Source organism: Varanus komodoensis, unplaced genomic scaffold (genome assembly GCF_004798865.1).
Source record: "Varanus komodoensis strain SLA01 unplaced genomic scaffold, ASM479886v1 scaffold10, whole genome shotgun sequence".
In the NCBI taxonomy this organism is placed as follows: Eukaryota; Metazoa; Chordata; class Lepidosauria; order Squamata; family Varanidae; genus Varanus; species Varanus komodoensis.
In genome coordinates this window covers 34,448,315-34,519,439 of record NW_025335269.1, presented here as the reverse complement: position 1 = coordinate 34,519,439, position 71,125 = coordinate 34,448,315, and the positions used below count along the sequence as shown (strand labels likewise).

General features: G+C 41.6%; 3 protein-coding genes and 1 non-coding gene across 7 annotated transcripts; 3 read left to right on the top strand and 1 right to left on the bottom strand.

Moving 5' to 3' along the window:
- Positions 1-7,517: 7,517 nt before the first annotated feature.
- RNASEH1 (ribonuclease H1) lies at positions 7,518-18,792 on the bottom strand. Its single transcript, XM_044418691.1, has 9 exons — positions 18,631-18,792; positions 17,464-17,573; positions 17,098-17,166; positions 16,385-16,573; positions 15,527-15,626; positions 12,645-12,699; positions 12,022-12,106; positions 9,627-9,751; positions 7,518-7,999 (listed from the first exon to the last, which is right to left on the bottom strand). The coding sequence occupies exons 1-9, from the start codon at positions 18,753-18,755 to the stop codon at positions 7,913-7,915; spliced, it is 945 nt and encodes a 314-aa protein (XP_044274626.1). The 5' UTR covers positions 18,756-18,792; the 3' UTR covers positions 7,518-7,912.
- Positions 18,793-22,093: 3,301 nt separating this feature from the next.
- Positions 22,094-29,450, top strand: RPS7 (ribosomal protein S7). Of its 2 annotated transcripts, none has more exons than XM_044418669.1 (7): positions 22,094-22,154; positions 23,362-23,443; positions 23,960-24,031; positions 25,223-25,366; positions 25,640-25,704; positions 27,432-27,582; positions 29,332-29,450. In XM_044418669.1, exons 2-7 carry the CDS (start codon positions 23,369-23,371, stop codon positions 29,407-29,409), a joined length of 585 nt encoding a protein of 194 aa, XP_044274604.1. In that variant the 5' UTR covers positions 22,094-22,154; positions 23,362-23,368; the 3' UTR covers positions 29,410-29,450. The 2 variants fall into 2 exon arrangements, with proteins under 2 accessions (XP_044274604.1, XP_044274612.1); XM_044418677.1 differs by having other exon boundaries at positions 22,137-22,158.
- Positions 24,223-24,443, top strand: LOC123017713. The gene has a single exon (XR_006413653.1). It is a non-coding gene; the product is annotated as a small nucleolar RNA SNORA73 family (small nucleolar RNA).
- A 9,652-nt stretch (positions 29,451-39,102) lies between the features above and the next one.
- On the top strand, positions 39,103-70,032 carry COLEC11 (collectin subfamily member 11). Of its 3 annotated transcripts, none has more exons than XM_044418638.1 (7): positions 39,103-39,349; positions 43,858-44,007; positions 49,529-49,600; positions 59,928-59,999; positions 62,219-62,272; positions 65,219-65,314; positions 65,455-70,032. In XM_044418638.1, exons 2-7 carry the CDS (start codon positions 43,878-43,880, stop codon positions 65,862-65,864), a joined length of 834 nt encoding a protein of 277 aa, XP_044274573.1. In that variant the 5' UTR covers positions 39,103-39,349; positions 43,858-43,877; the 3' UTR covers positions 65,865-70,032. The 3 variants fall into 3 exon arrangements, with proteins under 3 accessions (XP_044274573.1, XP_044274589.1, XP_044274580.1); XM_044418654.1 differs by having other exon boundaries at positions 39,114-39,349; positions 65,473-70,032; XM_044418645.1 differs by lacking the exon at positions 39,103-39,349 and adding an exon at positions 42,615-43,165.
- The last annotated feature ends 1,093 nt before the right edge of the window (positions 70,033-71,125 follow it).

Sequence of the window (71,125 nt, the reverse complement as noted above, 5' to 3'; positions counted from 1 at the left end):
TTAGTCCCTCTAGGCAAAACTGAAGGAATTTCTTCTAAGCTAAGCAGGCCAGAAGGCTGTCTGAAAAAGACAGATAGGCAGAGAGGAAAAGAGCTCTAAAGGTGCAAGTAATGGAAGACTTTCTCAAATTGTTCGACTCCGGCTAGAAGACCAGTCAGGGAAGCAACAACAGTCAGCATTAGGCCATTTGAATTTCCAGGTCTCAAGGTGCAGAAAGTTAAATAGTGCACCAGTAATCTTTTTCAGGTGAAGTTTCCTCCACACCCCAAAACCATTGTTGGAGTTTCAGCTTTTTCAAAGCAAAGAGAGAGTCTTGTGGAATCTTCAAGATGAGCACATTGATTATGGCATAAGCCTTCATGGGCTACAGCCAACCTCACCAGGTGCTTGAAGTGTTAGAATAACTCTTGGCTGGTGGACAGGATGAGATCCTGGCATTGGCAGGAACCCTTTCTCCCCGACAGCAGGGTGGGCGGACAAGTGTCAGAGGGTGCCCATGGTCTTCTTTGCATGTTCCAGAGTTTTACTTCATGAAAGATTTTTAGAGTTGTACGTATGTATGTGTGTATGCATAAATTACATTAAAGCCCTCCATACACTATTAAATCCTGACCGCCTTCATTCCTTGATTAAATCTAGCATGTGACCATTATATTCTCAGCTAGATACTTTTAAACATGCAGTTGTGGATTCTCAGTTTGCTTCCACCAGCAGAAGCAATTTTCACCAATTCCTCTGTGCCACTGCAGCCTCTTGTTTTCCTCAAAATATCTCCTCTCTGAAGTTGTGAGATTCTTTGGAATAGTAAAAGGCAACAGATGGGGAATCAACAAACATTGCCCCCCTTTCTGCCAGCAGAATCCTCCGCTGGATCTTAAGGTTTCTGTGAATAGGAGTCCTCGTTTGCAGAAGACTCACTTAGGATCTCAAACCATAATGTTTGAGATAAGAGGTACATATGGTCAGGTTCGGCACCATCCAGGCCATGAGTCTACTTCATACATGGAATGTTATGAGGTGGTCCAGCTGCATGTATCTTTAATATGCATCCCTCCTGTGTTTTCCCTCCACTTTTCTTAACAAAGAAAAATTGTTAAGGCAGAATCACTGCAGAGTCTTTTGGTTATTAGCACTAGGAGCCCTCCATCTGGAAGCACCATTCCACAAAGGCATATTCATCTATCTTCCTGGTTTAACTTAAACCAGCTGTGACATGTTTTGAGTAGCACCCCTCATGAATCCTGCCCTACTGTATCTTGGCATCATAGGGTGACTTAAGCAATAAGCAGACATTCATATATACTACCGGGTTTTTACCTTTACATACTTGCTTTTTTCATGTAGCAAAACACCACACTAAGGAGTGATAAATCCGAACTTGTTCTATAGATAATTTGAATCATTCAGAGACATGCAAAGGGAAACATAAAGTAACTTTTCTTTGATTTTAAGCAGGAGTTTGCCTACTTTTCTGTAGTTTTTGTACAGGAAAGCCTACCACACCCATGCACACACACTGGCAGAGATCTACAAATGCGTGACAATAAAGATTAAGGCTACAGACATGGATTGTCAGGGCTGAGTGTTCATTTAAGAACTTTGGGGATCTTGATGTGCTGCTTGTGTTTATCACCCACCCTCTGAGGCATCCTGCATCCAGGTATGCCTGTTTTCCCAGAAGTGAGTCCCATTAAGTTCACGGTGGTAAACATGGATAGGAGAGCATCCTCAGACCTTGTCTAAGAGCGCAGACCATGCTTAGATAGACCAGGTCCAACTTCCAGAATCCCCGTATCAATGTGGTCGTCTTGGAAATGTGCCTAAACATACACAGGATTGCCCTCAGAATCTCCAGATTGTGTCCTTTTGCAGTGTATAGGGCAGTGATGGTGAACCTTTTAGAGACCAAGTGCCTAAACTGCAACCCAAAACCCACTTATTTATTGCAAAGTGCCAACACTGCAATAATTTTTTTAAAAAATGAAGCACCCAATACCAATTCCTATACCAAAACTAGTTAACACTATTAGTTAACATTAAAGAATTGGATATTCTCTGGATCAATGATCTACGGCAGTGATTCTCAGCTGGGGTTCCTCTTGAATTTGCTGATCACTAGCACAAGGGGACTTTTGGCCTGCTCTGAAAAAAGCATCTGAGTGCATTTCCTACCTTGTGGGGGCTTCTGCTAAAATCACAGCCAGTCCAAGCAAATATACGTATATATCCTTGCTCTTGTTTTCATATATTCTTCACAAACAACTAAATATGATGCTGCAGATTCAAATATGCCAGGAGGATGGCACAACATTAAAAGAATCTCAGTCTCTTAATTAGAACATCTCTTTGCTAAATCTTACATATCAAATTTCAATTTTTCATAAGAAAACTCAAAGCTAAAATCTTGTGTTAATAAAAATGAAATGTATTAAAATTCACAGCCAGTCCAAGCAAATAGATATACATCCTTGGAAGCGCACTGACCGGCCATGTGAAAGCTCGGACGAGTTGCCACGAATGAGTTGCGGCTCGTGACATCATCGCCTGGTGCCTCTACTCCTTTCCGAGCATGTGCATGGCTCCTGTGTGCACTGTTATCTGATGCTTGGCTGCTGGGGCGACTTGGCGCACGTGCCAACAGAGAGGGCTCTGTGTGCCCGCTGCAGCACACGTGCCATAGGTTCACCACCACTGGTATAGGATATAGTGCAGCCAGCCTTGGTCTAAGGAGGTTAGGATATTGTTTTAATTTAAAACAAGCTTTTGCTGTCCTTATGGTGGTCGGAAGGCAGGGGAGAGTTACAGTATGGCCTGGTCCACAGATTAAGCAATAAAAACAAGGCTTTTATTGACTTCCTGACTTCCCTAACCTAGCACTTTCCAAATGTGTTGGACTACAGCTCCCATCATTCTGGGTCTGCATGATATGGGGCTTGTAGCCCATGATCCAGAGGACTCCAGGTGGGGAAGGGTGGCAGTGACCTCAAGTTGCAGAGATCATCGTCCCAACCGCATCTATAGGAAGAGACCTTTTGTGTTTTTTTGAGTTAAAGAGCATAAATGTTTTATTTTAGCTTCTAACATGCTACTCATGATGGCTTCCTGGAGCAGGTTGTAACTTGATTTAAAGAATTAAATCTTTAAAAGCCTGTTATGGAGCTGAAACTGATGGAGCTGGTAGGTGTGTTGTTTCTGTCATTGGTCCAATCTGGGTTTGGTTTCTTTTGAACATGGGCATTGGAAGCATTTCTATCCTGAGAAAACCCAAGCTTTCTAAACTGGCAAAGGGGCAGAAGAATGGTGGTTGGACTGAGGCAGAATAAAAGATGGGGGTATTATAGTCTACTCATTTGGTGCCAGAGGCGAGAATTAGATGCCATGCTTTCCACATAAATAAACCAGACAGGCATTTGAATCTTTCTCTCCTGGTGACCGAACAGCCTTCTGTACTGCACTTCAAGGAAGCCGACTAGCTTAGGGGGCCCCAAGTGGGCATTATGTGGTTCCCCCCACTCCCCACCCCCTTGCTGAGGCTAACTAGCGGAGGCAGATACCTCACTTTGCCTAACGAGAGGGCCAGCCCCGATTGCAGCCACACTTGTGGCTGGGACACAAGGAACAACTCCAGGAAGATCTCATGCTGAAAGAAGTAGCAAGAAAATGTGCCTGTTTAGATCTTTTGTGGCTCTCCAAAAGCAAGTGTTAAAATTAAGGGTTGCTAGCGATATCTTATTAAGGAATTGACTTTCTGCAATAGTAGCCCTGTGTAAAATTACCAATTACAGAGGCTAATACTGGATCCATCAACCCCTTCCTATTTCATGAATTTAAACTAATCAAGTGCACCAAGAAAAGCAAACAAACAGACATTGTTTGTAATTGCCCAAATAAAATAATCCCCGCAACTGGATGGTCAGAACTAGTCCAATGATATTCCATTAGCTGTAGCATTTCCCATGGTTCCATTCCCCCCCTTGCAGATACCAAGATAATGACTCCTCCTCCTGGATAAGCAATAACCTCAGCAGAAGGGGAGAAGCTCTAGAAGGGAGAACGGTCATGGAAAAAAACATGTTGTGTATTCTGAGCCATCACCTCCCAAGGAGATCAGCAAATGACTTTTGCCTTGCAAGTTCAAGGAGAGAATGATCAACAGTACCACAGATTCTGATGGATGAAGGGGAATACGAATAGAGGACTGGTCATGAGACATCATTAATAATCTAAAGAGAACCAGGACAATGTGGAAGTCAAATTGCAGGGCATCCAGGCAGAGAATGTCGTGTCAGGCTTGAATGCACTTCTCTCTTTTGTGGTGGTGATTTCCCTAGGAGATGTGCTTACTGTCTAATTAGTTGCATGGAACACAACACATTAGCTAAGCTTGGTTCCTCCCATTTACTCCGTGCTTTTTCATGTAGCTAAATCACTGGTATAGACAAAAACTGGATTGTGTGTCAGTGAAGCATCGGAAAGAAAAAGCTATATAACAGACCCAGAACCCCGAGGAGCTGATCAGGACCAGAGTGAAAAGGCACCTTCCTTTATGTTTTCTCATCCATCTTTTAGAACAAGGCAGAGAAAGAGGGGCTTTAAAAGTGATGCGACAGACTCAATGTATGTTCAATCAAATCTTGACAAAACAGCTTGATAATGAAGCAAAAGTCCTTTTAGTAATGGTGTGATGTTCCAGACTAATTAGATAATGCCTTATTTGAACCGCGATCAACTTGCATAATATTACTATTACAATATTAGTCGTTATTTACCCACCCATAAGATTAGCTGTTTGCTTAGAACTCAGGCTTGCAGAATTCCAAGCATACTAGAATGGAAGAATGTTGTCTTCTTTATAGCGGTAGGTTAGTGCAAGTGCTTAATGTAGCCCTGAGCAGTTAATGAAATTAGAGGTATTCACACTAGCAGTGAGCAAACACCGAACAGAAATTGCAGTTCTCCTATCAAGTTATATTTATTTATTTAGGATATTTATATACCATCCTTTGCAAAAGCCTCAGGACGGCTTACAAAGATAAAATACAAATATCCCCAAACATAAATAAATTATCAACCCACTCATTATAGGTACCTCAGTTCAATCTCAGATGAAACTTCTCCATTCCTTCTGAGAACTCATTACACACACACACACACACACACACACACACAATTATGCAAGGGAACTGCAATATGGCATCACACTATACATCGTGACTTCATGCTTCCATACCTTACATTAGCCTCTTAAATGGGCTGTTTCTGTGAGTCCTACTGCAAACTCTGTGGCTGATATGGAGCTGCTGGAGCTGGAGATTGTGGAGTAAAGAGCTGCCACAGCAAGCATTGTAAGACAGAGGCACCTCTGGCCGCCCAAGTCCAGCAGCTGCCTTGGGCTGCGCTGCTCCTGTCCTGACCTCCTCCTTGGCTTCCCTTTCCACTCTGCCCTTCCAGTGCCACTTGCCAGCATCAAGGCCTGTATTAGACATTCACGTACCAAAACAGGCACAAACACTCATGTCTGATCCTTGTGCTTGTCCATGCAAACTGCAGAGGCATAGCCTAGAGGTAGATGTAACTTACAATCAATCTCGGCTTAAATAATAAAAATACTAAAGTTTGTTAGCCATCCAATCTCTATATGCCTATAGGTAACATTAGCATAGAGTACCAATGGATCCCCTCATTTTCCTAAGATTCCAACAGAATTGGGTGATTATAAAACGGACCAACACAAGACAATAAATGCAGGTCTCTCTGAAATACCTTTCCTCACACACACATTCCCTGATATATTGGACGCATTGTGTCATTTGAGAGCAGTCTGTATTGCTTGAATATTCTCCAGAGATCTTGACCTTTTCGAAAACCATGCTTTGCCTCATTGACTTTGCACAATCCACTGGTTTTGTTACATAGAAATTCTACATTATATACTGGGTAGAATGACGGTAGTGTTAGGGATGTCAGGAATGTAGTTTTGACATCTGGAAATATCAGCTATGTATCCAAAGCTGACATTTTGTCCTTTCCAGTGAAGAACAAGGTCATATCGCACCCAGGAGGCAAAGGGTCCCCACACTTAACAGCATCCTGCACTGAAGGCTGGGCCAGATGGTTATGACAAAGAAATGTAGAATAGAGCTCATCTTATTGTGATATCCACTCCTCCATTCCATATTTATTTCTATTCACATTAGGTATCATTTACAGATAGGTGTCATACTGGAAGTATCTTCCTCCTTGTAAAAGCACCAGACTAGATGCAATACTGTGCTATCTTGTAGTTGCCAAGTTACCTGAAGGTAATATGATTCAGAGTAGCATTTTGGTCTGGGGGCACATATTCCAGTTATTAATACGTTTGACTCTTTGTGGAAAGGTGACAATATACAGTCTGATGCTCAAAGAAAACACCGACCTCGAAGTGATGCTGTGACAGCTCATGCAGCACTGGACTGGACTGAGGGATAACTACATGGAGTATTCCAGGACTTGTTTCTTTTCTCCCCTACTCTCCGCACTTACCTTTTGCAAACCTCTTCATATTGCTACACAGCCAGGATGACCTTGGCAATATACAACAAAACTGTAAACCTGTTGCAAGTCTGTCACCTATTCTGTAGTTGTGCATTCACAGGAAAATTACATTCGGCATCATTCATTGCATAGGTAAGGATTGTCCTGACTCATGGACTACATAGAATGTTTTTATTACTCTTGTCTCCAGAGTGGGGCATTGCCTAGGAGTCATAAAAATGTTTAGCGATGGTGAGTATAGACATATGCTAAATGTCATACTTTCATCCTTACGTGTGCACAATTTTAGGTTTAACTGCTCTGTTACCAACTTACTGGTATAAACACTTGTTTTGGGATCAGTTCTTCATTTAAAAAGATTGGCAACACAGAAGGGCTGGGAAAGATCAGCTTGATGTCTTGTACAGATGAGCAGGGGTAGATCATTCCAGTATAAAGCACATGTTCTTGCTTTGTGTTTAGGAGATAGCATACTAGATTCTTCAAAGAGAGATGTGTTTTTAAGAACAGCAATGCTATTTTGTAACATGTCTACCTAATGTGATTTACAAAGTGGTGACCAGCTGAAAAACTTCCAGGATGGTGCAAGCGGCTTGCTAACATCATTTTGCTTCCAAGTGTGCTGTGTATACGCCTCCTCTACTTCCATAATGATCAAATACATGTACCTGCTTCTGTTTCTATCCGTTGATCAGAATTGTAATACACTTGGTGGAAGAAAGAAGTTTTGCAGCCCTTGAAAGTTAGAATATAGAAGTAATATCTGAACTTTAAAAACTATTTGTAGATGTAACCATGTTACATAAACCATGTGACCATGCAGCACATCTGGCTATTTGGTTAATACACAGACAAGAAGAAGTTTGAGAACCTGAGTGTGCTGCTATCCGGATGGTGTATCGGAGTGGGCAAGCCTGCTGCATCCTAATAATTTGGTTTCTTTGTCGTATCCATCATAGTCAACTTCACAGATACCAGGATTAAAACAAAAAATAAAGTTTATTTTAAAACTCTCCATAGGAAACACAGTGTTGTCCAAGCAATCAGACTGTATTTCCTTTGCTCATATATTTGGACACTTCTCACTTTCCTACCTTTACAAAGTTTATACAACTCAAACACACAACTCAGAAAATTGGGAAACATGTGAGACTTTAGCGACATGCTTCATAAAAATGTGAGATGTCCAATGCTTGAAACCGTCATTGTTTAAATCAGATCTCTTTTAAAATCCCTATTTTTAAAACAGTGTAACGATTAACACCCGAATCTTCTGAATTCTGCAGCAGCTAGATGGCAACTGAATGCAATTTTTTGTACAGGTCTTTATTCTTTATGAGCCCAAAACTCAACAAAAATGTCTAGTAATAAAATGCTATGATAAGGCCTTTCCAGCCCCTTCTCTTGCTAGTCGATCAGCGGCTTCATTTCCAGTAAACCCAGCATGACCCGGAACATGCATCTGTGGATAACAAAAGTCCAAGTCCATTACTACAAGGATGCAGCAATCTGCATTCTATGATCTTCCACAGAAAATAGCAAATCCTTGCCTGCACTACATTTTATCTGGCTTTCAGATCAAGGGCCAGAAAGGGCACCCTTAAGCTACTTTGATTTTTTCTTTATATCATTTCAGAAGCTACAGCACGGACATGCAAAAAAAAAAAAATAAAAAAAAATCTAAAACTGAGTGTTAGTGATAAATTTGACCAATACTTGCAGTTAGAACCCAATATGGACTTTCAATTCCCAAAAACCGAGGGAAGAAGGAAGATGGCAAGTGTCACACTGACATGCTTTTCCTGTAAACAGTCTTCCCTTATATTAGTATTTCCCAACTGAGTATTGTGGGAATTCATCCCTGCCTCGCAGCATTCATGCTGTAGCTAGGCACGTTACGCTCAGCCAATAGTATTGCAACTTACCAGCCAATAGTATTGCAACTTACTCAGCTAATAGCATTGTACTTCACCTGTGTAACCATATAAGGCTTGTGACCACATATAGCAACAAGTACGCTTCCTGTTACCCGCGCCTGCGCATAAGCAATCAATAAGCCTTTGTGAATCCTGCGCTTGCGCACAATCAACTAGGGTGTTCACTGCTTTACTCGATGGCTATTGGATTACGCAAGTACAAATGTATCAATCTGTGAAATAATAAAAAGGGCTGCTTGTGTTGACGCAGTAAGGAATTTTCTGCGAAGATCTTCTTTGTTCTCCCGAACAACCAACCAAGCATGCTTTAAAACTTTATCTCTCGTCTGCAGTGTTTTAATTCTCTCTCTGAACTCTCTCACACCAATTGTCGAGCTGGATCTCGACAGCTGGTGCCCCGTGTGAGGCAGTTTTGCAACTTTGTGAGGCAATTTTGCAACTTTGTCAGGCAAAGGGTTTGCCTTGATTTCAACCTTCAGCTGCAAGCTGGCGGTTCCCAGTGAAGCAACTTTGTAAGGCAAGCGGTTTGCCTTGATTCAACCCCGGCTGCTAGCTGGCGGTTCCCGCGGTCGTCACCTCCCCACGCCCGGCACGGGCTACAGGCGCCACGCATCTTCGGATCCCGGGTGAGTGTGATTGGTCAAGTTAGAACACAATGGGCTCTTCTTTGTCTACTGAGCAACAGGCTTTTAAACGAGACATTCATTTTTTACTTACTAAAGAGGGACATTCTGTCACTGAAAGTGACGTCGAAGCATTAATTAAAGCAATTCATGATATTTGCCCTTGGATGTCAAAGTCAGGCACGATGAAACTTGAGGATTGGTGTAAAATTGGCAGCTGCTTTCAGGATCATCCCAGAATGACTTCCAGGATTTTATCCACGTGGTGTAAAGTCCAGGCTTGTCTTAAAGGACTAACGCCGACTAATATATTATTCAATCAGCAACTGGAAGCTGGGACCACCTCACTTGCTCACTTGCCAAAAATCTTGCTGCCCGCGCCAGCTCCGATTCCTACAGCCCCTCCTCCTCCTCAAAATGAGAGGCACCACTGAGTATTTCCATTAACCATACCTACTGATAGTTTGTGAGAGATGCGTGCTTTAGTGCATAATATTTAATAGTCAACCTTCTGCACCCTGCTACTTACCCACTGGATGTCCATGCCTTCTGAAAGCTTAGCAAGCCTTTCAAAGTCTTCTTTGTTCACCACATCTTTTCCTGTGCTGGTTCTCCAACCATTAGTCTTCCAATTTGGAACCCAATTTGTTATACCTGTTTTTTAAAAAATGTTATTTTAAGGCAAAATTGAAACTGTTGCCATAAAATGTCTACCGAAATGCTCTCTCTTGGCTTCTGCCACAACTACAAATTGCTATTCAGCCCAAGTTGTTCAAACAGAGAAGACGCTAAATAGGTAGCCTAACTTGTGCACTCCAGATGTATTGAGTTCACCTTCTGTCAGGAGCAGCCAAGATGACAAATGGTCAAGGTCAAGGATATTGGGAAATGTTGTCCAAAATATTTGGAGAATACCCAGATGGATGAGGCTGCTCCATGTGGACACTGTAATCCACTGGCAACTAAGACAAATGATGTCTGTTCTAGTCCTCTACAGCCTACCATGTTAAGTACATTTCAGCTTACAAATGGCCTCACTTGCCACAGTAAACACTGAACTTGGTATCCTGAGGTTTACCACTGATGGACAGGGATCCACACCAACCTGGCAAGTGTTCTTGGATCCTGGCTCAATGTGAAAGTTAAGCCTGGTGCAGATGCCTTACTTGTTTCCAATCTTAGCTTTTCAAAAGTTTAAGACACTTTGGAATGTGAATCAGCTTTTTGGATCCCTGGTCATGGTGTTTACAATTTTAAAATCTGGGCAATTTCAGAGTTTCAGTGTCAGCACATGGATTGGTACTGAAAGTAAATGAACTGAAAGAGAAAAGCCAGAGGAAAAATGCTGGCCAGCAGGTCTTGCGACTGAAGAGAAGGGAGAGGGGGAGGGAGAGACCAAAAGGGCCTGGAGCACACGCTCCCCTGGGCACAAGTTCTGCTGGCAACATAATCCCCAGAAAACAGGGTTTCCTAGCTTTACACAGAAATGTAAGAGACCTGCATGCTTGTTTACAACTAGGACTTGAATCAACAAACATGTTTTAAAATTAAGTACCATACACATATTAAAATTCTTAGAGCTTGTTTTACACAGCTTCTCAAGATCCTTGTCTTCCATAAAGGTGACTTATGTTATCTATGTAAAGAATTGCAACTCTATTTCAAAATGACTCTTGGCACATCCTGTGTTTAACAAAAGCAAAGATGATCTCCAACTTCTGTAATACTGTCCATGGTTTCTGACTGTACTGCATTAATTTGCAAGAGTATACATGTATGTTTTGCCCATTCTCCACATTCAGCAAGTTGCACCATTTGAGGTTATGTCTCTATGCTGTGGAGAACTGGACTAAATGTAACATCACACTGGCAGATGTCTGCCAGTAAAACACGATGTTCTCTTTCTTTCTCCTGCAACCCTCACTGCCAATGAAACATCTGCTCCAGAGGATTTCCCAACCCTGCAGAGACTTTAAGGGTGTGTGGAACCAGGAGGAACTGCCTCATTCCCAATCGTATCAGCAGGAGGACAGCATTGGATCCAAGTCACTGGAGGGGAAAAGGCTAAGGAAAGGGAATTGATCTAATTAAGCTGTAAAGGCACAGGGTGGATATCCTTTGGGGATCAGGAGCCTGCATCATCCCCCCTCCCCAAATCCCACTGGGACTCTCACTCACTGTTGAATGTGCCTTGGCAGCAACCAAAGTTCTGGTGGTCTTGCAGGGAACACGCATGCTCTTTCCAAGCAGAATTGTGCTTCCAGGAGCAGAAATCTGCTTGCAAACAAGGCATGTTTCCCATGTGCTTTGTTTCCCTGCAAAGCTGCCCTGAATTTTGCTGGCAGTGCAAAATGGAACACAATGGGGGCACCAGACAGCCAGCATGTTGCTTCTGCAAAGAATGGCTGATTCCGTGTTCACTCCTTCAATTCAGTTTCCTAATATTTTAGTAGAATCTGCAAGAGCATTTAAAAAAGGGGGGGGGGGGTTGCAAGTTTTTCTGAACTTGACATGGATTACTAGGATTATGTTTAAGATTAAAAAGAAAAACAGCATTGACCATCAAAACACTTCAGGCACAACTGAACCCCAGAAGGAAGCCAGACCCACCAACAGACAGAAGATGCTATAAAGGAAGTTTAATCCAGCAAATCAACAGTTCCTCTTACTCACAGCAACTCCTTCCCTCCTCCCACCCAACAGATCAAATGAGGCTCCTACTCTGTAGGTTTACATAGATTCCTTTTCTAAAAACCACCAAAAGAAAAGTTGTAGACACACCTGGTTACAGAAAAGGATTAAGCTGTGTCGGAAGTACCGTAAGAGATCAGAATAGACATTCACACACTGCTCAATCTATTATTTTTTAGGAAGGCAATTTCACATGTCCTTTACCTTATTACCACTTTCCCACTACTGCTTACCATTAATTGTGAACTTGCTGTCAGTATAGATCACTAGTTTCTTGATATTTTGGCTCTTTGCTTGTTCTATTGCTTTGCAAGCTGCCTGAAGAAAAGATTTAGAGAACACACCTCAGGAGATAGGAATTTAAACAAGCAACATTGATTTTAGTTTTAGATGAAAAATTACTATAAATGAGTTGCAGCACAGGATGTTGTTCATCCACACATGTGCGAGTTACCTTCCAGATGAAGTTAAAAAGTACTCAACTATTTAACCATTGTTTTAAGAGTTGCTATTGCAAATCTCTCCAGCTATCTAATTCTTCTCTGTGACAACTCTTATCAATCATGAATGTTCTTGAAATGCATTTGTGCAACAAATTCTTAAATGATTCTTTGGACTCCTCTGAATTAAAGACATTGTAGTAGCTTTCCCTTGAAATATTTACTTTTCCTTTAAAAAAAAAATCTCCAAGAATGCCAATGGGCCACCGGACTTTTCTAGGTTTACTTTACCACTATTCAAGACCTCAAAGAAGAGGAAAAGCAAGAATATATATATATATTCCCACTGCTATTATGACACCTGAATAGCTGAGTCTCACAGATTCTGTATACAGGTGTTTCTTTTTTCCACTTACATGAATTTCAGCCCTTTGATTGGTCTGCCGTCCTGTAAGTCTCTCACTGCTATTTCTGTGGATTAAGAAATAGACAAATCATTGAAAATGCCACTAAGTAAACATGTGACTAACTCCTGAATTCTATCTAGATGGTAACAAACTCATCTCAAGGTACAGAATTACATCAATGCCCACCTGAGATGGTTCTTTTGCTTTGGACACATTTAAGACAGGAAGTACAAACATGGATACAACCTACCAAAATAGACCTGCAAATACTGCATGGATGCTACCCTTGGGATTGTATAAAGTTTCTCTATGTATTGTTTTAATATGTCCTGCCATGATGCACCAGGTAAGACAGGATCTCCATTTTGAAAGAACAAGAAATTACTGTTATTCCTATATTCCTACTTCGACCGAGGCATTTCCAAATTTACTGAGATACCATGTTAAGTCTCTTTCTGAATTGCTATTGAAAAAAGTGGAAAAATTCAGTACTGAAATAATTTTGATTATTGAAAAAAAGAACATATTAAATTATTCCATTCCAATGAGCAGATCAGTGTTGCACTTGATTTCATATAGGTCAACTAAGGCAAGCATCAAACGGCAGAATTACTCTTCTATATGACCTAGATTCTTAAATCTAGCAGAGGGAAGCATTTCTCTGTGCTTACAGATTCCCTTCTTATTCACACCCAGTGCTGCCTCCCCCATGTCTCAGATTAAGGTCCTTAGGAACTAAACAAGGGCGAGCTGGCAGATCTGGACACTCCCCTACTGAATGAGATCCAGTTTGTGGATCTCTTGTCCAATATGAACACGCTAGACAATATGATACCTGTCACCATCCTCAGACGCTAGATCCTGCAGGAAAGAACAGGGCAAGTTTTGCTCCTCTTGCTAGAAATTATCGTCAGCTCTTTTGCCTGTTCAATATTCCAGCTCAGATGCAGACTACCCACACACACAGCCAAGCTAGAAGTTTACAAGCACAATAATTAGGATTCTGCTGAATCATCTGGGTGAGCTGACAAGTTCAAAGGGCTAACTGTGCTTGCCCTGGAAGGCAAAGTGGCGAAACCTAAAGCAAGCAGCACTATCCAGGATGTGAAGGGCTACTTCTTTAGAGATCAAGAGACAACTAAGCACGGAGAACAACATTTTCTTTTTAAACAAATAATAATGGGGAACTTATTGAAGTCTTATGTTCAGTAGCACTTCATTTTTCTTTAGGACAGGAGTAAACATTTGTTACCACCACTACTGTGGATAGCTGGACTCAACTGCCTCCTTGTCTAGAAAACACTAGAATGCTTCTCCCTGATTTGTTCATTTTTCTGATACTGATGAAGGATGGGGGGCCAAAAACATCAGCATACAACTACTGAACTGTAGGTGGATGGGCCAGCCAGCTGTTTGGCAGAGTTAAGATTACTTTCTATTGGACCATTTGGTAGAGGGAAAGCCACCTGAGCAATTACCTTATCCTGTGTTTTCCCTAAATGCTTGAAAGGCTGTAGGTGTGAATGTTCAAGAGCAACTGAAGTGCTTGCTTTTGTGCAGAAAAGGACAGGGCCTCATAATCAGTTTATTTATTGTTTTACTAGCCATTACTCATATGGCTTATCCATTCTCCTGTCAGGATGAGTGCCTGCACAACCCTGCAAGTGCCTGCAGGCAACACCTGAGGAGCCCTGGAGACCAGAAGAGACTTCCCTGCCCTGCTACTCTTTGAGAAAGCATCATGAGCTGCTCCGGTGACTCCCTCATGCTCTGGTTTCCTGCATTGCCATGCCTGAACCCTGGTTCCTGCCCTGCCTGATTCCAGTCCAGCACCAGCCCATGCCTGCTTCCATCCTTGTCTCCAGTCTGACTCTGATTCCCAGGCACCTGCACCCATCCTCCCTGACCCCACCTTGCTCTTGAATGTGACTGTCTTTCTGAAACTTCACCTTTGGACTGTGCTTGCTTGGATCTATCATCTCCTTGGCTTTGACCCGAGACTGTTACACAGATGCACCTCTTGCTTCTGGCCTGCTGAAGGACTCTGCTTTGCACCGGCGCCCTAGTCCCAGCATTCCAATCATAGTTGCCTGCCACCCACACCCTGGACCTTACATCTCCAAACAGGTAATGTCTGTCAAACACAATCAAGGGAAGAGCAGAGTTGGTAGCCAGGCTCTCCCCAGCTCTGACCCACCAATGGATGAGCAAAATGGGAGGCTGTGCTTCTTTCCATGTATCTCAAAGGTATCCAGATCACATCCATCACTTGATTTCTGAAACACCAATTCCAATTCTTAGCTAACAGCTTTAACCAGGGAAGAGATAATCTGCCAATAATCATCATGTTAGCATCTAAGGATCTCCACAATTATTACTGCACCTCTAACAGTTTGGTTTTTGGGTAAAACATCTGCTTCAGTAACCAATATGCATCCCTCACTAAGGAAGCAGTCCTCCTAGGAACTAAGGACTCCTTCCAGAAGGAAAGTAAAGATTATCTTTCCTATGTCTTTCTCTTCCATGCAGAGGAGGTAGATTGAGACAGAAATTCGGCTAATTCAAGCATGCTTGGGTACTTAAGAATAGAGGACACAACCACTGGATAGATTTCATGAACAGCATCCACCATCAGCCCAGCCTGGAAAGAAGTGAAATCTTGCTCAGACTGAACTGCACTGCGCAACCAGATAAGGCTGGGAACCGGCAACTGCTCACATAAATAGGCATCAGAAAGACTGGCTCTAAAGAAGTGGAGGGTGGCTTCCTTCTTCTGAACAGACCCTGCCTCTTGGTTAGAAAGACAGAAGAGATCCAAGCGCATGGAATACTGAGTAGCAATAAACAGAATGAATTATTTTGACAGCATATTGCTGAACCACCTTACTTACAGAGGATGACTGGGTCCCCAGTATACACCCAATCCAGCACATGCTTTACGATGCCCATTACTGGAACAACATCCATCTGTATAAACAACAGCATAATCTCCTAAATAGGAAAAAAATGCTTTTATAAGTAGGGCATCAACTCACCTGAGAAGGAGCCAAATGCACAACTCAGACACACACATCTGCCCTGAAATCATAGATCAGAAAGCTAAACTTGGCACTGAGTATAGATCTAGCTATTCTTTCTGGATTGTGCAACTTCTGCGATTTTGCAGAAACTCTGCAACGGATCTAGACATCCTTTAATTTATGAGACCAATTTTTCAGATGTAATTAAAAAGGATTCTAGGGAAGATAACGAAAGCTAAATTCAAGTTTGGAGTAATCTTTCTTCCCTCAAAACCCCTTTTTTCCCTTTAAGACATTTTATTTCTCAGGTTAATCAAGTTCAAATCCATCTAAGCATGTTCATTCAGTCTTATTCCTTGCTACTCCCTTTCTCTTCTCTTCCTCGTATGAAGCAGACACATTTTGAGTTTTTGTTTGTAAAGGCAAACTCTGTATCCATGTTATTGGCATCGTAGCAGACGCTCTAGCAACCTGAACACCCAGTGCAAGAATGAACTACAGGACTGGGAGCTTGGCCAAGAACTTCTTGGACATCAGTTAGGAAGTCTGTTTGCAGACTCTCAAATTGGGGGTGGGGGTGCACCCATTTCACAGAATTGTTGCAAGGGTAAAAATGAAGAATGTAGAGACTTTTTATACATTTTAAAGAATCAGAAATTAAACTCAGTTTAGTTTACAACTGTGAGTTGACAACGTTTGTTCAGCACCGTAGTTGATAAAGGCACTTACCTACATATGAGAATTTATCTTTGTTTTCTGATGAAGGTATTTCAGTGTATTTTGTGCGCTTTCTGTCATGTTGGCTTTTTGAAGGCTGGCTGTATGGTCGCTTGTATGAGCTGTAATCTGACCAAGTTGTAGCCTTGTTATCATGGTAATGATTACTACTTTGCCTTTCCATAGCTACACCACTGGTTCCTTGAAGGAATAAAAAACAAGTTACACAAAAATAAAAATGGAAATATGTTAATATTCACAAATCTCATGTTTCTATGAATAATGAGACTAAAGTAAATGGAACTTATTCATGTAAAAATGTAACAAGAGATGAAATAATTTGACTCCTTGACACCAAACATTTTTCATTTAATATTTGTGGGGATTTTTGGCATTTGGTGCTCTGGATGGCCTTTGTATGGTATAATAATAAAAATAAAACCACACACCTGAGAAGGACATGAGAACTATTTAACAAGCATACCGTCAATTCCAGTAAAACAATGGAAGTTCATTAGTATTCCCTCTCTCATGTGCACAGAAAATATATGACAACAAAGAGTAACCAGTATCATGTGCTCTTTCTACTGTTGTCCAAACATAATGTTGTGTATCACCCACCAAAACAACTTGTGGACTACATGGATTCCAAAGCGCAGTGGGGTGCAGCCTGGGACATCATGCACCTGACACAACACTACAAAGCAGGACAATATGAGGAGTACCTTCAGGAACAGGTGCTGAGCCATCACATGACAATGCACCAGCACATCTTGGATCCTCTGCCAATGGGCCTAACAGAAAGGGAATTTACTGGATCAGACAATGGAGAGGTTCTCAGCAGGAAAACATTATTCTGTGACAAGTGGCAGTGGCAGACCCAAACCAAAGCACTCACAAATGTAAATTTAAAACAATTGCAGCCTGAACTTAATTTCCTCCCAAATAAATAATTCAGTGGGCTCTATTCCAAAAGAACTTCCTTTAATACAAACCTATTGTATTTATTATATGCTTTATCCGGCATACCCAAACTAATAAGCAGCCTGCTTTTGTATTTCTGTCAGGCACCACTGCTTCCAAGGGCTTACCTGCTCGTTCTCCTGACTCGCCATGTATAAAGTCCCAAGCAGCTTCCTCTGTTGCAAATTTCTTAAAGCTGGCATTCTGATATCGGTCAACTTGTTCTCTACATTCCTCCCTATAAAAATATCAGTTGGAAAACAAAATGTATGCTATGCATAACCTGTTATCAGGTTGGAATAACTTGGTCTCCCCAGCTTCCATGGGACAAGTGAAAGTAGAGGCACGGTTATGAGTTCTAAGACTGCACTCCCTATAAATGCACGCTGTGAGTATCACTGGACTTACTGGAAGTGCTTCTGAGCAGATGTACATTGTATAAAGTGTTAAGGCCACGTTCATAAAGAAATATTATTCAACCTAAGTCCTAACAAAAGCAGCTGAATTAACGTCTATGGAAAGCTTAATTGCATTTCTTAAGGACATTATATCACTTTCCAGCTAAGGAGTTCATGATGGGTTAAAACAGAACTCCCTTCCCAACTTATGCTTCCAACAACCTGCTAAGGTAGTGTGGGGGAGAAACAGTGACTGGCCTGAAGTCACCAATAAGTCAGGGAAGGTTTGAACAGTGAATGCCTGCTTTTTAAATTCAGTAATTAAGAAATTTAGCAATCTTTCTTCTCAATCAATTCCCAGCCAATAACTTTTAAATACCAAGGTTCAAAGAGTTGACATTACTGGCTGTATTTTATGAATAATACAAGGTGCTTTGGTGAATGGTATTAAAAATGGCATAAATTTAGTACCTTTCTAAGATTCATTTACCCAGATCATTTCAACAGTGTCAGATGACCACTGAGGCCCAAAACCCACTCAGAGAGAAAATTCACCCTGCTCAGTCTAACTCACTTCACAGGTTTTAGGGCAGAAACATGGGTACGGGCAGGCAGAGATCTCTAAGTCTGAACTCCGTGGAAGAGATGGGGCTATATCTTAAAGGGCAATCCTGGGCATGTCTAGCCGGGGAAAAAATCCTACAACTACCAGCATGCCCTCGCCATTGATGGCGGGGGCATGCTGGGAATTGTAGGAATCCCCTCCTCTTGTCTAGACACGCATAGGCAATCATCCTAAACGGGATGAATGGTACATACGCCAACGAAGGCTCAAATCCGAAACTAGGAGTGGGAGTAGGCAGGCTGATTGCCCCTACCTCTCGGGTGAATACTTACCAGCTGCGATATACCCCGGTCTTCCTGCCCTTCCGCACCGCATAAAACATGACGCCTTCCCTGACTGCACCGCTGCTGGGGAAAAACAACGGGTGAATGAGCAAGGTCAGGATCCGGCGCAACATAATTGTTGCTAACTCCTATCCACAGTAGTGGTGGTCCCCCTTCCCCGCTCCCCCCCCACCCCGCTCGCATTCGCTTCCGGTCAGTGAAAATATTGCGCACCGTACATAGAAGAAAATGCGCAAGCGCGCAGACACCACCCCTTTGAGGTTCACGGAACTAGAGGCCAAACCGATGTCAAAATACTTCCGGTTCCCAACCGACATGCTTGGAGGCAACTCATGGGAATAGGATCGACGTCAAACGCACCTGGAGAGAGACAGAGTTTTGTTCCTATTGTACTAGGCCACTTTGCCCATGATATGGCAGTGTTTGCACTATAACCGGGCGTGAGAAAGCGTTTAGATTGGCTTCCTTCTCAACTCTATGGCTCGAGAAAATAAAGACCAAGCTATTTTGCGCAAGCGCATTAACTCAGCTTTCTCTTCGCTCCCACTCGCTCCTGCCGCAGATGCTCATGCGCACACCTGTCGCGTCCGTTTCGAAGGCGGGAAAACAAGCACCCTGAGTTAGCTCCTTCTGCAGTTCTTTCTTAGCAGGCAGGGAAGACGAGAAGCCAAGCAGAATGAATCTTTAAATTGCTATCTGCCGCACTCTCATTATCTGCATTTAGTGGGGCTTGTTAATGAGTAGATGCGTGTAGGAGATCGCAGGGCACAAAAAGCCCCGCACCGTTCCTGCACCATTTATTCCTTGCACAAACATGAACCAGGCCAACTCTGAGAGCAAACCACAAGAAGACTTGTTGCGCATTCCTAGTCATGCCTACTGAAAAGTTATTTTGATTTCAATGAGATTTACTAACATGGTAGTGTGTATAAGATTGCAGTCTTAAATTCTGAGCACGCTCACCATACACAGTTGAATTATAGAAATCATCAGTCGAGAGTAAGCACCATTAAGCATATGTCTAATAAAGCCCATTTGAGAAACACACGACATAACAACTCTACTGCCCTTGAAAGACGCAAACCTCTCTACACATGGCAAGGACTACGTCCCGTTGAATTCAACAGGGTTTAGTAGGCACGTACAGGATTGCACTGTAATATTACAGATGGGTGAAAAACGGGAGAAGGTCATGCAGAAAATATCATTGCATGGGAAAATATTTCACCAAAACTTTTCGATGTAAGACCTGTGTGCTTGATTGGGTAAAATGCAGGTAAGGAAACATAACTATAGCAATCTCAGAGTATTTTTTTTTAAGCAGGGGAGGCAGGAGTTTGATTAAGAGACCTCCAACTCTGCGATTCCAGGCATGTCTACTGAGACACAGGCCCTACTAAATTTAGTGAGAGTAATTTCCAGGTAGAAGGCTATACGAGTGGGAATTAAGGCACATCAAACGTGGGCAAGCTTTGAGAAAAGCCAGAAGAATCGATTTCATGGCTTTCCATTGTAACCCGCTTCCCAGTAGAACAGGGAACATGGCCTTGCTCCATTGCAAAAGCAGAATGAAGCTACAATGAAGCTGTGTTCGGTGGGATTCATAAGCTCGAACTGCGACCAAGTTATGCTTGCCCGTTCTTCATTTCATCTCTGATTCAAGACCTTGCCTATCTCTTTCAGTTCATCCCGCCCATGGCTTATCTTCTTCTTCGCCTTAGATTCGAACAAGCGTGTACTTTTACGGCAAAGCACAAGAACACAATTTTCCTGTGCTTCCTTCCTGGGGCGGAGGATTGGGAAAATCCACAGGTAGAAAGAAGGAAGGGGAAACAACAAGAAACAGCTCTAGTGGCTTTGAAAGGGCAAGTAGCAGCCAGAATGAAATGTTCCAAAGTTCACATAAGAGCAATATTTACTTCAGAGCAAGTCAAAGATCTTAAAATGGAAGTGGAAACAGTGGATGCTCAAGTTGTCCAGAACTCTTCATCAGACTAGATGATAAAGCAAAAAGGGAAGGGAGAAAAAAATCTGGCTGATATTGAAGCTTTAAACTTTTATCCTCCCTTCCCCAGTTTTGATTTGTCATGGCAGTCATTTAACATTGTACTGCATAAATTAATGCATGCATCTTCACCACTTTGCAAAAAAATAATCAAACTTTACCCAATTGTCCCTTAAACTTCTTTTGCAGCTGCTTCTTTCCAGTGAAGGAATGACACTTCAAAGTTTATGCAAACTCACTTGGAGTAATGTGAGAGCAAAAACTGCAGTAGAAGCTTTAATACCTGTCTCTCTGACTTAGTCACTGCAGTATTGCTATATTATGTCTAACTGTGCAATAATTTATTTCTGGCCCAGTATGTGTGTAATTATATACAGCTGAAATTAAGAAAAATAATGACTACAGAAGAATTAGAGAACTTTATAGTTTATGAAGAAACTGAAATTGTGAAAGATCTTTGCATACCTTGGCTTGGTCATCAATTTAAAGTGAGACTGCCACCAAGAAATTCAAAGAGACTGAAATATATGGATATCAGATCAATTCATGGGACACACGTTTTTGTACAGGATTCATTTATGCCATACTCGTAAGTATTTTACTAGCCATCTTATTCCATAGTTCTCCAATGCTTTATTCCACATGATATATCTAGGATACAAATATATAAATAAATAAAACATTCTCATTCCTGCTGTAACAGGAACTTTGAGATGTCCAGTGCAGCTATTTTATCTATTTTGATTTACATTGTTGCTTATTAATCAGGATTTTATTAGCTACCAATCAGAACAGTTTACTGTAATATACCTATTTTAGGAACACAGGAAGCTGCCATATACTAAGACACTTGCTCTGCCTAGCACAGTATGATTGACAGTGACTGGCAGTAGTTCTCCAGGGTTTAAGCCCAATTTTTTCTGCTTTATCTGGAGATGCCAATGATAGAACCTGGGACATTCTGCATGCAACACTACCGCTGAGCCTTACTGCATTAAGCACCTGTATGGATAAGTGTCTGTTTTAATTTGTATGTACTGTTTGTATCTTGCATATATATTTTTATATCGAGTTCTACCTATACATCCTTATTTGGTGCTTTAGAACTACCTTCATGAGGGCTGCTGCGACTGTTTAACAATAACCTCACTAGAAAAAAGAAGAAATTATAACCCTTTGTTGAACTATATTTTAATACAGCAGTATGCATGCATATGACTTCCAGATAACGGGCTCGTACTCTTCTCTGTGAAGGGCAAGCGCAGGTCTTTCTTCCGTATCTTCCTCAGTAGACTTTCACATTCGAAAACTGTCAGGGCGTCCTTGCCAGCAGTTCACTCCCGCCAGAGCCTCTTTAAGAAGGGCGGAAGTGCTCTTTATTTCAGGCTTCCTGGTGTGGCTTCGCGATGTGAAGTGGGAGGAGTTGCGTTCCCTTCTCTTCGCGGGACGGGAACCTGAGGTGTTCTCGCGAGAACTCTTCCTCTTCCTTAGGCCGGCGCTGATAGCGGTAGGTATGTTCGGCCTGAGCCTGGTGCGGGGCGCGGGAAGTTTTTCCATGGGGGCTTCGGTGATACTTTGTCGAGCTGGTGCGAGTCTGCCCATCTGGACCGAGTGCCCGGGGATGCGTTGGATTGGCTGTCCCCTAGTGCCCGATGGCTGCCTGGAGCAGGAAAAGAGCCGGAACCTAGTCCTGGGGCTAGTATGAAAAGGCCTTGGGAGACGGAACGATCGAGGGGGAAGGCCGGCAACCGCTCTTACTCTTTTCTGGCTGCGGGGCTCCCATGGCGTGTGTGGTTGATGCACCGTCTGTGGCAAGTGGCGCTTGTTCGGTTTCCTTAGGGTCCTTTTTCCGTCTGTGAAACCCCTCTTTGAGTTAGCAGCAGCATTAACCATTAGGCAGGACAGCCCATTGGAGCGCAGTTTTTAGGAGACGACAGAGAGCCGCTCCTCTCCCTCTCTTCTTCGACTCTTCCCAGTTGCCGTTCCCCGAGGAGCACATGGTCTGCTTCAGCATGTGTCCTGTGGAGGGAGAAGTGAAGGTAGAGGCAGGCTGCTTTGCTCAAGCCTTGAAGTTTAGTTTGAGTGAATGGCCAGCCTGGCTTACTGCAGTAGTCGAGCCCGCCACTGCTGGGCTTGTGTCTAGGAGTAGGCCTACTTAGAGTATGAATGAGATTTAAGTTAAATCATGGTGCTTAAGATTCTAAATACAGTAGTTCTTTCCAAATACTTGGGGGGTTATTAGGAAGTTTACTGCTTAACTTATGTATGAGGTGTTAGAGTTGATTTAAATACTTGTAAAGTGCGTAGTTCTGGTAATGCATAGCAGTGTAATGCTTTGCCTAAGTGTTAAAAGTGATTGCATTTTTTTCTTGGTGATTGTTCAACAACATTGTAAGGTTGAGCACTGTTTTTATATGTATGCATGTTATAAAAACACAGATTGTGTTCAGAGATGGTGTTCTATGTACTGCCAGATATTAAGCTCCTGACTGAGCTGGCTCATGTAATATTTTCTTAAAAACTTACAGTCACTTGTCTATATAGTACATCTGTTAATGACATACTTGCTATTTATTATGCATATTTAAAGCTAAAGTCAGTAGGACTGTCAGGTAATATAACTGATGCAATCTGTACAGTTTTTCTCTGTCATGGTAGGAGCCAGTTATTATTTTTAACAGTAGACTGAAATGTTTGTTTCCTTTGAAATGCAGAAAGGCCATGTTCAGTTCCAGTGCAAAGATTGTGAAGCCCAATGGCGAAAAGCCAGATGAATTTGAGTCTGGCATCTCTCAGGTATGTGCCCCTTTCAAATGGCAATATTGGCTCTATTGCTTATAATGTAAGGATTGCAATCTTTAGATTACAGTCCAGAATAATAGCACAGTATTTTAACTTTGAAGCTGTGTTGATCCTTTTAGAGCCAAGTTGACACTTGTATAATATTAAAATTGTTATAAGCAGGCTGAGTTGTGGTGCAAAGGCAGTGGTTTGGGGGCTGCAGCCATGAATGTTTTGCTATACTGTTGGAACAACATTTATACTGAAATGGGGATACTATGCTGTCAGTGTATTTGAGATGTGGTGCTAGTGATTGCTCCAGATTAGCTAGGCCAGGGAGGGCAACTTGAAACCCTTCACATACTTTGGCTGACACTTTCCATCATGCCTCAGCATATGGCTGATGGGAATTGTATGCCAAAACATTTGCCCAGATCAGACTAATCTGCCATATATGTAATGGTGACTTTTAAAACTTGCCCCTTAAAGCAGTTGAAGTAATACGTTTTTCCTTAATTTCCTTGACTGTAGGCTCTCTTGGAGCTGGAGATGAATTCTGACTTAAAGACTCAGCTGAGAGAATTGAACATCACAGCAGCAAAGGTAATTAAAACCGTGCTTCCCAATGATGCAGGTTGCAGTCAAGTTCACAAGATGCGTAGTGCATGCGTTCTTGCATGTAATATATACTGCATAGCTTTGTACAGGAGTGTTTCTTTTATAGGGGTTTCCCCCTGCAATTCTGTTGATTGCGCACGCAAGTGGAGAGTGGCATATTTTTCCTGAAACATAATCCAACATGGGCATCCAGCAAGGTGGCTCTTGCCTGGCTCTGCCCAAGTGGCATATGGGAGCGCAGCTCTACTAGGGGCTATGACGTAGAGTCCCATTCCACAATGTTGGACAGAAAGTTTTCCCCCTGTCTGAAAAGGCTGTTGGTGGAGGCGTCCTGTATATTCCTACAACTTCTCAGTATTCATGGTTACTGAGAAGACAAACCATGCAGGACACATGTAAACTAAATTACCTGTTGTGCTCAGAATAGTTACACATTTTAAATTACACTATATGGAAAATGGTGGTGTTGGTATGTTTCCACCTTGTCTGACTTACATTTCCAGGTGCACATACATAAATTAAAACATTAAGATGACAGTTGTACACACCATTATGTAGGATTATGTCACAGAGCATGGGACTTCCTTTGAGTAGACATGCATAAGATTGTGCTGCGGATATTTATCATAGTACACAGTTAATATTTTAATTACGTAGCATAATGCAATTAGAAATAGCCTCCTTCCAGAAACTAGGTAATGTTTATTTCTGCTAACCTTTGCTTGAGTCCAGCTGGATTTGATCAAAGTAAGCAAGTAGAACTAACTGAGGAACCAAGTCTGATCCTCCTGACTTGTTGGAAAAAACTCTTAAAATAATAAGAACTTTGAGCTACAAAATGCTGGCAATTTCCTCTCTTCCTTTGTCTTTGTTCCTGCCTTTGGAGGGCCACCAAAGGCACTCAGTTTCTGCACCCAGAGATAGTATCTAAATGCTTTAATTCAGTAGTTTACTGTTATTTAGTGGTTTAGCCTAGATGCAGACAAACCATATGAGAGCACATGCTTTGTGTGCAGAAAATTCAAGATTTCACCTCCAGCTAAGTGATCAGGTAGCAAGCACTAGGAAAAACTTGCCCAGTTGGGATGAGCCAGTTTCACATGTGGAAGTTCTCTCACTGCAAATTTTAGACTGCAATTTGAAACCATGTTCATCCCCAGCTCTGTTTTTGCTTAGGAAATTGAAGTGGGTGGCGGTAGAAAAGCCATCATTATATTTGTACCAGTCCCTCAGCTGAAATCTTTCCAGAAGATTCAGGTGCGGTTAGTTCGTGAGTTGGAGAAGAAATTCAGTGGAAAACATGTGGTGTTCATTGCTCAGGTAGGTAACAGCTTAATATGCATTTCTACAAAGCTGGTCTGAGGAAGCGGGATTCTGTGTTCGTAGAGGCAAAGCAATGTTTTGCCCATGAAAAGCTGCATAAGTACTGCATACACAAGTCTTGCTGAATAAGGTCCTACTTGCAGATACATATGTATTGCACAGCACCACCTGGAATTGATTTGAGGACCACAAGAAGTAAATCCAGTCTTTTGTAAAGTGCCACCTTTTCTAAATATGCTGATAATGTGTAATTCATGCTTCTTTTAACAGAGAAGAATTTTGCCAAAGCCAACAAGAAAAAGCCGCACAAAAAACAAGCAAAAACGTCCCAGGAGGTAATCGAAATTTATATGCAGTGTTTGTTAGAATGAGACAGAAGTGTTCATGTGTGTGTATGTTACAATCCTATGCAAAGCTATCCATTCTACTGGCATGGAGAAGTTCAAGAAAAGATTTTTGTTAATTGTACTAATTTTGAGTGGTTTTTACTTTATTGCCACTTGCCAAGTAGAAATCATGGACCAGACCCCATAACTCAGTGAAGGAGCACATATTTTATGTGCAGGGAGTCCAGTGTCTACAATACTAAGACTGAACCAGCCTTGGTATAAGGTGCCTCCTGTGTTTCTAAAACTGTTCAGAGATGACTTGGTTTAATGAGGCCTTTGAAGTCTAAGTCTGTGTATATGAAAAAAAAACTGGTACATTTGTTCTAAAGAACTCAAGTTTTTTGAACCATCCGTTACTGCCACCCAAAAAGCACTAGAGGCAATACCATGCTTTCAGGTTTTATTTCATTTAATTACTTCTGGCTTCTCACAGTAATGAAGATTTACCAGAGCTCTGCTATAGATAACTAAACCCAACTTAAGCAGAGGCAAAATCTATGCTGTGGATCTTTGCTACCCACTTGTTGGAGGGGATGGCATTATGGCCATGCTCTCAAGCAAGTGCTATCCAAATATTTTGGAGTAGAACTATCAGCCTTTATTGACCAGGCTGCCTATGGTTGACAGAAGTTGTAACATCTGGAGGGTGCCAGGTTGCTTGCTTTTTTTACTCTTAAGACGCACACCATCTTGGCCTAGTTTGGAAAGCACTGCAAAGTCACAATCTCTATCCTCTTTGGCAAAGCAATAAAAGTGATTGACTTATTGGAGGAGAGGTGAAGTGTTCCTATGAAATTTCTATTTGTGACAGTATGAAATTACGTTTGTCTTATTTGTCCTAAGGGCAAGGCAGAACTCTGGGCAATCTTAGCTTATCACTAATGGACTGCAGGTGTGTTCCTGTGTGACTTGGAGAGCATCCAGATTTACTGGAATTGGAAGTGCAGCAAATCAATGGAACTGGGACTCTTGGTTTATTACTCCTGACTTGTTTGGGAGTAGCAAATGAGAAGCATGATTCAGATGACATGCTAGGCTTTGGACTTCTGGTATGCTAAGCCATTCCTAACAGTGGCAATAAGCAATTCAGGAGCAAAAAGGTTCCATCCACCAAAACACTGCTTATTCATAGTAAGCCAGAATTCTATAGATTTCTGGTTTATCTATGAATGCAGACATTGGGAATAAAATCCCAAGTTTAACTTACCTGGGATTATATTTAGCTTTGTAGTGGATAAGAGGACAGTGTTTTTCTTGTCCTTCAGGCAAGGTTTGTTTATTGTGCTATATCTGTTAAGGAGCAAGATTACTTGTAGTTTCTTCCAGTTATAGCTTACTGGCACATTGTGTCTGGCTTTCTTAGTTTTGAGCACTGTAAAATAATAACTAGGTGTTTTATTAATGTATAGCTCTTCTAATGTACAGATCACCTGTGTATATGGGTTTCTGATGGGTTCGTTGCTTTCCCAAATAGAAAAATTTAAATTGTTTTTAAGTGAGAAGAGGAGCAATAGGTAGTACAATATCAATACTGAAAGAGAGGCTTTAACCTAAAGTCAGTTCTGTGAACTAGTCTTTCATTGTTTGTTAGTCTAATATTTTCTTCAATAGAAGTTAGAAAAGGCGGCATTAATAAAAATAAAAAATCCCAATTTCACACTGTTCCTATCTAGCCGTACACTTACTGCAGTGCATGATGCCATTCTTGAAGATCTGGTTTTTCCCAGTGAAATTGTGGGCAAGAGAATTCGCGTAAAACTGGATGGCAGCCGGCTCATAAAGGTCCACTTAGACAAAGCGCAACAGAACAATGTTGAACACAAGGTAAGGATCCTGGTGATGGTGGTTTGCTCAGACAAACTTTGAAGATCAGTACTGTGAAGGCCTCAAAACATCCCTTAGGCAGGCACATTTGACAGGTCATATCTAGATAAACAGTTAGCACTCGCTAGTGCCTTCTGGCTGTTGTGGTTGACCAGTGTTGACGCTGTTGAGGATCAGACCTTTGGGACTCTGGAAGAAATCCATTTTCCTTGCAACAACTATAAAATTGAATCAAGAAGGGGGAGATTTATCTGAAGGTACCATTGCTGTTTCCTGTTGATCTTATATTCCAGAGATGGGGAACCTTCTTTGCCCTGAAGCAAATCTACTTCAGGCAAGTAGGGCTGGGAGTTGTGTGCTAGCACTGCATTCCATTACACTCACAGTGGGCAAGACCATACCATTGTTGGCATGTGGTCACCCCGGTACCGCATTCACACATTTTCATACTTGTTCTCTCTAAAGTCACACATTCCCCACTACCGAACACCCTTCTTTCACAATATCCATTTGCAATTGGGCTGTGAGAAGTCCCCATTGGAAGTTTTTTAAAAATATGATTGCAGCAGGAGAGAGTTAGCTTTTGCCACACCAGGTGCTCTGCAAAGGGGTGGCGTGGATCAGGGAAAATTGCTTTCTCTGAAGATGGTAGCAGGGATTGGGGAGAAGCTTGCAGGCCCTGTTTGGTCCTCTCACTGGCTGTATTTAGCCCATAGCCTAGAGATTCCTTGTTCTACCTACTGTAGATTTGGAGAGACAGCTATTGGTATGAGGATTCGTGCAAGTAGTGGACATAGCTAGGATGCTATCATTTAAGCAGTTTTTACCTACAAAAACTAAAAGTTAGATTTCTAGAAATGCCCTAAAATGTTTTGTCCCACAGTGCTTGGGAAGGCTACATTCTGTGACTACTTATTTCTTCACTTTATTACTGTAGTCATGATTACATAACTTGTTAGCCTAGTCTTGATGCTAGACTCATCTTGATCAGTAGTGTCCATCTGATTTCAGAATAGGAGGACTGCACTGACTGCTTTGTTTCTGATTCTGAAAGTACATCTTGAATTTAAGGTTGCCTGGTTCTGACTCTGCATCTGTACCTGCTGGTCTAACTGTTTCATAAGCAGCCATTCAGGAAAAGTGGCTCAAATTTTGGGGCTGAAGTGGTCTTTCATTGCCTTCTAAAGTAGCAAGGATGAGTCCCATTTGTGATTAATTGAGTAAATCATCAGCTTGGAGCCTTTTAGATGCTTAATTGCTTAATCTATGAAACAACCTCCATTTAGTGACAGGCATGCTCCAAAAGTAGGAAGATTAATTTATCCTCCTTTGCTTTTCAGCTACCTAATTGTCAGTACATGAATGTTGTTACTGTTGGTGGATGCATTCCAAAAACATGACAAAGCTGTTTCCAGTCACTAATAGAAGCATTAGAATTCAAATGGCAAACTTTGACACTAGTTGGTCATAACTTTGGTCCAAGTGTAAACTACTGTGCCTCCATAAAAGTGTGGTGACACACGGTATCATTTTGTGGCATTAATCTGAGTGTTCATTTTCAGTTCAGAAAGCTTATTTGCCAAACTCCTTTATATTCCTATTCTTTCAGAGTTAGCAAACAATTCTAAGAAACAAACAATGTAGGGCATAGTCCTAAATGTTAGTGTAGAAAACAAGAAGAACTTGATGTCTTGTAGAAAATTATAGTTCCATATAGCAGTTGCTAACTTCTGTTACTTTTCTTTGCAGGTAGAAACATTTTCTGGTGTCTACAAGAAACTCACAGGCAAAGACGTTGTTTTTGAGTTTCCAGAGTTTCAGCTGTAAAGTGCAAAAAATGACTGAATAAACAGTTAATTGTTCATATATCTTAAAAGTAATGTCTCTTTTTTTAAACTAAAACACCTTGAGGGTTGATAGCTGGAGAAAGGTTGCAGTTTACAGTTGTCCAAGGTAGGTAACTGAAAACTCAGGCAGGCTTTTACTTCTGTGGTTGTCAATTACCATGGGAGAAAATGTTCTGAGCATGTAGCAGTTCTTTCCCCTTGATTGATGGAGAATCTAAAAGAACATTACATTATGTTCATAAGAACATTGGAAACCTGTTTTTTTTAATTTCAGTAAGAGAGAGGGATTAAAACCTTTTGAGCATATTGAATACTGACAAGTGCTTTAAGGGATTTAAACCAGAAAAATGAAGCTTCTAAGCTTTTTTGCTGGAAAAAGGGAGCAGAAGGGCATCGGGTTTAGCATTTCCATAGAACCTAGCATGTTTTAGTTTGCAGCCATTAGGTAAGATCTAACAGTAATTCTTAAATTCAGCCACTGCTAATTATTCACCCAGATGCCAGTATAGTTTTCATTACCATTGTTTAGTTCTAGTGGTGTAACAGGAAAGAATTTATTCAATAGCACTAGAAGATTACTGCTTTGGTGGAGTTAATAAAGCTTATTTCATGTTTTTATATCTTGGTGTACAATGTACTTTAACTCTGAAGTAGCTTAGGCAAAGAGGGGATTTGCCAGGGCTATCTAATGAAGTGCAAAAATGAGTGGTGCTTGGACCCTTATCTTATACTCCATTCATACTCTACTCCTGATAAGGGTGATGTTGAAATACCTTATCTTCAAGCAGCTGTTTGAGCTAGGGAAGGCATTATAGCAGAATTTTTATTTCTGTGACACTCTTAATATTGGAAATACGAAATAACCATGCAAAAGTTGAGTGCTTTGTCAGCATCACTGCTAACTTTTGAATTGATTCCCCTAAGGAGGTGACGGTTGCAATCCTATATCCACTCCTTTGAGAAAAAGCTTCATTGAACGCAATGAAATTTACTTCTGTATAGGAATGCACTTTAAGAGGATACTTCCACTGATGTACTTTTATGTGGAGGACTGTCCTAGCAATGGTGAAACAAAATTAATTGACAGTACCTTCTGTTGCCCACAAATGTGTGCAGCAAGAACACCCAGAGCTCATTTATGTTTAGGTTAGATAAATACATTCCTGAAGTAAGTGTAGTACAGGTTTAAGAAAGATTAATATGCTGCTTGCTCTTTTCTTAAATGGCTGGTTTCCAAAGACCTAATTTAGGACCATCCACTTTGAAAGTCCCCTCAGGTTCAAAAGCAAATGGCTGTGTGGAACTGTGATGCAGGGAGAGAAGCATTCAAGAAACTCAAAACACATACGGAGCTTCAATGTGTACCTCTTAGGTTTTCAGATTGCCACAGAATGCACCTGGAATGTGAATTCTAACACTTAACTGCATCCATTACTGAGTTTTGTAAGGAGAAAATACTTGGGCCATTCACAAAACTGAGGGATTATCAGTATTTGCCAATCATAAATAACATTTGCATACTATGCAAAAAATTCTCACCAGTCTGTTATTGCAAAACTGCAGGGCCTTGGATTACCTTTCCATACTTTAACCAGGCTTTTACAAAATGTTCTATTTGATTTAGCCTTGGCTTTAGAGTGGTTACAGAAGAATAACCATAATTCTATCCAAAACTGGTCCCCATGAAAAAATGAAACAAATGTTGTTTTTGTTGTGGCTTTGCTGTGTTCCTTCCAAGAATGTTCTATGTTCTATACAGAAGGGCTTTGAACTTCAGCTTGAATTCCGTTAATCATTGGGATTATTTGGACCCTTTTCCTGTCCTCCACATTGGTTGATCAAGAGAACTTCAGTTTTTGGGTTTCTGAATTGGAAAGATACTTGTAACATGAACTTGTCATCTTTCCCAGAAACGCTGCCAAAAGAAACTTCAAATTCTTCTGGTTGGTATGTTTTTTGGTTTCTTCAGTGGGAACTTTCAAAAGACATTTTTTTTAGTTTTTTTAATGTTATAAAGGACTCTTTCATGGGCAGTTTCTTCATGACGCCCCAGTTACAAAAAAAAGCAAGCGGTTACCTCTCTGTTGGATAGTTCTAGTGCTACCTGCCTAGTACATTAATAGTCTAAAATCCAACAAGGAAAGTGCATGGTGGCATTGTGGGAAGTCTTTTATCTGCCCAAGTTTTTAATGAGTCTTTTGGGAATGCTGCTATTCTGCAGAACCCTAGAGTCCAGTACATAGTTGTCCCTTGACCTTACCCTTTTAAAACCTCTAGGCACAAAATCAAGAATACACAAAGTAATTGGAATTTTGGCATATGGGAGATCTTGAGTTTATAATGAAATCCAATGCTTTCATCTTCCCTATTTTGAAACTAATTTTCAGAGATGATGCTCTTGTGGCTTAATAGCCATATATCAAAATACATTCTAGAGACTGGTTGTTGTAGACTTAAAACTTAGATATTTTACAATCGTGCCTATCTTTGCCAAATCTGTCACATATTCCATCTGCATTTCAAGAAGGCTTCAACTGACTGGATGGGGTTGGTTGACTGCAACCACTAGCTGTCCTGATTTTCTCACATGTAGACTGTGTTGAATGGTCTTGTGAACTAGTAACATTTTCTTTCATCTTGTTGGATCTCAGTCACTGAGATTGCAACATTTTGAGCAGCCAAAGTAAATCAGTCTCTTACAAAAAATCAATTTCCTTCCTTAAATTTAGTGATGTGCTTCTATTTTCTTAAGCTTGACCAAAATACCTTTCATTTAACCTCTTTATTTTGAGAAATGTATTACTAAAATCCTTAATTTTCCCTTTACTCTCAAAAATCAATCCACAGGAATGTAGTGCTTAGTCTCCATCTTCCTTGAAGATTTTGACCCACTACTGCTATTATTGTATATTTATGGACAGATACTATGGAGATGGTATGCTGGTCTTCTGTAATATGTTCTTCAAAGGCTGGGGACTCAAATCTTGACATGTTCTGTACATCCATCAGATTTCTTGGCTGTCAGTGTTTATTTGAAAGCATTTCTATTCCGTGCTGGGTATCTTACCTATCTGTATGTGGTAATTTTGTGACTGAGGTAAACCCATGATTTGCATTTGGCTTGGACAGTTGCTGTGTATCTGAAACAACTTAATGCATATGTTCTCTAGTGGACTCCCCATTAATCCTTAATTAGTCCGATGCAAATTATTAACAAAGTATTAACACCATTCCACTTCTAATAGTGAGCCTTGCCCTTGACCAAGCCTGAGGCCAGTAGCTACAAAAACTGAATGAGGAGGCTTAGCCTGTTTTCAGGCCTACATCCCAGTCAGCCCCTCTGGAGTCCTCCAGATGGCCACATTGTTTTCCCTTGGTCCCACCCCACTTCTAACCATCAATCATTTGATGGCTTCCCAGCTTTTGTGTAGTCTTTTCCCCATCCAAAAAGGGATGAAATGTCTTTCCCAAAGTTTACTTACTAGGAGTAAGAGCTTTGATGGACAGACTGCCTAGATAATTTGTCCCATTCCTGTCTCCTTTGCCTTCAGCCTTGCCCATAACTGGAATAACAGCCCCCTGGGAGTGTCTCTGAACTTGATTGAAGCAGCAAGCTGAGAGAGGTTTCTCAACCTTGTTTTAGCCACAAGATGTCTTTTTGCTTCTGATTGCAAGCTTATTCCTTAATCCCCATACACATTGTAAAGTTGATTCAACAGTGCCTCCAATGGTCCTAGTCTCATCTGCATGGATCTGGTCAGGCAGATGTGAAGTTTCCTGGAGCACAAGCCACTACCTGAATCAGATTTTCTGAAGGAGTGGCATAATCCCTCCTCCATTACAAATAGCAGCTTTCTCTGAAGTTGCTCACTGGACGGGCAGACCAGGGTAAGAGTGGAATGTGTGGCGTAATTTTCCCCTCTTGCTGTGACCATGTTAGCTTTTCCTCTCTGGCATTTTTCAATTTTATAATGTAAATGATAAAGCTCCTGCTTTGGCCATGTTATGAAAAGAGAATAAGTGTGGTTGGTATAGTGGTTAAGGGCATGGGTCCGGGACCCAGGCAACCTGGTTCTAGTCCCCACTCAGCCATGGAGCTAACTGGTGTCAGAATTACAACCAAACCTACCTAACAGGGTTCTTGTGGGTATAAGATCTGAGCAAGAAGAATTATTATCATTTCATTAATTTCTATACCACTCCAAAGGTGTCTGGGTGATTAACAAAAACCATAAAACAGTATAGCATAAGTTAAAAACATAGTTAAAAAACAGAAAAGTACAGGATAAAATACATAGGAATGGCAGCAGTATACACATATTTTAACAATTAAAAATGCTAAGCAGAAATATAAAATCAAGCTATTTTAGCTATTAAAATATCTAGAGAATAAAAAGGTTTCCACCTGGTGTCTAAACGAGAAAAGGGTGGATGCCAGGCATACCTCTTTGATTTTATAAATGGGATGACACTACTGAGAAGACCTTTCTCAGAGGCAGTGCCTTCAGAAGGACCCCAGAAAAAGATCTCGAGACCTGGGTAGGTATATGCAGGATGAGTCATTTCTTCAGATATCCTGGGCCCAAACCATTCAGGGCTTTATATTTTAACACATGCACTTTGAATTGGCCCAGACATCAGCTGGGAGCCGATACAATTGTCAGAGGACTTGTGTAATATGGTCTTGAAAGCCAGTTCCTGTTAACAGCCATACTGCCCTATTTTGAATCAGGTGCCATTTCTGGACCATTTTCAAAGGCAGCCCCATGTAGAGTGCATTACAATAATTCAAACAAGAGGTTACCAGAGCATGGATTACTGTGGATAGGTTTTGTCTGTCCAGATAGGGATGTAGTTAGTATATCAGCCTAAGCTGATAAAAGGTGTGTTGCGCCACTGAGTCCAGTGTTGATGCGTCCACTGAGTCCAGTGACAGTTCAGGGTTGAGAAGCACTTCCAACCCTGTTCTTTAGGGAGAAGGCAACTCCATCCAGGTAAATTATCTCCTAACTGGACTGATGATCCACCTACCAACAGCACCTCCATTTTGTCTGGATTAGGTCTCAGTTTATTGGCCCTCATCCAGTCCATTACCAAGCCCTGGCACTGATTTAGAATGCTTACTGCCTGAACTGGGTTTGATGAAAAGGAGTGCTAGAGCTGGCTGTCATGGGTATCGATAGCCCCTCAGCCCATTCCTCAGGATAATCTCCCCCAGTGGTTTCATGTAGATGCTAAAAAGCACAAGGAATAAAATAGAGCCCTGCAGTACTCCTGGCATAACTGCCATGGCGCAGAGCAATAAACCTCTAGCACCACCTTCTGGAAATGGTCAGCCAGGTAGGAATGGCACCACCCACCCTTTCTATGAATGCAAAGCAGTGCCACCTACTCCCAACCGAGCCAAATTATCCAGAAGGACACCATGGTCGATGGTGTCGTAAGCCACTGAGAGGTCCAGGAGAATCAACACGGTTGCATTCCGCCTGTCTTTCTCCTGGCAAAGGTCATCCCACAGGGCGACCAAGGCAGTTTCCATTCCAAAACCAGGCCTTCAGCCCAACTGACATGGGTCAAGATAGCTCCAAGCACTCTTGAATAAAATCAGCTATCTGGTCACTACCCCTCAAGCACCTTGCCCAGGAAGGGAATGTTGGTAACAGGCATGTAATTACTCACATCCTCTGGATCTAAGTTAGATTTTTAAAGCATGGCTTAATCACAGCCTCCTTTAAAGAGGCTGGCAACACTTCCTCCCTTAAGGAAGCATTTACAGCTTCCTGGACCAAGGTGTGAATCCCTTCCTTAAATCTAACAATAAGCCATGATGAGCAAGGGTCAATAATACAGATAATTGGTTGGAGTTGACCAAGCACCTTGTCCACATCCTCAGGCTTTAATAACTGAAACTCTTCCAACAAAATTGGGCCTGACGGTTCTCTGCATGTCTCTGTTAATGGAACTGTATTAAATGTGGAGTCCAATTCATGATGAAGCTGAGCAATTTTATCCTCAGGTGCTGTGCAAATTCATCACAGTGAGCTACTGAGGGTTCACAGTTTTTTTCTTTGGCTCAGTTTGTAAAAGGCCACAAACTACTAGAAAAACTCTGCTGGATGGCACTGAGAGAATGTGGTGTTGGTGGAAAAGAGTTGCTTCTTTGCCACCCTCACCACCATGGAATAGGTTCAATAATAGGCTCTGAGCCATGTCCAGCTGGATTCATGTCAAGTTTTTCTCCATCTGTGTTCTGGGCATTTCCCCTCCTGCTTCATGCTCAAGGGAAGAGGGCGCTTGAGTGTGACCATGTCAACTGCCTGGGCCATGTCTGTTTTCCACAGAATTATGTAAACTGCCTTGAGTTCCTTGAAAAAAAAGGTGGAATATATAATAAATAAATTGAATAGACTCCTTCATGGATCACTGCCTTGCCGTGGCGAAGGGGCTTGCGTAGCTCAATGAACCACAAAGTGATCAAACTGCTCAGTCCTCGAGGAGACCAACCCTGACTGCTCTTTACAAGGCCAGATACTGAAGATGAAACTCATATACTTTGGCCACCTAATGAGAAGGAAGGACTCACGGGAGAAGACTCTAATGCTGGGAACAATAGATGGCAAAAGAAGATGGGAATGGCAGATAATGAGGTGGCTAGATGGAGTCACTGAAGCAGTTGGTGTGAGCTTAAGTGGACTCCAGAGGATGGTGGAGGACAGGAAGGCCTGGAGGAATATTGTCCATGGGGTCGCAATGGGTCGGACCCGACTTCGCGACTAACAACAACAACAAATTGAATAGAAACTTTTGTGTCTAATCAGTGATTGAAATATTAAATCTCTGAACCCTGACTGCTTTGGCTCCAGCCTCCTTAACACTGCTACTGTCTTTTATTTATTTCTGTTTTAAATGTATGGTTTTATATTATGTGACAATTTTAAGCTTTATCTTGTATACTGTTCAGAAAGCTTCACTATATATATAGTATATATAGAAATGATGGTGATGATAAATTGGGTATATTTGCATGCAATCCTGATACTAGAAGTTATTGCTACAATGGTTGCCTTCACCCAGTAGCTAAGTCAAACCTCTGTGGTGATCAGGTCTGGCATTTGGCTAGGATTTATTGCTCCTGCTGCCTATCTTGGCCTTTTGTGCATGAAGACGGCCTGTCAACCCTTACAACATGCTAAGTTTTGGGATGTGGGTTATCAGGATTGCCTTCTCCTGGTGGCCAGACCACAAATAGAAGATATTTTCCAGGCAAGCATCTTAATTGTGGGTGATTTCCAGGAAAGACTCTTAATCATGCAATGACCCTGCCTCATTCACAGAATGTTGGAGGCCCAGAGAACATTTCCTTCCACTTGTATTCTTTCCATGTCCCTCCCCACTTTTTTCTTTTTCTTTCTACAACCCATTACAGAAGAAAAAATGGAAATGCCACATATATAACTCTTGGTGCAATGTATTGTATAAACACAATCTGATCTAAGCCATGCTTGTGTGGCTTCTGTGACTAGGCCGGAAGCCTTGTTTGGTTGTGGTGAGCCACATTCTGAAGTGGGAGACATTGTTGCTTTTAATATTGTTGATGAGGGCTGGATCAGGTAAATTCAGTTCTGATTAGTGGGAGATTCTAGTTAGGTGAGAAAGAGCAGCTGGAAAACAAAAGTTGACACTTCTGCAATCCATAGTGGATCCAATGGATCCACCCCCCCACCCCCAAGTAATGAACCTATAGGATTGCAGTCGAAGTTACCTTGTGCAGAGGGAAGACCTGCTAGTTGGTGGGTGGAGTTAAAAAAGACTAGGGGAAAACTGAGGAGAAAATGAATGCTAAGGTATGAATATTAAGCTCTTCTTTCTTTGGGATAACTATATATGGCTGATAAAGATCAGGGCAGGGAGCACGTGGCTGTGCTACCATTGGAGCCTGTCTTGAAATGTTGCTAGAGAAAGGTTATAAGAGGAGGCACGGAAAATCCAGATAAAGTGTCCTTGCAGCCAGAAATACAAGAAGAGGAGATCTGCAGAGTCAGAGAAAAACCGCCTATAAGCAAGTTAGGAATTGCATTTGGCTGGGATGGAGGTTTCAGGAATTTGGCCTGAGGTAAAAGAAATTATTGAGTCTCGTAATAGCATGGTGTCTCTTAGAGTCTTTAAGAATTACCACTAAGTTTTTGTTTTTGAAAAACCCCTTGCTCTCTTATGTACAGAGCGCCTCTCCCCAGTGCAGTCAATGTTCAACCTCTGGGTCCTCCCTCCAGTTGGGGTGCCTACTCCAAGGGATGCTTGGAGAGCGGTCCCTCATCTATAAAACTGGCGCCCCAGTTGTGGAACATGCTCCCCAGAGAGGTCTGCCTGGTGCCAACACTTTTATCTTTTCGGCATCAGGCGAAAACCTTTTTATTCTCCCAGTATTTTAATTCTTAATTTGTTTTAGTGGAGGGTTGACATTTTAATCATTGGATGCTGGGCAATTGTTGTTGTTGTTGTTTTGTTTTTGACTAATCTATTGTAAACTGTCCAGAGACTTTTAAGTATGGGACGGTATAGAAAAGTTTTAAATTAAATAAATAAATAAATAAAATGACCTTCCCACTGTGGCCTGCCTGGTGCCAACCTTGTCATCCTGGCAGCAGGTTAAAATCAGCTCCTATGCCACCGCTTTTAAATAGACACCTGGTGGTCCAGGGGCTTGAGGGAATTACCCGTTACAGGTGTTTCGTGTCATTTGTGCTATGCTTTAGCTGTTTTTAATTTTGTATGCTTCTTTTGCTAAGATCTTACGGTATTCTTACTGTATTTTATTGTATTCTTTTTATGGACTGTTGTTAACTGCCCAGATAGCTTTTGCTATGGGGTGGTAGAGAAATGGAATGAATGAATAATGGTAGATGGTGGCAGAGCCAGGGACAGTCATGGCCTTATATTGCACATTTTTTAATTTTTGGTTGGTAGCACCAGGAGGCCTGTTTCAAAAGAGTGACTTGCCCCATCCATTCTATAGCAGCCCAGTCCTGCAACAGATCTGTTTCCACAGCGGTGGACTGTGGGCTGGGGCTGACAACAACTCCTGTCAGCCCCAGATGGAAGGTGCAGATGTCTGCTTAGGTAGCCCATGATGCCTCTATGTAAAAGTCATTCTGCATATCATGCAAGATGAGCTACTAGTACTGAGGACTGCACCACTTCAGACTGTGTGCGTTACTGCTATATTTTGAAAGAAATAAACCCTCAACCTCTGTATGTAGTAAACAAACAATCACGTGAGCAGTGTGTTAAATCTACTGTGTTACTTTCTACAGGATTGCAGGGTGTGTGTTTGCTTTAAAGGAGCATTAACACCCTGATCTATCGTCTGAAGTTGTACAGGCCAGAATGGACCACCTTAGTGTGTGCTGTACAGAATGCCCCTTGATCATGAGTTAGATTTGAGAATAACTGTGGCTGCTGTGTAATTCTGAATATTCAAAGTGAAAAGTAAAGCAAGACAGCAGAACCTTTGCTCTAGTGGGAGCCTGTTTACGTTACTGCAGTGGGCCAGGCCTAAAACAGTTAACCGAGGGGTTCTCTCCATGGGAAGGAGAGTTGTGAACCGAGAGGCATTCTGCATTCCCAAAAAAGTGCATTGCCAAAAGAAGCAGCTTACATCATGGGTCGCTGTAGCGTTCCCACACATTTTGCTCCTAATTACTGTCCTGCTGGACAGCTGAGCTGTTTCAAACAGGAAGCTGTTTATAGATAACGTTTGCGACTGTTGGGTCTGATTTGCTGAATATTGGAGAGCAGGAGACAAGCCCGCTTCAAATTAAAAAGTATCAGACTTTTGTAAATAGTAGCAATGAAGTTCTTCTGTGCAGTGTCTTTCCAAGCAGAGGCTGGGCTACACGGCCTGTTTTCTCAGCAGTCATAAGGTAGGTGATGCTTCAAAACCTCAGGAGAACAGATGGAGGATGGGTCGTGTGCGGGCGCGTGAAATAGAAGAGTGAGTGGCAACAGCCAAACTTCAGGAAAGCGTTTTTGTTTTGTTTTGAAACGCACTTTGGAAAGATAGCATTTTATGTTCTGAACAGGCCATGGGATTCTTATGGAATTCAGTTCATGAAAAGTCAGCAAGTACTGGTATTTGATTGATTGGTATTTTGACCGTCAAATATTACAATGGATTTCAACTATTCTTCTTCTTCTTCTTCTTCCAGGGGAGTATATGGCCATATTTTCTAGCTTTGGTTTTAATTGTTTTAAAATAGCACAAATGTTGCAATAAGTTTTAACTGCTGTACGTTTTGCTCCAGCCAGTGGCAAAGTCTTTCCCAGCTTGGCTGAGGGATGCTGGGAGATATAGTCCAATCCTGGTGGGTGACTAGTTGGGGAAGGGTGCTTCAGAAAAGGTGAAGTTAGCACTGAGTGAATCAGGAATGAGAGGGAACAAAGGTGGGCTGCCCTTCCTTGTGGCAATTATTTATTCCTGACAACACAAGCATGAAAACCATATTCTTCCAAACTGTCTTCTCATGTTGCAAAGATAGTGACTTTGTTCCCCAAATTGCTGATCTACACACACATTTAGATTGGGGTGTCTGTGGGAAATAAAGGATAAGAAAACCACTGTGGTATGGTGGCTAGAGTGTTGGACTGGGGACCTGCAAGATCTGGGTTCTAGTCCCCACTAGTCATGAAGCTCACTAGGCGACTTTGGGCCAGTCACAATCTTTCAGCCTAATCCACCTCTGTTATTTTGAGGATAAGACTGAGGGGAGAAAGAAGTTTATGTAAGTCATCTTGGGTTCCTTGCAAGAGGAAGAAAGGCAGGATATAACTATCTTAAATAAATAATACAGATTATGCTAGGCTTCCTTACTGGTAATTGTGTGGTGGTTAGAAACACTGGATTTTAGCCAAGAAGAAAGGATGGAAATAGTTAAGTGGTATTGGAGAGGACTTGGGAGAAGGCATGGAGCAAAGTTGTGCGCATAGGTGCAAAAAGTGTGCAAACTGGAGGAACCACTGAGGTTTTCTAGGCAGGGATGGCACAACACCCCTCACCATGTCCTCTCTTCTCTATTTGCCTCCTGGGCATGATTCACAATGGCGGCAATATTCTCCCACAAGCCCCCTTCTATCTTGCTCCTCCCTACAATGGCAATGATGTTGGGTACCACCCAACCTCCCTCTGCTTTTCACCTCGTTGAAGCAGACAATAATGTTAGCAGTGGTGTCCTCTGCCCATTTTCCTCCTACTACTTCCTCTCCCTTGGTGAGGATGATGCTTGGAGTGGCGGTATCTGGCTGGCTCATTCCTCCTCTCCTCACTGCTGCTGGCTCTCCTCACTCTGGACATGCACAGCACAGCTTCTCTTCTCTAGGCTTCACCCTATTTTTCTGGGTGATGGTTGCTATCCTCCCCGCAATGGTGGTGGCGGCAGGCCTCTTTCCTTCACTTGAGGGTCATTCCTTAGAGCAAGGCAGGAAGATAGCCTTGCAAACTGCTTGCACTGTGGCAGCATAGGTAATCTCTAGATCATATCCATGCCAGTGCCTCACTCTAAAGAAGGACCCCTTCTTTAGGGGTCACAGTCCCCAAAGGGAATCACAGCCAAGGTTTCTGGAGACCTGCACTTGGCTGTTCTTTCTTCTGAGCAGCTGGTGTGGCATCTCAAAGAGTTTACCCATGCAATCTGCACTCAGAGGGGTCTCAAGGCATATCAGGTGGATGGTGCTCAGCCACTCTTGCCACAGCAGAAGAGCAGGCAGCACAGCTTCTGAAGTGCCAGGCAAGTTGTATTGCTCTGGCAGCAGAATCTGCCACCATTCAGAATCTTTCACGTGAAGCAGAGGATGCACCCCACTACATAGAAGGGCCAGTCCTATTTCTAGGAGCCAGACTTGAAGGAAGAAAAAGGTGGAACCATGAACATTACATGTTTCCATTACATGTTCCCTCTCAGTTCATTTCAGGCAATACTGAACGGAGAAGTTGTAGAACTCAAGCCAGCTAGAAAATAGTTTTTGGCTTGGAAACTTTCAGTACCAAGGGAGAAGCAGTCTATATTTTCCTATAGCCACATTTCTTACCAGCACTGCTCCTGCTCATTTTGCTGAGTGAAGCCGACCCTTGAAAGAGTTGTGTTCTTCTGAAAAGTCCTGCTTCAAATTAAGTCCTGCTTCTGAGAGAACCTACTGAAAAAAGGAAAAACATGGTGAGCCAAAATAAACAAAGAAAAAGAAAAGCCAAGTTGAAAATGGCAAACACGGAGGATGGAAGAAAATGTTGAAGGGTGGAAAGTGGACTAGTGGGAGAAAGAGGAAGGGAAAAAATAGAAAAGTTGAAGAGAATGGTAAATTGTAATGGGAGAAGGGAGAGACCTATGGGAATAAGAAAGATACTGGATATAGAAAGGATATAAATATTTGGATACAAGTTGAGTGGGAAAGGATAGGGATCATGAACAAGTTATGAGATGAAGAAAGGCTAAAGAGTGAAAGAACTGAGAAAAAACTGTGGTAGGGGGACAGAATGAAGGGTGATTTTGAAAAACTGTTTTGCTCGACTTTGAGATTGGCTGTTTTCACCTTAAATATACACGTGCAACTAAATACCACCCCACCCCATTCTCATTTGCCCATCATGCATGTGCACACATGCACATGCACTCAGAGCACAAATGGGATTAAAACATGTAAGAGCAGCAGAAACAACAGAGAAGAGGAAATTCTCCATATACAAACCAGGAGTGGAGAAACGGGACAGAAACACTCCTTCTAATTTTAAAGCAGAAATTATAGTGATTATATCAAATTATGTCAAACCTTTCCAGCCAGTGCTCAGCCTGGCAGATGCTCTCTTGGAGTAAAGAGCTGGGCCCTGTCCATATATTTAGATTACTTACATGTGGACAAAAGCATAGTTCCTGTGTGAGCAAGAGTTACCCAAATCGCCTCAGATACTGCACTCTCCTAACACCTAGCCCTTCTCTAGCAACTGTTGCTGATGGGAACTATGTGACAGACAGTGGCTGGATCCTGCAAATCCTATTTTTTAAAAACAGTTTTAAGCACAGGAGGAGGAAGTGGCTTCTTTCACTTTTCGGACTTCCAATTTCCTCTTACCAGATACAGTGTTTTAGCCATCAGTGGCTACTGAATACATGAAGTCTTACATCCATGGTGAGGAGTTATTAGTTGCAATATTCAGTAACTTGGTGGAAGGGTAATAGGTATCCATGCTACCAGTTCACATGAAATATTGTTTAAATGGGAGCACAAGATTAAATGACTTGATATATCCAGCCTTAAGTTCCAGTCTTGAAACTTGTTCCAGTGCCAGAGTGGATGCCTTAAAGCAAGGGAAAGCTGGCATCACTGCAGTGCTTGCATGCAGTGCTGTCCCTGGAAATCTGGAATTTGCAAGGTTGAGTTCCAGAAAATGAGGTTGTGGTAGCTTTGAGATTTTATAAATCATAGAATAGCTGGGTCAGAAGGGGCCAGGAAGGCTTTCGGGTCCAACCCCCTGCTGGTGCAAGACGCCTGTTAGACCAGCCCACTCAGATAACTCTAATTTGTCATCCTGTCAAGCAATGCTCAGGAATGTTATATGCTAGCTAAATGCCCATACATTTTGACAGGAGCATGCAGCAAGGAGAGCTGGTAATCCATCTCCTCCTTTGACCCACAGAGCTTAGTAGAGGCCACCCAGAACGGGTCGGCTCTTCCTCCTATTCCCTCTGTGGGTATGTACATTCTAGCACACCTTCTCATAGCACCCCAGGTTATGGGCTCTTCTTTAACATTTTTAAATTAGGAAAATCTTGAGAGCTCTCCCTTTTTACAGTAAGAACAGCAGTGAACAAGCAGACTTATTCGCTCTTTCATTACTTTTTTTTCTCATGCATCTATGTTTGGGATCTTTCTTCCCCCCTAACTGACCTCTCTCCATGGTTTTGAAAATGAATGCTTGGCCTCCCTAGGGGTACCAAGAACTGCTTTCTCCCACCATATGCATTGATTGGGCCTGGAGACTGACTGCCAACTTCATCCTCCCAAATCAGTCTGGGTTAGAGGAGGCTATGTGCCTGTTTTGTCTTGATTGAGAGACCCTTTTGTGCTGTTCACTTCCCTGGGGACCTTTAGATCTCTGACCTTTCCCTTAAATTTTCTTTGATCTGTTAGTCTGAACTCCTTCCTGCACTGAGGACTAGTTGGATCACTCGGCAGCTTTGGAAGGATATATCTTGCAAAATGGCTGCAACATGCTATGGAATTCTCATTTTTATGTTTGTACGGTCACAACACACTTATTATATTTATATGCTGCCAAGGTAGGAAGCACTTGACCATTCCATTCATAGAGTACTGTAAACTCTTTGGAATTGTTGGATGCCTTTGGAATTCTTATGAACTCTTTATTCATTCTTTCCTATAGGAGTAAGGGACAAACCCATTATGAAGAGTGATCTGGTTTTCTTTGTCTCTGTAATTAGCCTTGCCTTCCTGTCTTTGCCAAGATCTGGATATGCTCAGCATATTGCAGAAGAATCCTGCTCTGTTCAGATTCTGGTTCCAGGCCTCAAAGGTAATGGGCATATCTTTCCCAATTGTCAGTCATGTCCTCCCCTTTCCATCCCTTTGCCATAGTGGCTCTCTAGCAATTGTTAGATGTTTTGTATTTTGAAAATTGCATATGCAAACTTGTCTTTCTAAGGGTGCAATACTACGATATTTCAACAGAAAAAATCTTAACCTTTCAATGTTTCCCAGCCAGCATTTTGGGAGCTGTACCAACTTTTTCTGCCTGAACATACACTGTATTGCACCTTAAAGCTTTGTTGGTATTATTTATTCACTGTATTTGTAAAGTATCTTTTTATTCCAGGCAGGGTTTTCAGGCTCATGGTTGTGGAGAAATGAACATGGGGGCAGCCAGGGCTGGGCTTGGGGCCAAGGTCCAGTACCCTACAGTCTGGGGAAGTGAGGGGGAACAGGTGCAGAAGGAAATTTCAGTGTATTCCTTTAGTCATGCCACTTTGATTTAACTGAATCTAAAATGCAAAACTATACATGTTCACTGTATATCCTCATCAATATCCAGTTTTATTGTTGCTCTAATATGACAGAAATGTAGAAACAGTTTTAAAACATGGAATGGCAGCTGCAGGGCATAGGAAAGAAATTTTAGCCATTTGCTTCACATTACAGCGTCATGCGAGGTCCTTACTCCCCCAAGAGAGCTGCAGTCTGGTTCAAATATTATTTTGCCCCACCACTGGCAACAAACAGCTGGAAGTATTGGCAGGATCGCAAAGAGCTTTGGGTGGTACTCAGATATGATTGCCCAGAGTTCTTGGTACACAACCACCCACTAAGCCTTACATCTATCCCTCTGACCTACTTGCACCTTGGCTCCAATTTTTCAACCTTGCCTGCTCCCCTGATCCTTGAACCTAGGCAAAAATTAAAAGCTGTAAGGCCCCACCCCCATGTACTGTAGCAAAGAAAATTAACAAGCATTTGAAATCTGTAAAATACCGAATGCAGCATTTGGAGGCAGTTTGCACAGGCTTATATGCATACTGGTTGGCTTGCTGACTGTTCTAGCATTCCAGTATTTTGTATTACCTTATTTCTTATGAAAGGGTTAGATTTAAAAAATACCTTAACTATCTTTTTGAGATAGATTTCTCATTTTGGCCACCCCTGCTAAGCTATTAAGTTTGCTGCTGTCAACAGATTCTGGACTAGGTCTCCTGTTATTCAGGGTTGTCCATCAGCCAGGAGAAAGAGAAGGCTTTTACCTTGCACTCAGCTATTTTATATCAATAGCTTGATGTTCATAAACCATCAGGTGAAATTCATAATATTTGTAGATCGAAATGCTGTTAAAGGCACAACTACAATCATCTGTAAGCTGGCAGTCTTCATTATTGTACACAGCAAAAAATAAAAATCAAACATCCTTTTGTGTTTACAGTCTGGGCACCTGCAGAATGTCATGTTTCTTTAAGGAAGAGAAACTGCTTGGCTTCGTTCTCTCTAGGGTTAGTCCTAGACTACCACCCATGGCTTGCCCCCTCAGTGTTGGAATATTTTGTGGGGCCGTTATGCCTGAGAATTCTGCCTCTGACCTTGAGATCACTAAACTTGAAAGAGAAATATTAAAGGAACTACTGTAAGAAAGTGGGATTAATTGAAATGTGTGACACCAGGTCTTATGCCTGAATAAGGAGTACAGCTGAGTGATTTTGTCACTAGCTGTAACTGGTGTTACAGTAATTGTTAAATATTCATGTGTTGGTATCCCAGCAAATGCAGATTGAATTTTGGTTATTAATTTATGCATAGGATATCATGTTTGCATACTGTTTTTAATAGTTGTTGCCTAAGGTTGTTTGTCATCTACTCTGTTGCAGAACCACTGCCTTCTGTATCTATCCCATGCATGGGATGAAGTAGATGAATGCAAATATAAGCTTATATCATAATAAAGCACTGTATCTTTATGATGTTCCTGATGTATTTTACTGGGGCATTTACAGAGAAGGTTATAATCTAGCACTTGATCTGTGGGTGACTTGCAGTACGTCACCAAGGATTTACATTTCCCAGTTTTCCCAGTAGCAGCGAATGAACTTGCTGAAAGTAGCAAACAAAAAAATATTAGGGAAAACCCAGAAATGGATTTCTCTGTATGAAAGGACCACAAACTTAAAAGTTCTGGAATGGGGGCAGGGGAAGAAAACCCTTGGATTGAGATGCACTTGAGAGCTGGCCTGTTCCTTAAGTCTGAAGTTTATAGAATCCCACTTTTTTCCTTCCCTAAAGCATTATTCTGTGCTTCGCTCCAGCTGGTGGCTCTTGAGATTCAAGCAAAATACAAACTAGATTCCTCAAGCTCAAAATCATTCCATCTCAGTCATTATGCATCTCTGTTTCTCAAGCCCGTATGGCTTTTGTGCCATCATATGAACTCACCCTGAAGTGTATTGGGAATCAAAGTCTGAGTTGTAAAGCGTTCTGCTTGAGAGCCACCCCTCTGTATGAACATGGGGCATGCATGAGAGGGGAGGCATGACTCTGAGCATGCTGTCTTTCTGTTGCAGAATGCCTCTTCCTAAGCCAAAGAGGCGATTACTGCCTCATGTGCTCTCATCTTCCCTGTGGGTGAAATTTTCCAAAAGACATGTCCAAGCATGGCAGAATGTGTTTAGTCAAATAAGAAAAAAGGCAGTTTAGAAGAAGAAATGGAGAACTGTGTTGAATTGGAGCCCAGTGTCTTATAACTAGATTTAATACAGGGCAACCTTATGTAAAGGAATCGTCTGTTGGTTTGAGCACACTTGGCAGATGGGGGCCTTCCTCTTGCTTGGTAATGTTTGCTTTGCCTTTGGGGAGTTAGATTCCTTGTTTGTAAAATTGAAACATAACACAACAGCTAGATAAACCATACCAGCTCATGCAGTCAAATGTTTTGTAGAACAACAAATACTTAACAGTTTGTGTAAAATGTGTTTAGAATAAGGCACACAAATACTAAGGATTGTGTTTTTTACCAGGTACAAGCCTTTAGAGTTTAATGAGTTCCAACAATAACCTTTTTATCGAGTAATCAGGAACACACACATATATATAAAAGGGAAAAAATGGAAACCTGAAGGGAAAAAATCCCAAATATGTTCATGCTTCCACATATCCTGTCTAATTAGAAGCTATAATCATAATAGTGAGGGAGATTGTTGAGGAAATTCAGTGAAGCATAAAATGACCTGCAAAGGCCGCAGCTAATGCAAAATCTCTAAAAAGCCATCAGTGCCTGATCTGTTGGGGGGCGGTGGCTGACTAGCTTAGGAGAGCGCTAATGAGAAATGGATCCTTCCTTCTGTCGGCTAGAATCTGGCATGTATCCTCCACTTCTGTGCAGACTTGAGACACAGTACTTTGGAGCAGTCATATTTCTTCTTCCGAGGGGCTGTCAGGGAGGTGCCTTTGACAGTGCCACACAGATTAACGGAGGCACCTCACATCTACCTTAAACCTAACCCTAACCTAACTGAGGCTTTATTCACACAAAAGCAGTCAGCAATGCATATTCCTACTGGGACTGTTGCCAAGGGCATGCTTTACTTCTGTGCTATTCACATATGTCTTTTCATACAGCAGTGCTTTTCTGCATATTTTCCTCCATAAGAAGGTATGCGTCAGTTGAGGTCATTCCAGAGTTCTTCACTGCTTTACTTTGTAGCATGTTTATTTTATTTCATGGTTAATGCTTTAGGATATAGCAGCCTTTCCCAGCCTGGTGTCCTCCAGATGCTTGGGGCTTTAACCCTCCTCAGACCCAATCGGCATGGCTGATGGAGTCAGGCATTCTGGGAGTTTTAGTCCAAAACATCTGGAGGTCACCAGGTCAGGGAAGACTAGACCATGGCCTGTGTCTCTGATGTCATGACAGCATGTGAGTTCAAAAAATAATGATACAAGGGAGACTATGAGTAAATGGAGATAGTCTCTTACAAGATTTCCTAATTACAGACTTAATGTCTAGGTGAATTAATGTATGTTCTGTGGTCATATGGTTTAGTGGTATTGCTAATCTCTAGAAAGACAAGACTGGAAGAAAGAGTAGCTTGTTTTCTGAAACCAAACATTCTGCATCCTGTTTTCTATGACCTCCTGCCCTTCTCAACAACTCAATCAGGTTGTGACAAAGGTGGCTGCCTCAGACATATATTCCCTCCTCACTGCTCATCGCATTTCCCAAATGGCTGTAGGTTATAAATTGGAACAACCAATTGTTGAAAGTAAATATTAATAGTGTCTAATGGCATTTAATTTACTACATATGGTATTTCCTCTTATTATATATTGATTCCCTCAGTGTAGAATCCCAGATTGTGATCTATTTGAGGGCAAGGGTTGCATGCAATATTTCAAGTGTAAACAGCACAGTATACACTGCAAGTAAATGGCTAGTGGGATGGAGGACAATGCTCTCTTCTTTAATGTGAATTTCATGTATTTTGTCTGTGTTTACACAGCCACCTCATCTTTTGAGCTTCACAATCTATATATTTTCAGAAACAGGAGTGAGATTTTCTCCAGAATGAAGGTAATAGTAAAGAGGTACAGTAAAGCAGCTAGAAGTAATCTGTATGTGCATCTAAGTGAAAATTCTGTTCACATCTCCACTGAGATTTTAGCACTAGTCTCATAGATTTTATAAGATTGAAGTCTTGCATATTGAAAGACTTCAAGTCTTGCATATTGAAAGCCCAAACCACCCATATCTTGTATCCGCTTAATGTTCTTCCCTTAGCCCTGCCTCTCTAATTCATCCTCTAGCATTATCAAACGGAATTCAGCATGCAGAAGTTCTCAGGTTCAGTCCTCAGCTTCCTTGGGTAGAGCTAGGAAAAAATCCTGTCAGAAACCTTGGAGAGTCACTGCCAGCCAGTGACTGGGTTCAGACAGCTTGATAACCTATATTCTGCTGTGGGTTGTTTTTGAAACATCTGTTATCATGTTGTCTGAACTCAAATGTGTTAACAAGCCATGGTTTGTTAACCATGAAAACCCATGATTTGGTGTTGGGTTGTTCATCATGGTTTGTTATCTTGGCTGACAGCAGGTTGACCCACTTTTCAGCAACAGCCCACAGTTCAGTGACAACTCAAGGTTAGGGTTAGGGCCATCCTGTTGTCTGAACCCAGTCAGTGTGTTGAGAGTGCTGGGCTAGATGAACCTCTGTTTGGATTCAGGATGACAACTTCCTATGGACTTAATGTAAAGTTCTTAGGATAGAAGAGACCTTTTATCATTGCACCTTTCCTCTGCTGCTGTAGAAGACTTCTTTCTTCCTGTTTCTGAACTCTTGAAGGATGATTCAGCTCAAAAGCTGAGATTGCTGTACAAACCCAAGGTAACAGAGACACCTGCTAAGCCAGGCTCTTTTTATATTTAGAAACAGGCGTACACACACACTATGTCAGGACAGAGCAAATGAAATTGGTAATATTAATTGTAATTTCCATTGCACATCAAGACGCTTGCTTCTCTTGGGAATTCAGCATGTTTTATTTCCTTTTTACTGAATAATATAGGGGAAGCTGGAGAAAAGGGGGAGAAAGGTGCCCCAGGCCGCCCAGGGCGAGTTGGACCTCCAGGAGAAAAAGGTAGGTTTCTTTAAGGAGATTATTCTTTAACAAGCAGTATCACTTTGCATTTCCTAGTGATGTGTAGAGGCTAATCTTGCAATAAACTGTTTAGCAGTATTTTTCTGAATATGTTTTCCTACTGTAGCACAGAAGTAGGGTTGTAGTCCTATCAGGTCCAACCAATTTCAAGACCTTGGTTTTTGGCAGTAGTGTTTTTTTGAGCATAGCATGTTTGGGTTGATTTGAGATTGGCAATGGAGGATATTAAAATACCTAAGCATTTCGATATCATGTTTTCTTAGTGACTAGAAGTAGGAAGTTGTGTTATAAACATATGCAGAAGAGGAGAGGAATGGAGAGAAAGATAGGTCTGAATTTTTTAAACCTTCCATGTCTTTCTGTTTAAGGTTTTGGCAGGCAGCTCCATAGCATCCTATCTATTGTGTCATCTATATCTTTTTCTCCAATGGCTAAAAATGGAATGATTAAATCACACTGAGGGCCAAAAGAAACATTATTTTCATTTTTACTCTTCGGGGACAAATCTGAATAAAATCTGGATCCTAGTGTAGAAAGTTGGGGGACTTGAACCCTTTCCCTGCCACTATGGCCTGATCCAGTTGGGAGCAATTCCACCTGCAATTTTTGCTGCAAAATAGCAATCCCTTTGGCCCACAGTTGATACTTGAGGGACACCAAAGGGTGGTAGTAGTTCCATGCTGAAAGGTACTCATCCAAAAGTACTAACAAGGGCACCCCAGGAGAACAAGAAACCATTTAACCATCTGCTAAGGCCCAAGGCTAGTTCTTGCAGTTTTAAGAACGGGCATGCCTGCTTTGCCACCTTTCAAGGCATGGCTAGGTAATCACTAGGTGAAAATGGAGTGGTAGATGAGGTGGACCTTGGGTTTACTTGATCAGGGCTTGATATTCTTAAGCAAATTGTGTGGTAGACAGTCCTGAGATTCAGAGTGAGGGGATTTAATACCACTCTTATTTAAACATTTGTAATAGTGGTTTAATATAGCTAGAAAGCAAGCAGGAATGATGGGAAAAACAGGAAGCTTGAAAGGAGTATAGAAGAGAAGGGGGAAGATCTATGAGTAGAGGCACTGGAACAGCGTGAGCTTGGGGAAAATAAGAAGTAAAAGGGAGTCAAAAGGAAGTATCCAATATAGTCCTACATAGAGTTGACCCAATGAACAGAGAAGTTGGAGTTGGCACATGCCACCCACATGGCTCATATTTTTGGTCATGTTTTCATAAATATTGTCACCGTTTGAACTATGTTTTGCTAATGATAAAGCACACAGACACAATGCATGAATAAAAGTGGCAGTGTAAGTGCATCAGGAAGGGCTGTGCACCATTCAAAGACGGGGGTACAGAGGGGACATGTTCCAGCCTTTGATTATATGAAGTTCTTCTCATATATGCTTAGATTCCTAAGCTGTAACAGAGACTGGGACAGTTCATGTGTTTCAAAGAGCCTTCAAATAACCCTCAAACAATCCATGGGTTATTTGAGAGTTGTTTTACCCTCAAACAACCCCTGCCACCTGCATTTGCAGAACATGTGGACACCATGCAAAAATTGCAACAGACCTTTGTGTAAATTAAGCCGTGATGGGTTGTTGTGTCATCAGATCCAGATCACTACTTGGAAGTTTCCTTCAAAACCTCATCGGGTATATCTTTGCCCTCCACCTGTGGATTCCTCAGAAAAGGTGTGGAAAACCTGTCGTCTTCTAGATACTTAACTGCAACTCCTACCACCCTCAGCTGTTGGCCATTAATGGGAGTTGGCATTCAATAATGGCTGGAGGGCCCTATGTGTCTCCACATCTTCCTGTTATGAGCAGAATGCTGGATGAGATGTTCCTCTGCTTAGAGCCAGCAGGATCTTGCTTGATGTTCTTTCTTGAATGTCACAGCCAGCCTTTTCCAGCCTGGTATTCTCCAAATGTTTGAGTATCACTGCCATTATTCTTAATCACTGGCCATGTTGGGTAGACCTGATGGAAGTTGCAGCATGACACATCTGAGGGGTACCACGTTGGGGTGAGGAAAGGTGTTTTTCACATTAATGTTGTACTATTTTTCTGTATTTTTCGACACTACTATTTGGAGTTTGGGAGGTTTCCCTAAGTTCAGTATGACAAAGAGAGGAGAAAAGTAATTCCTCTGCTTTTCTGGCAACATTTTATGTTTACTGTGACACTTTGGGATTACAAGCATTTCTGTAATTCCTTTTGCGTCAGCTTGTAAATTCTAAAGTACTCTGCCTTTTTGTATTATTTGAAAAAAAAAAACATAAGAGAGGCCATTCTCATTGTAAACCAAGAAAGGAAAATCTTAGGAGAAAACCATTGTACACTAGAAACCTATTAATCTGAGGCTTTTTCATTGATTCTGCTCTTGGAATTTGAACACTGGGAGCTCTTATTTGAGAGACGCCTAGGAGCAGCTATTTAAAAAACAAAGAAATACTAAATATGGTTGCAGAGAACTAGGAGGGTTTTTAAAAAAGAACAAACAAGCAGTGTAATAAACAAACATCTCACCATGGCAACAGCAGATATTTTTGCAGAAACAAAACCCTGAAACTATTTCAGGTCAAGGTTTGTGGGCGTCTGAGGTTTCTGCCCCCCACTGTTGGGAGGCCTGAGTGGGCTCACCTTGGTACAGTATCAATACTCCAAGCAGTACTAACTGGCTGAGTCTGGCCATGCTGCATTTCTCACAGTGCCATAGAACAATTTAGGTCACGGACATTGACTAAAGTGTAAATCCTGGGTAGGTCTAGCTGCTTGCTGTGTTAGACCAGAAAAGAAAAGGGTGGGTGGCCCAGGGCCTCATTAAGATTTTGTGGTACTCTCCACCATTCAAATATTTTTCAGTTATCAGACCAAAAGCTTCACATGGTCTGCTGAGATAAATGGGTTTGGACTGTAGTGTAATACTTTCTGGTCCATTGCCTTAGAACAGGAATGCGTAACCTGTGCCCCTCCCAGGATCTTATGTGCAAGCCACTTACACGCTGCTGAATTCTCAGCTCAGCAAACACTGCAGCATTCACAAAGCCACCTACCATTTTTCTTTCTTGCTTCTAAAAGAAGAAAAATGCACATGCTTCTTTAGAGCCTCTTGGCCATGTGAAAAAGAACAGGCTGTTCTGACTGGGAAAATGGGATGTGGCTAGAGCTGAGGGGATGAGGCATAGTTATAGTTCTTTCCACTGCATCTGCGCTCTTCACACTGGAAGGAAATGCATGGAGATGCAACAGTTTCCTGCTGTTAGGACTGGAGAGGAAAGCAGATGATTATTTCCCTTGCTCAGTCCACTGAATAAGCAAAAAGGGCGGAGAAGAAGATCTGTGCTCACCACTGTATTGTCTGTCTTCAGAGACTGAAGGTGAGAACAGCCAATGCTTTGTGCCTCCCCATGTCTAGCCGCTGGACCACTGGATGGGTAATACCGAGGCAAGGTTAGAGGTCCGATGTGTAAGGAGCATGGAAGAGTGGAAGGCAGCCTTACGTTTCAGTCCTTGGAGAGCATTCTCCGTCTTTCCAGGATGTATGCTAATCAGTGGCAGATCACGGCAAATAATAAGGATGGTTTAGCATACATCTGGCATATAAACACAGTGATGGTAATAGCTATTACAAACACATTCATATAGTTGAAGGCCCCCAGTATTATTTCATTAAAAGTGGAACCTTTCCTTGCTTCTTCAGTTTCTTCCTACATTCATTTTTCCCCTCAGTTTTTTTCACAGATCATTCACATTGTCTATATAATAAGCTTTTTGGGCCCCCAGAATTCTATATTCTTACTGGGTCATCCTGGCTCCAGAGCTTTATTTCCACACAATAGATAAGGTAAAAGGTTGGGCTCTGGTTGACAAGAGGAGGTCCTGCTGCTTCTGCTTATCCTACTAGATCATTTTGGTAAGTAGCAGCAGTAAGTGCTTCAGTAAACAAGGGGATTTTGGGGACTGATGCTCCACCTATGTTTATGTGGAAACATGTTGTTGTTAACATGTCTTCATGTTGTCTCTGACCTATGGCAATCCTGTGAATGAATGCCCTCCAAAACATCCTGTCCTTGATAGCCCTACTTTGCTCTTGTAAACAACTATCATCATATTCCTTGGAAAATAAGTCAAGGATTCTTCAGAAAATGGTTGTAGACTGTGCTAATAACAGAATCAAAGGAAATAATGTGCTGGAATAAACATTACAGCATGTTCAGAGGAAGGGCTGTTTCACACACCTAAAATGTAGATTGTTACATGTGATGAAGACACACACTGGCTTTTTCTTCACCTATTTGTGCAGTGTACATACTAGGAAGCCATAAGAAATTGTAGCCACCCATTTAGTTTGCCAGTAGCAAGAAACACAGATGTGGAGTTCTTGCATCTGGCTAACTACACAAGGATTACATGTGCTTGCATATACAGAAATGGTTTCTGTGCAGGAAATTTTATAATGTGTGAAGAACTACTACCCTGTAGACTCATAGTACATGAAATTATGCCCAAGGGGATACAGGAAGAAAGTCCTATGAAATATGGGACTTTGCTTTGACATAAGAGACTCAGTTCTTTTGTCAGGATTGGAATATAGGGATGTTTGCTGGAATGGAAGGGTCAGTATGTAACAAAGACAGGACAATAAGTAGTTGTGTTTCCTGGATTCTGAGATAAGTGAAACAGTTTGTGAGGAGGGCACATGAACTTCCTTCTGCTGGCAGCTATTGATAAATGTCCTGTGCCACATGATGTTTATGGGAAAGGGCATTAACTCACAGGGAGTAAATTAATTGTGTTTATATGTAATGTTGTATTTATGGGCTATATGTGTGCCTGTTTAATTTCTGATGCAGCTGCCTGAAACAACATATTAAAGACTGCTAGGGGAGGTCCAGGGGATCATACTTCTCATGTACTTCTTTCCTCCATTTTCAATTGCTCTTTAATTGATCCTGTTCTTGATCAGGCAGCCCATTTTGCTTTTCTCCTTTCAATTTCTTCTAAGGAATGCTGCAGCACTGGCCATCTTTAGGGGATACTGTGGTTCCCAATACGGTATCTCCTTGGCCTGGCAAGGATCCTCTGTTGATTTATTGAGGAGTGAAGACCACATTGATGTGACTGTGATGAGAAATTTTCCATGAACAAGATTTCTTTCTGTTTAAATACAGCATCCAGATGCTGACAACCAGCAATGAAAGTCTCCACTGTATTTCACTGTAGTATTAACAATAAAAAAAATGTTTACCTCTTAAAAGAGGTAACGAAAACCTCTTTTAAGACAGCCTAATGTATTGTGTTGAATGAGAGAGAGAGCATTGGTTTCATGACTGGAGACAGGGCTGGTGTCAGCTTGTTGGGATCCTCAGGCAACTGCTAAGCAGAGGCCCACTGCCAATCTTCTGAGCTTCTTAGCCTTGCTGTTTGGCTACTCTTCCCTGTACACCTTCCAAGAGGGAGGAAATGAGAAGATGAGAGTTGACCTTGCTTGCTGCAAGAAACGATAATTGACAAGCCAGCCAGGCCAAAATTTGTGAGCAGAGGTTTAAAGGTTAGTCTTTTGCCTCTTTCTGCAGATATGGAGGTATATCTACAACAGTCTTCCCCAACCTGGCAGCCGCCAGATGTGTTGGATTGCAACTCCCACGATCACTGGCCAGCATTTATTGGTTCAAGTCGATGGGACTTGTACTTTGTGGAGTGCCAGGCTGGGAAGTCTGATCTAAACTCATTCTTTCTCCCTGGAGATTGCAGAGACATCTGATCTCACCAAAGTCACAAATGCCTGAGTGACATCCCATTTGGACTATGTAACATGCTGAATGTGAGGCTGCCTTTGAAAGCTGTTCCAAAACTTCACCTAGTCCAGAATGCTGTGGCCAGACTTTTGATGGAGTGGCTTATAGGGAGCACACAACTCCTTTGTTGCAAAGTTTCACTAGAAACCAGCCTGTTTGGCAGAACAGGCACTGATTGTAACCTATAAAGTGCTATATGGCTTTGGGGCCAAGCTACATGAAAGATAAGCTTCCTGATAATTAAGATCCTCAGAAAAGTCTGCCTTTTCAAGACCATTGTTTTCAGAGGCATGTTTGGTGATGTCATGAAAAAGGGCCTTATTGGTGTCCGTTCCTCTCTGGCTATGGAACTTCCTGTTGATGGAGGCTAAACTATTTTTGCTATCCTTCCACTGGCAGGGAAAGAGCCCTTCATTCAAGCCAGCTTTTGGTGTGCAAGCACATCTGTTGAGCTGGATGCTCTTTTTATTCTGGTGTTTTGTAGTTAGTAGCTTCAGCTCTTTTGTTCATGGTTCTGGGAGCACCTATTCCTAGGTGTCAGGAGTGTAGGTTGCTTCAGGAGTTGTTTTCTGTGTTCAAGGACTGTGTGGTAGAACCCAAAGAATTCATCATACTTCAAGAACCCACAGGGTCAGTCAAATAATATCTTGATTAAGACTTATGACATTTCAGAATGCAAGATGCAAACATTCAAGTTGCACAGCACAGCTCTTCAGGGAAATTGTTTCCCTACAGAGTTAGGGCAGGTAATCATCTATCTGATTTTCTGTGCATGGCCATGAGCTGGTGTCCCATGGTGTCAGCTGATGAGTCTGCTATTTATGTCACCTGCTCCAAGAAGTTTGCTATATGCAGGACTGGCCCACTACATTTTGATGTTTGAGACAAAGGGCAGGTGGGCACCCCAGCCAGTCCATGTACAATCATTGCCTGGTCTGGCAGCTGATTTTTTCTGCAGTGCAGGCAATGGGTCAGTATCTTCCACTACACTGGTAAGAAACAGGCAATTCAATGTTTTGGAGCCTAAGGGCAAGAAGGGGACAGGCTCACAACACAGAAGCAGTAGCTTGGAAGCTCTTCTGTCTTTTCAGGAGTTTTACAGTGCAATCTTATACACATCTATTGAGAATGAAGTCCTAGTGAGCTCACTGGGATTCACTCCAAATGAGTATCACGTTGCTTTCCCAAGCCCAGGTTATCCTAGGCAAATTAACTCTGTTTTCCAGCACCTGCCATCTGAAGCAACCACCTAAATTTGCCTAATAAGGCCCCAGTTGTGTGTCATTCCCACATTAATAAAGAGTGTGTGACAGCCTCAGCTATGCTCTTTAAAAGTTGTTTCAAAATGTGTACTGGAACTTATTAAGAGGCATAAGCAGGTTTTCCTGTTTCAATGGCAATGTCATGCAACATTTTGCAGAAGAATTGTGACAAAGTGAGTCAGTTAAAATTTGGCTAGCTGGGCCCTTTTTAAGAAATAAAAAATATGTACAATATAGTGCAATAGACATTGGAAGCAATATGTCCTTTTATCATCTGCCAGGCAAGGCAATGGCTTTTCCTCTTCTGCTTCTTCCATCCCTTCCATCCCTTCCAAAACACTCCCACTCTCCTGGTCAGCCTGGCAACTTGTGGACAGCAACCATGAGATCGCTGTGCTCCCACTTTGGTTTCCTAAAACTCCCATCTCCGCTGTTGCAAGGTCCCCTTCCCCAGAATCCTGGTCATGGGATGTCTGCCAAGAATGGCTGTTGGCTCCACTCGCTGCATTCTGGGTGTTTCAATCAACCGCCAAGCCTTGTTCCAGTCCTTTGATTGCACTGTCCTCCTGCTTGTTCATCTCCACAAGGATTCTCCCTGGAGCACCAGCGAGAAACATAAGATCTGGAATTCCTCTGGAGTACGTATCAGCTGACTTGTCAGGGGAGCCAATCGTTGCCACATCCAGCTGGAAACTTTTGACCATGTGGAATCTCCTTAGGCTTTCTGTATAAACTGGACTAGCTATAGCGTGCTCCTAGTCTCTGGCTGCCAGGGTGCGTGCTTTAACAGAATGGCATCTACTTAATTTACTTAAGATAACAATTTGTGGTTTTCATTCTTCAGCTTCATTTAGGTGCTACATTCTAAAGAATAATAGCATTTCCTAAAGTCACATTCAGAGAATGAATCTAACCTCTTTCAACAAATTTGGGTGCATACATAATAAGAAGCCTGGGCAAATAATGAAAAAGACAGCCAGATGCTGAAGTGTTGTTGACAATATTTATATCTGATTTGTGCTATAATGTGTGTATTTATCTTTTATTCATTAAAAATTGCTGAGGCAGCCAATTTTTAAGTGGCTCATTTTGCCACCGTTCTGGTATAAAGTGCTATCTAGCATTGCTATTAAAACTGAAAAAATGTCTTGGTTCCTGCTGTGAGGTTCCAATAGTTATTATGCGAAATCTTCTTGAGTGCATAGCTGAGGCTATTGTGCACTTCTCATTAATACAGGCTTCAAATATATGTGGTGGGGGGCATGGGGGAGATGATCTTTAAGCTGTGCTGCTTGCAACCTGCATAGCACAATCTAGACCTGGAAGCTACAATCTCAGATGTGTTTTGTGAGGGCATGACCTATCCATTTCATAAGGGCTTAAGTAAATGCAAACCTTTGGCAACTGTGTTCTCAGGCTCTATTTCTCTTACATTGCATTATCCTGATTCTAATGTGTTATGTCTCAACCTTTGATATGTTACTTAAGCTTTGTTTAAACTCATGTTTAAACCCATACCCATTATTAGAGATGTCCACAGAATACTTTTTTTCCTTAGATTACCATTTCTCTGCTCTCCTAAAAGTGTTCTTATTTTTAATTTATACTTTTTGATGCAGATGTAAAACTGCTTCCCTGAAAACCATGGTTTGCAATTGGGAATCATCATCTTGAAATACAGCTTTGTTCCCCTTTTGACCTCTCATTCCTAGTGTGAATTCTTTGAACCCTGCCCCTTTTACAAGCTATGGTTTAGCTCAGCCTTCCTTGCACTTGATGCATACTAGTGCATGTAGCCTGTTTGCTCCCACTTTGCTTCCCTTACCTTCACAAATATTGTTAAAACAAGCCAGGAAAAGATAGTTTATTGTGACATCTGAACTCAAGAAATCAGTTGTCATTGTTGTCTTACAAATCCTGGCATGTGTATGAACAACCAGTCAGGATCCTAGGTCCTTGACTACAATTTGCAGCATTCCTCAACATTACCCATGATATCATGGGCTTGTGGAAATTGTAGTCCAAAATACCTGGGAGGTACTTGGTTGGGGAAAATTAATTTAGTGTTATATATATACCAGGGCTAACCTTGATTTATACTAATCTGATTTTCTCTTAACCTGGATTTACAAATGCATTAAGGATTAAGAGTGAGCCTGACATTAACACTTAATTAAACCTGAATGGTTAATATGCATACAAATGAAATACTAAGCCATGTTGACAGTTGACAAGAGAACAGTGTAGACATATGCATCAGAGAAAGGCAGAGAGATCCAAGGCTGGCTTTTGGTTTTTCAAACCAGGGTTTTCATAATGCCATAATGATAAGTCAGGATTCCTGGGTTATCCTGATTTACCGTTAAGAAGCAGCATGCTACTGCATACATCCCAGTTACTTCCCCGTTTGGCTGAGAAGGTAAAACTAAGTGAACAGAGTTAGCTTATTTTGGTGTCCAAACACAGGATCTTGATTTGTTGCTCCCAAACAAACTGTGATTAAGCCAACAACAAGATGTGGTTTCTTGGTGATTTCTGGTCCAAACTTGTTTAGGAGCGACAAAGCAGGATCTGGGTTCAGATGTCACAATAAGGTATCCTTTCTTGGTTTATTTTAACAGTTTTTGTGAAAGGAAGGGCAAAATAGGGATGAATAAGCTGCATGCACAAGCGTGCTGCTCATTCACAGTAACGAAGTATAATCCAGATATACTGGCTTATGCATGATCACACTCATGTAACCAGCAACAAATCTGTGTGAGATTCATACAAAATTGAAGTGTGAATATGATCACCTAAGTTAGCATATCATTCTGGAGATCTGGCATCAAATTTGTCAGCTCTTAAAGATGAGGATATTGACTGACACATTCAAGAACATATATGTCTTTTTGCATCTTGCCAGATTTTGATTCAGAATATTCATTTTCAAACAAAAGATTAGTATCAACATTTTAAATAATTCAGAATTTAAATGTTGCCAAGAATCTTGTATGTGTAAGTTATAAAACATTGAATTTTGCTAAAATTTTGTTTAAATCTCAGTTCATACAGAGTACAGTAAAATATTCTTTCATTCCATGTGACTTAATAGAGAAAAAAATGGCTTCATTGTTGAATTTCTGCATGTTTGGTAATGCAGCAAATTAAGACTTCGGTCATAGAATGACATACTTGATGAGATAGCACTGCTAGTGGTATATGATAAAAGACTTCATGTTCTTAATTTGTTTCTGATTTTTTGTAGGAGAAATGGGGGACAAAGGACAGAAAGGTAGCATGGGGCGCCATGGAAAAATTGGGCCCATTGGTTCAAAAGGTATGCTTTCTTGCAATGTAAGTTAAAATTTAAAACTGCTGTGTTTCATTTGAGTGTACTAAAGATGTTCAGTTTCTCTCTTTCTCTCTCCCCTGCCCCCCCCCCCCTTTTGGCAAGGTTCATTCTGCAAAGACATTACTATTGATATTGCTTGCCATCACTGGTGAACTGACAGATATGTGAATTTGAGTTTCCCTTACACAGGAAACATGTGCAAACTAAACATTCTGCAGCTAAATCAGACTTATATACTCTTTTAGGGAGCAATTCTGTGGCCCTAAAGAGCATCTGAGGGCCCGCTGGATAACTTGGATTCCCAGGTCAGAGACAGTGCTCTGATCTTGGAACTGAGAATTGGAACTGCAGCCTTCTGATCCCTTACAGCTGTTGTGGAAGAACTGCACCAGCTGCTCCTCAAGGTTGGAAAAGCAATCTTGGAGAGAGAGAGAAAAAGTAAGTGTTCAAATGGGCAGGGAGGGGAGAAATCTGGAGAGGTTAGGATATCAATTATCTTGGGTCCTATCCAGTCTTCTTCCCTTCCACTCCAAAACACCCCAACTAAAAGAATGCAAGGCAGGAGGATGGGGAGGCAAAGATTAGCTCTACTGCTTCTCCTGCCCTTCATGGGATGAGAGTAAGCCCCCCAAGTTCAGGAGGCAGCTTATGATCATTGTGACTAGGTTGTGCCATTCATTGTTATTACCTTAAAACAGACTTAGAAGATATGCTGTATCAATAAGGCATAAGTCCAGGTGCTATCATACCCCAAAGAATGTTGTATGTTTTCCATTTCGTCAAGGGCTTCTGATTCACTGATATACTTCCAGTTCCTGGTATGCGGGGGCATTTGCTGAGGCCCTGACACCTCAGCTGGGCCCAGCAGTGCTGACGCTTTGCCAGGTATCTCTACCGACACCATCATCTACCAACATGTAGCCCCTGTGCCTCAGCAGCAGTCCTGTTGTAGCAGCCAGCTTTGCATTTGCAAGTTGACTGGGCAGCAGCTATGCTATGAAGGCCTATGAACAGAACAGCTGCTCAGCTCCCAGTCCATTAGAGTGTTGATGCTGGATAGGCCTGAGAACAGCTGCAAGGGAAAGCTGATGGCTGCCCTTGCTTCTCCTGCACAGTCACTGACTAGCTTACAGAACAGCTGGATAAACTTGTGATGGACCTTGAATGGGAGGGTGCTGGCTGCTTCCCTCTGTCCCACCCATCCAAGAGCAGGCAGGAGGAGAAGGTTGGAACTGGAAATTATGGAAATGCAGCTGCCGGGGGTGGGTAAGGGGGTGCAATGCTGAGAGCAATCTGCCTGTAGGACGCACCTCTAAAATCTGCAGCCAGGCCTGCTGACATGGGACTGATACTGTGCACTGGGTTACTTGGGTGGTGTGGACAGGGGGAAGCAATAATATCCTATTCGATTCTGAAGCAGTTGAATAGATTGATTTCCCCAACATGATTCTGCTAAAATCACTGACATATCTTGTATCAATGCTGGGGTTAATAATTAAAGTGAAGCTAAACTCCCATTCATGCAGATATATATTCCAAATAAGAAGAATTACTATTCTAGCAATAGTGCAAATAAGCTGTGGCATTTTGGTCTGGATCTGAAATATGCAGCTTGCAGGTAGAACTAGGGTAACGAATATTAAAGTTTTCACAATGGAAGTCCTATGATTACTTTACACATCTGAAATGCTGTATCTCAACAGTAAGCTTATTAAAATATTAACCATGAATGCAAACAATCTCAGTGGTTAAAAAAAAAAAGTTTCCTAGGAACTGAAAGAGTTACATACTCATCAAGGCATAAAGTAGCTTTCCTCAACAGGACAGCCTCCAGGTGTGGTCTATAATTTCCATCAGCCACAGCCATCATAGGCATTGCAGCATCTGGAAGAAACCAGTTTGGGGTTAGGGTTAGCATAAGCTTTTTTTGAGTATACCCCACTCTTCCGATGCATAAGGGGTCATCCTCCTTTGTCAGATAAAGGTTTTCTTCATGATTGATGGATGTGCAATCTATACAGCTAAATAAAGTACATTCTGATCCTAAAATGCATTAATGAAGAAGCTACATTGATTTCATTAACGCCTGAGCTTAATGTGGTACCACTATTGTTCCCCATAGCATTATGGTGGCAATATCTTAATGTCAAATAGAAACAAAAGCCTTGACCTATTTGTTGAGAAGCTTAATTTTTCTTTCATAGGAGAAAAAGGAGATAACGGTGATGTAGGCCCACCTGGCCCTAATGGAGATCCAGGTAAATCATGTGAACTTTGACTTTAATAGTATGTTTCTTGTTGTTGTTGTTAGTTGCGAAAAAAGGTGCTGGAACTCATGAAATTATTTACCTTTCGCACGGAGTCAATCACTGTACACACACCCACACGAAACATATGTGTAATGAAACATATCGGTCGCCGCCCGCAGTAAGCACTCAGCGCGCGACCACACGACCAGTCACAAGCCGAGCAGTGCCACAAGCCAAGCAGCATCATCACAACCAGTGCAGATGAAGTACACATGCATCGGATTCAACACACAAGCAGCCCACATGCACCATTTTAATGATTTTGCCACTGACCTGCTACGCTCGACAGGGCGATTCAAACCCACGTGGACCATACATCAAATTTTCAAAAGTTACTTTTAAAACTTGGAAAATCTGTTGAAAAATGGTGCCGGAACTCTGTTCCGGGGCGCTCTATGACAAAAAAAGCGCTGGCCTTGACTATACGCACTTTTGTCAGCAGGGTGATATCTCTGCTTTTTAGTAAGCTATCTAGATTTGCCATAGCTTTCCTCCCCAGGAGCAAGTGTCTTTTAATTGCTTGACTGCAGTCCCCGTCTGCGGTGATCTTGGAGCCCAGGAAAATAAAATCTGTCACTACCCCCATTTCTTCCCCATCTGTTTGCCAAGAAGTGAGAGGACTGGATGCCATGATCTTAGTTTTCTTAATGTTGAGTTTCAAGCCAACTTTGGCACTCTCCTCCTTCACCCGCATCAAGAGGCTTTTTAGTTCCTCTTCACTTTCTGCCATGACACTGGTATCATCTGCATACCTGAGGTTGTTGATATTTCTCCCGGCAATCTTAATTCCAACTGGTGATTCATCTAGCCCTGCCTTTCTCATGATGTGCTCTGCATATAAGTTAAATAGGCAGGGTGACAGTATACAGCCTTGCCGAACTCCTTTCTCAATTTTGAACCAATCAGTGGTTCCATGTCCAGTTCTCACTGTTGCTTCTTGACCCGCATATAGATTTCTCAAGAGAGAAATAAGATGGTCTAGTGCACCCATCTCTTTAAGAGAACTTGCCACAATTTGTTGTGATCCACACAATCAAAGGCTTTAGCATAGTCAATGAAGCAGAAGTAGATATTTTTCTGGAATTCCCTAGCCTTCTCCATGATCCAGCATATGTTGGCAATTTGATCTCTAGTTCCTCTGCCTCTTCGAAATCCTGCCTGTACTTCTGGTAGTTATCAGTCCACATACTGCTGGAGCCTAGCTTGTAGGATTTTGAGCATAACTTTGCTAGCATGTGAAATGAGTGCAATGGTGCAATAGTTTGACCATTCTTTGGCATTGCCCTTCTTTGGGATGGGAATATAAACTGACCTTTTCCAGTCCTGTGGCCACTGTTGAGTTTTCCAAATTTGCTGGTATATTGAGTATAGCACTTTTACATACTGCGTCGTCTTTTAAGATTTTGAATAGCTCAGTGGAATACTGTCACCTCCACTAGCTTTGTTGTTGCTCAGACTTCCTAAGGCCCATTTGACTTCACATTCCAGGATGTCTGGCTCAAGGTCAGTGACCACCCCATCCTGGTTATCAGGGACGTTAAGCTCTTTCTTGTATAGTTCCTCTGTGTAATCTTGCCACCTCTTCTTAATCTCTTCTGCCTCTGTTAGGTCCCTGCCATTTTGGTCCTTTATCATGCCCATCTTTGCATGAAATGTTCCCTTCAAACCTCCAATTTTCTTGAAGAGATCTCTGGTCCTCCCTATTCTATTGTTTTCTTCTATTTCTTTGCACTGTTCATTTAAGAAGGCATTCTTATCTCTTCTAGCTATTCTCTGGAATTCTGCATTCAATTGGGTATCTCTCTTTCTCCCTTGCCTTTTGCTTCCCTTCTTTCCTCAGCTATTTGTAAAGCTTCCTCACAGCCATTTTGCTTTCTTGCATTTCTTTTTCTTTGGGATAGCTTTAGTTGCTACCTCTTGTACAATGTTGCGAACCTCCGTCCATAGTTCTTCAGGCACTCTGTCTATCAGATCTAATTCCTTAAAACTATTTGTCACCTCTAATGTATATTCATCAGGGATGTGATTTAGGTCATACCTGAGTGGCCTAGTGCTTTCCCCTACTTTCTTCAATTTAAGCCTAAATTTTGCAACAATGTTTCTTATAAGCATATCTAAGATCTCACAACATAAACCTTTACCCAATTGCATGTGGCAATACTAATACTAGTTTGTTATAAAATTGTTGGACACTTTAAGAGCAGATTCACACATGCATGTACATTATTCTGCATATATATCCATTTATGCATATGAAGAAGCTATTTGATTTCTCCGCACAATTCCCGCTTGGTATAGGATTACATGGAGGAATATCAATGTGTATGCAGATGTATTTGGATATAAGTTTCAGCAGCCATTTCTGTGACTGTACTGACAGTATGATTGTACTGAAGACAATCATGTTAGAGAAAGTCAAAGGCAGAAGATGAAAGGGAAGACCAAATATAAGGAAAGGAAACCACAGTTTTGCACTTGGAAGAGCTGAATGGAGCTGTCATGGACAGGACATTTTGGAGGGCTTTCATTTACAGGGTTGCTAAAAGTTGGAGATGACTTCATGGTACCTAACAACAATCTGACACAAACTGACTAGCAAGAATGGTTCCTGGACCCTGTGACCTTTATCTGAGTGCAGCTCAGTTCTGGAAGTTTTATGCATGTGATTCCATATGTGAGAAGGAGAGCTGTGTGAAGATAAGTAACTGGCTCTCCTGTGTATATGCAGGAGAGGTGACAATTCAGTAGGTACAGTAGCTCGTCAGGGGTATTCTCAAGAGGCTTGGAGCAGGCCCATGGGTTAAAGCTGTGAGATGCGTACTTTCCTGGGTGGCGAGCAAGCAATATGAGGCTGTCATGCAAATGCCCAAGTATACTTATACACAGATTTTGCAGGAGTTCCTTGTGAATGTGTCCCACTACGGACAGCCATTGGCAAAATGGATAACCAGGTGACACTGCTGACAACTGAACTGAAGTTCATTAAAAAAGGTAAGCCCGTCCATGCAAACATTCCCTCCATGTTGACAAATTGCATTTAAAATAACCTCGCTTTATAGTCAGTATATTGTGTCTGTCTTATGTAATATTCTTTAAGTTGGTTCATAGAAATGCAAGTTCTCACTTTTCAGCACTGCCCTCCCCTGCAGCTGTTGCTGGTGTGCGTGAGACAGATAATAAGACCTACCTGCTGGTGAAAGAGGAGAAGAGGTATATGGATGCCCAACTCTACTGCCAGGGAAGAGGAGGAACACTGAGCATGCCCAAGGATGAGAGTACCAATAGCCTAATTGCGTCTTACATCAGTCAAGCTGGCCTGAGTCGAGTTTTCATTGGCATTAATGACCTAGAAAAAGAGGGCAATTTTGTGTATTCTGATCGATCGCCTATGCAAACCTTCAACAAATGGAGTACTGGCGAGCCAAATAACGCTTATGATGAGGAACACTGTGTCGAAATGATAGCCTCAGGGCGGTGGAATGATGTGGCCTGTCATATTACAATGAATTTTGTTTGTGAATTTGACAAAGAAAATGTCTAGAAAAAATCCCATTTTCCTATCCTGTACCACACCTGAACATACCATGAATAACTGGTGAAATCCAAACCTGCAAAAATTAACAGTGATCCATTTCTGTATTTCAGTATGAATGTGCCCTCTTCCAGGATTCTGATTCTTTGCCAGGAAATGTGCAACGAGGGAGGGTGTGTTTCCTGGGCTCCCCTCTGTCACCGTTTCCATCGCCTTCTACATATGGAGGGCAATTTCTGAAGGGAAGAGTTTCCACTATGCATGGTGGTTCTGCACAGCATTTAGAACCTTGCACAACTGGGGTTTGAAGTCATGTGAAGAGTCTTCATGGAGAGAAGAGGTTTTCCTATTCAGAAATTCTCTCTGTGTGTGAAGGTGATGGAAGAGGGCAGAACTGGTGCACTGCCCTCCTCACACTGAACAGGACACGTGTGAGGGAGAGAGAAATAGGCACACACCTTAGGAGGTCTAGACACAGCTTATTTTGCCCACTGATAATGTGGACTTCTTCGTTCATTTTCAGCTCTACAGTCATTTCCAATTAATTCTTTTTGTTCTTACTGTTTTCCTGGCAGAGCTCCTCTTTGCATGGTGAAGTAGGAACAATCCACTTCCCCATTTGTTATACTTGACGTACCACCAAGCAAAGAAGAGTGTTCTTGAAGACAGTTGATCATCTGCAACTAAGTGATTTGGCACAACCCATTGAAAAGTTCCCTTTTGCAAGCCCCATTAAAATTAAGGCTGTCTCCTGCATTTCACTTGCACAGGAGAGCTTTCCAATGGATTACCCCCCCCCCCAAAAAAAAAACAAAACAAAACAAAACAAAAGCAGGCCAAGATGTCCATAGGAACTGGCATATCTGAACAGGGTATATGCTACAAGTAGCACTGAGGAATTAAGAAACAATGAAGGACAAATGTAAGCTTTTAAGGGTTCTCTCCAATGTCACACTAGCAGAAAAATTACAAGGTTGGCATTTTTAGGCAACCACTAGCAGAATTACAATCAGAACTTCCACAATTAATGCAAGTAACAGAGTCTAATGAAGTTAAAATGCCCTGCACAGGAGAAATCAAAGTATTGGATTTGATACTTTCACAAAGATGAAGTAATAAAATTTTGTGCTGAGGAGGGAAATTAGTCTATCAGTCTTTCCTAAGACCTATCCTAATTACTCTTTGTTGATAAAATATTATAATGCTATTTTTAAGAAGTATATGATGTTAGTATTGTACAGCTGTAAATATAATCTAGGTATTTCAAATATCAATATTTACCCTTCAGAAGGGAAGAGAAGAGTAGACATGGTTTGCATTACTTTAAAGAAATTATGCCATAATCAAACTCAGAACAGACATGCATAGACCACTTGAATTCAGTGGGCTTAAACTTGCTTAGTTCTGATGGATTAGAAACTATAAGTCCTTAGTATGCATCGGATCCTTTGTTGAGATTATCAAGAGATGTAAAACTACAGTGAAAAACGTAAGTGCAGTTTTTAGTTTACTAGTTTTGAAGACTGTTCCTGGTTTCTGTTTTTAAAAAATCTGTTAACAGTCTTGTGCTATTGCATTCCATCCGCTTTCCCTAACTTGGCATACTCCAGATGTGTTAGACTATAACTGGGGCATTCTGGGAGTTGAAATTCAGTACATCTGGAGAGCAGTACTTTGGGAAAAGCTGACATACATTTAAAATATCTTACAAAGAGTCTTTATCAGTTTCTCAGTACCAGTAAACTAGTTCCTTAGACCTTTCATTATACTTAAAAAATTCAGACTATTGCAAATATGGGTATACTGCACTGAGCTTATTGGGTTCTATTGTTTGAGTAGATTTTAATTCATTGTATCATGAGAATTGGAAGTAGGAAATGAATTGCAAAAGTATTTGCAGAACATGAATCCAGATTCTATACTTCTTATGTATTTCTAGGCTTAGAGCAGAGCTTGGCACTGAGGTTTGGTGACCAGAATAATTTACAAAAGATCAGTCAGATTCCAGATGACCTGCTCTGTCTAAAGCAATCTCAGTGGACACAATCCTACTTTGAATTGCACGTGAATCAAGTCCATTGAAATCAGAGGGATATTTTGCATGAAATTAGATGTAAATTAGTGGACTATTTTGTCTATATATTTTGTCTGTTTTGTTTGCATGCTGTCAAAATTGCTTAAAGAAATTTACAAAGATGTGCCACAAAATTTTGGCTATTCAGTGTTTTAAACTCATCTTATCCTTACATTTGCCAGTGTACACATATGGATAAAAGAAAGTGAAGATTTTCCCCACAGATATTCAGTGGCAGCAAGTTGACTCTTATCAACTTAATGAATGTTATCAATTTACTCCACCTGAGAATGAGTCTGGTTACAGCTGTAGATTGGCCCTTTGTGATGCTTTGTAGCTTTAATTATGATTACTGAGGCCTTAATCCCATGATAGAATCAATCCAATTGCATTTTCTTCTAGCCTGGTTGGAAATCAAGGAAGGAGCACATGAAATGGTTGAAATTAAAATTGTAATTTATTTCCCAGTTCATCTGCATAAATAAATCCACCTGAAGTCAGATGTAAATCCCAGTCCTATGTATTAGGTATTAATTTAGCTGGCTTCTCAAGTTTGTTTGTGCTGGAACTGAACTGAGATACATTTATTAATATGGGTGACCATACTGAGTCCAGCAGATGAACATTAATTAAAATTGGTTAACTCTCATAGCTTGAGGTTTGGGACCAGGCTTACTCTTTTTCCTTCCACAAAAAGTTAGAGTTGGCACATAATGGCCAGCACAGACGCTTTTTGCTTTTAAAAACCTTTTGGGTTACTTTGAGTAAGCCAGTGTGCTGGTTTAATGGCTTCTGAGTGGTCCCCCTTCTCAGCAGGAGTGGGTAAATAAGTCAGGGCCCATTTGAAGTTCTGAACCAGGAACTCTGACATGTTATCCAGCAACAATCCTTTGTTTGGGACAGAACAAGGCAGTGTTCCTGGTTTAGACATCATGCTAACCAACCCAGGGCAGGAGGAACTAAGTGGGTGCAATTGAACTGCCTGTACCAGTTTGCTGGTTTGCTCACAGGTTGCTGTGATGTGTGAGCATTGATTTGTAGCTCTTTCTAAGCAGCACAAGACAACGTTCAGTTAAGTAATGTGTTTCTACCTATGCATAAACTCTATGTGCTAAGTGAGTATCAACAATTTGCATATTCGCTATGACCAATTATGCCTCCATTTAGACTCACTTTGCTATATGGTCAGAATGCATTTTTGTAAACCTCATTTTTTTGTTTTTGTTTTTAAATTGACATGTTTATAACTTTTCCTGTGAGTTTCAGAACTCTTCTGTACCACACAAGAGTCCATCATGCAATCACATAGTATTCAAGCCCTTCACCCTTTCCCAGGAAGTTTGTGGTTTTAAACTTAAATATTTGTCCTGTTGTGCTTATTAGAAATAATTTGCTCAAGTCAATGAATGTGGTGAACGGCTAAAACAGTAAGCAATATGTGATAATATCCTGGGAGAAATTCATGTACCTGGGCAATTGCAGTTCTGCGCATACTTCAATGGTACTAAGTCCCTCTGAAGAAAATAGGATTCACATTGAAGTAGATAGATGCAGAATCACATTGCAACACTAACCTTATCTACACTGATTTTAATGGACTTCTAAGTAAGCATGTGCAAGAAAAGTCATATGTTATTATTAATATTATTATATTGCATTTATATCCCACCTTTCTTCCTCTTCCAAGGAATACAGTGTGGCTTATATAATTACATAGTTCATATAATATAAATGTGTTGATACCGAAACATTCCAATAGCTATGACAAAAACTGAGTGTGCATCTGTAAATTGTACAGATTGTACAATTGTACACCTGTAAATTGAAACTGAACTTTGATTAGGTTCTCTACATGTGGAACATGGGACATAAATATTCTGTTGTGTTTTGGGTATTGTTTGATTAGTGTAATGTTACACAAGTCCTCTTTTTAAATAGTGAAAGTGTACCTGCTGGTACACGAAACACAAATGACAACTAATTTATAGTGATCCAATTAATAAGTGGTTTTGTTTATAACAGTTTTGCTCTTTAAAGTATGACAGCATTTGAAATTTATTGTATCATTTTATGCTTAATGAAATAAATTGTTTTATTCCAAAACATCTGTTGCAACCTTTTCTCTTAGTCCTCAACTGAAAACACTTTGCCAGAAAATGTGAAATGAGAATTCAAGAGAAATCCTAGGAGTTTATATCTCCTACAGAGTCTGCCTTTACATATCTTGTTTTCCTCCATTAACATTTAGGGTGCATCCAGATTAGATTTTTATGATGCCTTTCCTCAACTTCATTTGCAGAATTTTTCCAGGACTCAAGATGATATCATCTACTCATACCCCTCTAGTATTTCCTATCACTTCTACTTTCTTCTTTATTGCAGAAAATCCATTCATTAATTAATACAATGCCTTCTGGTTGTTTATGCCAAGATTCCTTCTGGAAACAAACACAGAGCAGCTTAAAGGCAAGTTCTCTTGAGGAAGTTAATGGGAGAAACATTTCCATGCTTCCCCTCTTCCTCCCTGTAACCACCTGAAAAGCCTGTTAAGCTCTGCCTGATCTGGAGAGATTCCTTCTCAACATTCCCCGTGCCCTATTAAGGAGTGGCCCCTGACCCTCCGAGAGGCTTTGGGGAACAGTCTTCTGTTCATCCCCTTAATGTCCACTTATCTTAGGATCCAAGCCGATGGATGCTTCCAGACAACACTTTCATGTTGCCATCACCCTTCCCTATTCATGGAAGTTTATGGCGAGTCCAGATACTGTATTCCTGTTGTAAACCTCCTGTGTATGTATGTTGGGAGACGGGCAGTTGCTTTTAGTGCACATTATCAAGAAGTGCTGATTTGAAGTCAGAGGAGCAGGAAAAAGAGTGGGGTGGTGGTGGTTTGGAATGTGGGCCAAATCCAGACACTGAAATGAGAGCAGAGGCACTCAACTTCTAAGAATTACCAAGATGTACAGTTATTGGGAGAGGACTTGGAACAGGGGACTTTCTCAGAGGCAGATGAGTGAGAGGCAGTTTCTCTAAGACAGAAGCAGATATGGCTCTCAACCCTATGATGTGACATTGGCAGAGGAGGGGAGGGCTACCCAATTAGAGGATTGGCCTGCGGAAAGGAGGCTTGCTTGTTTCCAAAAGACACCCCCCGCCCCCACACACACACAGAATGGGGCCCAAGACATACTCATAA

Excerpts from the sequence above, each read along its gene's own strand:
- RNASEH1 (XM_044418691.1), bottom strand. The coding sequence starts at position 18,755 with ATGTTGCGCCGGATCCTGACCTTGCTCATTCACCCGTTGTTTTTCCCC. Across the intron at positions 12,700-15,526 it reads TGGGGACCCAGTCATCCTCT|AAATAGCAGTGAGAGACTTA; the intron begins GTAAGTAAGGTG and ends CTTAATCCACAG. Across the intron at positions 9,752-12,021 it reads CAGCAAGTTCACAATTAATG|GTATAACAAATTGGGTTCCA; the intron begins GTAAGCAGTAGT and ends TTTAAAAAACAG.
- RPS7 (XM_044418669.1), top strand. The coding sequence starts at position 23,369 with ATGTTCAGTTCCAGTGCAAAGATTGTGAAGCCCAATGGCGAAAAGCCA. Across the intron at positions 25,367-25,639 it reads ATGTGGTGTTCATTGCTCAG|AGAAGAATTTTGCCAAAGCC; the intron begins GTAGGTAACAGC and ends TTCTTTTAACAG. Across the intron at positions 27,583-29,331 it reads AGAACAATGTTGAACACAAG|GTAGAAACATTTTCTGGTGT; the intron begins GTAAGGATCCTG and ends TTTTCTTTGCAG.
- COLEC11 (XM_044418638.1), top strand. The coding sequence starts at position 43,878 with ATGAAGAGTGATCTGGTTTTCTTTGTCTCTGTAATTAGCCTTGCCTTC. Across the intron at positions 60,000-62,218 it reads TGGGCCCATTGGTTCAAAAG|GAGAAAAAGGAGATAACGGT; the intron begins GTATGCTTTCTT and ends TTTCTTTCATAG. Across the intron at positions 65,315-65,454 it reads ACTGAAGTTCATTAAAAAAG|CACTGCCCTCCCCTGCAGCT; the intron begins GTAAGCCCGTCC and ends CTCACTTTTCAG.